Raw genomic sequence first — 70,328 nt, 5'->3', positions numbered from 1 at the left:
TGTTCTAGTTGGTAAATTTGTTTATCATAGGAATGAGAAATCTAAAAGTATTTTGAACTGAATGAAAATGCAATTATAACACATCAAAAAATTTGGAAATGCAATTAAAGCAATACTTAGAGGAAAATTCTTCAAGCACTCTGTCTATCTGACTGTGTGGATCACAACAAAATATGAAAAATTCTTAAAAGAGATGGGAACACCTGACCTGCCTCCCGAGAAATCTATGTGCAGGTCAAGAAGCAAGTTAAAACTGGACGTGGAACAGCAGACTGGTTCCAAATCAGGAAAGGAGTACGTCAAGGCTGTATATTGTCACCCTGCTTATTTAACTTATATGCAGAGTACATCATGTGAAATGCCAGGCTGGATGAAGCACAGGCTGGAATCAAGATTGCCAGGAGAAATATCAATAACTTCATATATGCAGATGACACCACCGTTATGGCAGAAAGCAAAGAACTAAAGAACCTCTTGATGAAAGTGAAAAAGGAGAGTGAAAAAGTTGACTTAAAACTCAACATTCAGAAAACGAACATCATGGCATCTGGTCCATCACTTCATGGGAAATAGATGGGGAAACAGTGGAAACAGTGACAGACTTTATTTTTTTGAGCTCCAAAATCACTGCAGATGGTGAGTGCAGCCCTGAAATTAAAAGACACTTGCTCCTTAGAAGAAAAGCTATGACCAACCTAGGCAGCAACCTAGAAACAGACATTACTTTGCTGACAAAGGTCCGTCTAGTCAAAGCTATGGTTTTTCCAGTAGTCATGTATGGATGTGAGAGTCGGACTATAAAGAAAGCTGAGCACCAAGGAATTGATGCTTTTGAACTGTGGTGTTGGAGAACACTCTTGAGAGTCTCTTGAACTGCAAGGAGATCAAACCAGTCCATCCTAAAGGAAATCAGTCCTGAATATTTGCTGGAAGGACTGATGCTGAAGCTAAAACTCTTTGGCCACCTGATGGAAGAACTGACTCATTGGAAAATACCCTGATGCTGGGAAAGATTGCAGGCAGGAGAAGGGGACGACAGAGGATGAGATGGTTGGATGGCATCACCAACTCAATGGACATGAATTTGAGTGGGCTCTGGGAGTTGCTGATGGACAGGGAAGACTGGCATGCTGCAGGCCATGGGGTCGCAAAGAGTCGGACACAACTGAGTGACTGAACTGATCTGAGAGGGAAATTTATAGTGTTGAATGCTTATCTCAGCACAGCATAAAAGTCTCAATCCTAGTCTCTTAAGAAACTTTCTTAAGTTTCTACTTAAGACAGAAAAAGATCAAATCAAACCCAAAGCAAGCAGAAGGAAAAAAATAACAAACATAAGAGTGGATACCAATAAAATTGAAAGCAGGGGGCACAGGTTCATTCATTCAACATTTAGTATTTCTTATATCCATGCATTTTGGGGGCTTCTGTGGTGGCTCAGCAGTAATGAATCTTCGAGCCAATGCAGGAGATGGGGGTTTGATCCCTGGGTCAGGAAGATCCTCTGGAGAAGGAAATGGCAACCCTCTCTAGTGTTCTTGCCTGGGAAATCCCATGGGCAGAGGAGCCTGGCAGGCTACAGTCCATGGGGTCATAAAGGAGTTGGACACGACTTAGCAACTAAACAACAACAACATGCATTTTTATACTTACACTGCAAATGAAGGCTTTGGAAACAATATTGTTCAGTATATTTTAAAATCTTATATAAATGGCATCATACTATTTGAATTCTTCTACGAGTTGCTTTTTTTTCCTTCAACATTACATTCTTTGGTAGTTCATCTATATTTATATACATAGCTTTAGTCTGTTCATTGTCCCTGCTATAGAGTATGCCATCAAATGAATATACTGTCTTGTATATACCCAGGCTTCTCTCGATGGACTTTTAGGTTAGTGCCATTTCTTGCTATTATAACTAATACTAGTGTCAACATCCTTACATATCTCCTCATGCACTTGGCAGATTTTACGTTTCCAATATTTGTAATTGGCTGTTTCACAAAACATCCAGTGAGGTACCCTTATCTAAGGCCTCTTACCTGTTGACTTTTCTAGATCTTTGTTAGATATAACTTTCTTCCAATGCACCTAGACTTTGGGAAAATTGGGGAGGTAGGGTCACTTGTTGATTTATTTATTTGATAAATAAATAAATAAACAAAATTAGATATTTACTGAGCATTAACCATGGGCCAAATACTGAGAATACTGAAATGAACAAGATAGACCCCTGTTTTCATGGACGTTACATGAAAACCATACCTCTCTTTTTCATTTTTTGGTCATTTTCTCTTGCCCGTTGTCCTAAAAAATCTTTTTTTAAAAAATTTATTTATTTGACTGTGCTGCATGCAGGATCTCTAGTTGCACCATGTGGGATCTAATTGTCTGACCAGGGACTGAACTCTGCATTGGGAGCATGGAGTCTTAGTATTGGACTTCCGGGAAAGTCCCTGTCCTAAAAAATCTTGCTTGAGTTTCATTATAGGGATGTTATGGGCTCCAGGATAAGTGAGGTGAGAAGTAGTGATCATGAGTTACTTCTCGGGCAGCAAGGTAGCCCCTGATGGCTTAGCTGACCTGGTTATCTCTCAAATTTAATACTAAGTAATCCAGTGGGGGAAACAGATCCTTCACGATATAAGTTTAAATTGATCCTGTAGGAGAATCCACTGCTCATCTCAAGGTTATTTGGAAATAAGATGATGTATTTTTACATTGTCCTCCAAGCAGAAGGCTACAGGGAGCAATTTTCTCTGTAACACTAGAAAGCTTCCTGGTCATGCAAAATAACTTTTGGCTTCGTGCAAATAATTTCTCATTAAGGGCACTTTGTTTTTTGGCCTTGATGCTCAACTTCTGAGATCTTATTTCCCTGACCAGGGATTGAACCCCAGGCCCGCAGCAGTGAAAGCTCCAAATCTTAACCACTGGACCACCAGGGGACCCCCACGAGTGCTCTTGTTATACTCAAATATTACGTAGTCTCTAGACAGCTTTTGTATTTTATTACTGTTTTTAAAATTAGATCGCTTGAAAGGAAAGCAAAAGTGAAAGCAAAAGTTTCTCTGTTGTGTCCAACTCTTTGCGACCCCATGGATTGTACATTCCATGGAATTCTCCAGGCCAAAATACTGGAGTGGGTAGCCTTTCCCTTCTCCAGGGGATCTTCCCAACCCAGGGATCAAACCCAGGTCTCCTGCATTGCAGGCAGATTCTTTACCAGCTGAGCCACAAGGGAAGCCCTGTGTTTTATTGCAGTTTTTAAAATTAAATCGCTTATTCAGTGTAATATGTTCATAATTTCGAGAGTCAAATAGTTTTAAGAAGCGTATCATGAAACGACACCCCAACCCACTCACTGTGAACTCTTTCAGCTCTTCTGGTATCTTCTTTTGTCTTTCTTTCTTTCTTTCGTTTTGCTGGGCCGGATCTTAACTGTGGCACTTGGGATCTTTAGTTGCTGCGGTCAGGACTTTTAGTTGAGGCAAGTAGGATCTGGTTTCCTGACCAGGGATTGGATCTCGGTCCCCTGCATCAGGAGTGTGGAGTCAGTCTGGGAAGTCTCTTCCTTTGTATTTCTAAATGACATGCCTTTACAGATAGTTCTTGATTCTTCAATTTAGACTTCTACTGTTGCTTGCTTACTATGGTATAGGGAATTTTGTTCTCTTAGTCCTATTCCAACCCACTTCACAACACAAATTTCTCCTTTTCTCATCCTTCCAATATGTTTCTATCACAATTCTTGACTCAATATTTATATTGACTGTATAAGTAATGGTATTCACCACTGATTATATAGAGTATTATGGTTAAATTGCATTTCTTACATACATTTCCTTCCCTGAAGTTATTATTTGCCTTGATTTTTCATTTCCTCATGTAACAGGATGTAATAGAGAACTATTTCTGTCTCAATCTCAACTGATGCTTCCCCATTCCAAAGCTAAATCCACCCAGGCGGGACTTGTAAAAGAGGTGATTAAAAACTGGTTACAGCAGCTTTATCCATAATTGCCAAAATGTGGAAGCATGTCCTCCAGTAAGTGAAGAGATAAAGTGTGGCACATTCAGACAATGGACTATTATTCTACACTAGCAAGAAATTAGGCATCAATCCATGAAAAGACATGACGAAAACTTAAAATGCAAATTACTGAGAAAAAGCCAATCTGGAAAGGCTACATACCATGCCATTTCAACTGTATGACACTCTGGAAAACGCAAAACTATGGAGACTGTTAGAAGAAGATTAATGGTTGCCAGGGCCTTGGAGGGAAGGAGGGATGAATAAAAAGAGCACTGAGGATGTTTCAGGCGGTGAAACTATTCTACACGACACTATAATGGTGGATGCGTGTGTGCTCAGTTGTTTCAGCCATGTCTGACTCTTTGTGACCCCATGGAATGTAGCCCGCCAGGCTCCTCTGTCCATGGGACTTTCTAGGCAAGAATACTGGAGTGGATTGCCATGCCTCCTCCAGGGGATCTTCCTAGGGATTGAACTCACATTTTCTGCAGCTCCTGTATTGCAGGCAGATTCTTTACAGCTGAGCCACTAGGGAAGCCCCATCATGGTGGATACATGCCATTATATATCTTTTCAAATCTATAGAATATATAGCACCGAGAGTGAATCCTAAAGTAAATTATGGACTTTGATAATAATGTCTGTGTAGGTTTTTGTCATTGTTAATTTTTGGTCACTACAAGTGGCATGAGGGATCTTAGTTCCCCAACTAGGATTGAACCCATGCCTCCTACATGGGACTAGACTGTCCGGGAAATTCCCAAGTAGGTTCATGATTGTAACACATGTACCACCCTGGTGCAGGACATTGAGAGTGGAGGAGGCTATGTATCTGTTCGGTCAGAGCATACATAGAACATTTCTCTACCTTCTGATCAATGTTACTGTGAACCTAAAACTGCTCTAAAAAAAATAATAAATTAAATCTACTAAATTAAAAAAACAAAAAACTGATTTTATCTTTGGTCCCTTACCCATTCAAGAGCATGAAAGGGCTAAGGTTGAAATTTCCAGAGATTATTAAAAAAAAAGTCTGGAGAGGATGAGATGTGATAATACATTTGCTCGCTTGTGGGGAGGGGAGGAAAAAGATGTTTTTTCTTTGAGCCTAAAGAAAGGCACGTCAGTAAGACCTCTTGAAGAGCTTGATGTGTCTCAGGAAGCCCAGGTGACACAGTGAGTGCTGACTCATGACTGAGGGGCATAGACGAAAGTCACTGAGGCTGGCTAGCTGTTTTGATAGAGGCAGAGGGAATGGGGAGGTGGTGTGCAAGGGTGTAGGACAGTGTCCTGAGGACCAGATTGGGCTGTGCTGGGGAAACACCAGCTTGCGTCTTTTCTGAGAGGTTTGCCCTGTGGTGTGAGGTGACCCCATCAAAAGGGGTTGAATGTCTGGGGGCTAAAGGTGGAATTGGAAGCAGTCATCAGATCGAGGGGTCTTCAGGTTGACCAAGGTCCCACCCATGGAGTGGAGTGCAGGCTGGTAGGTGGGGGGTGGGTGTGGAGGAGTGTCTCTGGAGCCTCGCAGATGGAAGAGGTAGAGTTCCTTGTGAACACCTGCCAAGGTCACAGAGCACCCACATCGCCTCTTCTCTTTTGCCTCCACAGCCCGCTTCATTCCTGGAGGCACCACAGGCTGACTCCTGAGTGGAGGAGGGTGGTGGAAAGCCTGGGAGGGGAAATGGAGAAGCCCACCAGGCTGGCCCTTCTCACCTCAGGTGACCTGTCCAAAGAGACAGAAGGGGAGACGATTTTATTTTAAATCAAATTTGAAAGTTTTGACTCATTAGAGTGAATCAAGTGAAACTGGCAGTATTCAACCACCTATGTTCACAAGAATGACAATTTCATGTGATTCAGCAGAATGCATAAAAGGGGACATCATAATTACTGAACTGAGACTGTTTGGGGGTTTTAAGTGATGAAGAGAGTTTTATTACCTCAGACTGAGGTTTTCCCTGCTGCTGCTGCTGCTAAGTCACTTCAGTCGTGTCCGACTCTGTGTGACCCCATAGACGGAAGCCCACCAGGCTCCCCCGTCCCTGGGATTCTCCAGGCAAGAACACTGGAGTGGGTTGCCATTTCCTTCTCCAATGTGTGAAAGTGGAAAGTGAAAAGTGAAAGTGAAGTCGCTCAGTCGTGTCTGACCCTTAGCGACCCCACGGACTACAGCCTACCAGGCTCCTCCATCCATGGGATTTTCTAGGCAATAGTACTGGAGTGGCTTGCCATTGTCTTCTCCTAGACTTTATCAAATGGGTATGAGGGAAGAACTGTCTTCCCAGAGACAATCTGAAGATGTGAAGACTAAACTTTGCATCCAAGAATAAACTTCTTTTCTGCCTACACCTCCTAGGTCCCATCTGTTCAACAAATTGGCTACACTTCGTTTTCTATGTTCTTATCACCAGTCAACCCACAAAGTCTCTGACAGGAATAGAAACCTCTCAATAGATTCAAATACACAAGATAGCCTAATATTAATAATATTTTTCTTTTTCTTTGTCTTGGAGACGTTCCCCCATGCTTCTCTGTTCTCTTGCTCTGATTGGGACTGATTCCTCTCTAGCCTGCTAGAAGTGGCAGCACTAGCTCTTCCCTTTGCCTCTTTCCTGAGCTAGATCTCCTGTTTCCTGGATTCCCCAAGTTCCTTTTTTCATGGCTCTCTCCCTCATGCTCCATTCACTTTCTGAGAAGGAGAAGATTTTGAGAGATTACATATCTGGAAATGTCTTCATTCTGTCCTCACAGTTCATGGATAATTTGGCTGGGTATAGAACTTTAGGTTAGAAAACACTGTCCCTTAAGAACACAGAATTTTTCTATCTTATTCTGGCAGAGGGGATGGGGGGAGTGGAAATCTGTTCCTTAGAACCTTACACTTAGATGGGGAACCAACTTTTCTCTCTCTTTCTTTGTCTGCCCCCCTCCTCTTTCTTCTTCTTGCTGTTGGTGGTGGGGAAAAATTCTATATTGTCAGGTTCTCAAACTCTAGAGCTATCAGAAAGCACACAACTGTTTTCCTATCATAGAATTGCATTTACAAAGCAGAGAAATTTTGGTTCTTACACCTTCTGTTCTGTTTGAACTACTGCTGTAGTGAGACCACACATATATCATGTAGATGAAACGCACTTTGGCTGGCTAACTGCTTTTGCCAGTTTAAAGACCTTGAAAAATGACTTCTCTATCATTCCTAATATTACACCTAGCCCTGGGATGATGTCAGGTAGGGGAAATATTGGTTTGATGAGTGTATTGACTTGATAAGTGAGTTAGATAAAGAGGTGATTAGAGTTATAGACTAGAGATTCGTTGGTTTGTGTATGAAAGATGTGCACTGAGCTGAGCCCTTTGCTATCTCTAAGGACTGAGTAGCCCTGGGAGGAGCAGTCTCTTCCCTATCAACAAGTTGGTTTTTTTTTGGGGGGGAGGGGGAGGGTGCTGTGCTGGGTCTTCATCACTGTGTGCAGGCTTTGTCTAGTTGTGGTGAGTAGGGGGCTACTCTTTGTGGCAGGGCATGGGCTTCTCATTGCAGTGGCTTCTCTCATTGCAGAGCACAGGCTCTAGGCTCAAGGGCTTCATTAGCTGCAGCATGTGGATTCAGTTGTTGCAGCTTGCAGGGTCTATAGTACGGGCTCCATAGCTGTGGCACATGGACTTACTTACTCTATGCCATATGGGATCTTCCTGGATCAGGGATTGAACTCATGTCCCCATATCGGCAGGCAGATTCTTAACCCCTGGATCATGAGGAAGTCATGTTTTTAAGATATCAAAACATCAGAAAAATACAGAAAATTTAAAACATGATCGATACTACACCTTCCAGGGAATTGCATTAGTCTTTCAGATGCTAACCTGATCAGTTCAGTTCAGTTCAGTTCAGTCACTCAGTTGTGTCCGACTCTTTGCGACCCCATGAATCACAGCACGCCAGGCCTCCCTGTCCATCACCAACTCCCGGAGTTCACTCAAACTCATGTCCATCGAGTCGGTGATGCCATCCAGCCATCTCATTCTCTGTCGTCCCCGTCTCCTCACACCCCCAATCCCTCCTAGCATCAGACTCTTTTCCAGTGAGTCAACTCGTCGCATAAGGTGGCCAAAGTATTGGAGTTTCAGCTTTAGCATCAGTCCTTCCAATGAACACCCAGGATTGATCTCCTTTAGAATGGACTGGTTGGATCTCCTTGCAGTCCAAGGGACTCTCAAGAGTCTTCTCCAGCACCATAGTTCAAAAGCAGATGCTGATTGCAGCCAGGAAATTAAAAGATGCTTACTCCTTGGAAGGAAAGTTATGACCAACCCAGATAGCATATTAAAAAGCAGAGATATTACTTTGCCAACCAAGGTCCGTCTAGTCAAGGCTATGGTTTTTCCCATGGTCATGTATGGATGTGAGAGTTGGACTGTGAAGAAAGCTAACCTGATAGTTTCCATCAAATATGAGAAGGAAGGGGCTTCCCAGGTGGTGCTAGTGGTAAAAAAACCCACCTGCCAATGCAGGAGACATAAGAGCTGTGGGTTCGGTCCCTGGATCAGGAAGATTCCCTGGAGGAGGAAATGGCAACCCACTCCAGCATTCTTGCTTGGAGAATCCCATGGGCAGAGGAGACTGGTGGGCTATAGTCCACGGGGTTGCGGAGAGTCAGACATGACTGGAGCGACTTAGCACACACGCATGAGAAGGCAGAGTAATAGATAGATAGTGCATGAAGCAAGTTTGTTACTCATAGCTGCAGTGCTGCAGGCCTAGACCAAAGATCATGAACAGTATGACTTAGAGTAAATGTCCTCCATACTTAAAAGAATAACATTACCCAAGGCAAACAAAGTGTCCCAGTGAAGCAAAAGTTTTTGGAGGGTGTGGACACAGACAGAGCTTCTGAAAGGGTGGAGCTGGCTTGACAAGTTTCTGTTTATCAGTGCTTAGGAGAATGCAAAAGGAAGTAACTGCTCCTGGGGTGGGAGAAGAAACATCCTTCAGTTTGCATCAAGGTTTAGGAGAAGAGAGGGGGAATCATGGCTTGGTTAATGCTGGGACAAAGTGTCGCTGGTAAGTCCAGGATTTGGTTTCCAATGGACTTCAGTTCAAATCCTGCACTGGCCACTCACTGGTTTCTTTGGACAAGTCAGTTAATGATAATAAATAATATTTATGGAGGAACACTATGTGTCAGGCACTCTTTTAAGTGCTTTACATGTCCTAATTAACTCCCGACAACAATCTTATGAGGTAGGTACTATAATTTCTTCTATTTTATGGATGCAGAAACTGAGGCACAGAGTAGTTAAGTCACTTGCCCAAGATCAACAAACTTTTATTAAACGGAGAGCTATTTCCAACAGAGCCTGCCATATATCTCACATTCTTCCAGTCAATTCCTATTCTTACTTAAGTTAGAGCAGGTTTCTGAACTCTATGTGATATGACAAATTATAAGGTTTTTCATGCGTGTTGTCACACACGTATAAAGAATTTAATGCTACATAATTGGTAGATATTATTAATATTCAACAATATATAAGATTATAAAATGAAGATTAATGTTAAAATGATTGAGAAAGTATGAAACCACATTGGAAAATGGCGTACGTATTTTTTTTAACAGTATGGATGGATGATTTTCTTTCTTCTTTTTTAAAAATTTATTTATTTTTATCTTTTTTTATTTTTGACTGTGCTGGGTCTTTGTTGCTGCCGGGGCTTTTCTCTACTTGCAGCACATGGGCTCTAGAAGCCCAGGCTTCAGTAGTTGTGGCATGTGGGGTCAGTGGAAACTAGTGTATAGATTTTTAAAAACAATATGATTTGCAGAGAAAAAGTTGCAAATATGGTTCAGATATTTTGTCCTGAACCATTGGAGGGTAAAGGATAACTTGATACCTCATCATCCCCAAACACTTTAGTGCGTATTTCCTACAACAAGGACTTCCTGCTATATGATAAACACATCCAAATAAAATCAATATGGTACAGAACTACCATCTAATCCTCAGACCCCTTTCAGGTTTGCCGATTTGCCAAATAATGTAACTTCCAGCTATAAGATCTTTGCATTCGGATTGTTCTGTTTCTTTCAGTGTGGAACGGTTCTTCAGTCTTTCCTCAACTTTCTTGTCCTTGACACGTTTGAAGATTGCAGGGCAACTGTTTTGTGACATGTTCCTCCATCTGGGTTTAATTGAGGTTTCCTCATGACTCCATTCAGGTTTTTGGCAGGAAAATCAAACACTAATAATGGGATGTTCTCGCTGACATCTGGCCAGCTGACACGGGGCTGTGATCTGCCCCCTCGCTGATGGTGTTCACTCTGCACGCTTGATTCGGGTGGCATCTGCTGGGCTTCACATCTGTATAGTTACTCTTTTTCCCTTTTTATTATGTATTTTGTAGAGAGGCACTTTGAAGTTAGGTAACTATTGTATTCCTCATCGGACTTTTCTTTCTTTAAAAAATTTTTTTCATTGAGGTATAGTTGATGTACAATATTTCATGTTTCAGGTATAAAACACAGTGTTTCAGAATTCTTAAAGATTATACTCCATTTACAGTTATTACAAAATATTGACTACAGCCCCTGTGCTGTACAATATATCCTTGTACCTTATTTATTTTATGCACAGTAGTTGGTAGAGATACAGACTTTCAATTTATTTTTCTCCTGTATTGAACAGGTTATAATCTATTGCTTTATTTCTAACTGAGATGTAATTCACATACCATTAAAATCCCTCTACAAAAACAGGTAATAAATGAAACCTGTCATATCCATACAATGGATTATTGAGCTGTATATAAAAGAATGAAGTAATGATACATGCCGCAACATGGATGAACCTGGGGAGAAAAACTAACGAAAGAAGCCAGTCAAAATATTATACAATTACATGAATTTTCCAGAAGAGGCAAATCCATAGAGACAGAAAGTAGATTAGTGGGTGCCTAGGGCTGGGGTGTGTGGGGAGGATTTCCAAGAAAGCTTCATTTGGTGACTTTCTTCACCTTCAGTTCTCTGCTTTGGAACAGTCCCCTTATCAACCTCTCTTGGTTTCTTCATCTTACTTATTACCTATTTTTACTGGACTATAAAGAAAGCTGAGCACTGAAGAATTGATGCTTTTGAACTGTGGTGTTGGAGAAGACTCTTGAGAGTCCCTTGGACTGCAAAGAGATCGATCCAACCAGTCCATCCTAAAGGAAATCAGTCCTGAATGTTCATTGGAAGGACTGATGTTGAAGCTGAAACTCCAATACTTTGACCACCTGATGTAAAGAGCCGACTCATTTGAAAAGACCCTGATGCTGGGAAAGATTGAAGGCTGGAGGAGAAGGGGACGACAGAGGATGAGATGGTTGGATGGCATCACCGACTCAGTGGACATGAGTTTGAGTAAACTCTGGGAGTTGGTAATGGACAGGGAGGCCTGGCGTGCTGCAGTCCATGGGGTTGCAAAGAATCAGACAGGACTGAGCGACTGAACTGAACTGAACTGGTTCTACAACCTACCAAGGGTGTGACCTTGGGCAATTTCTTTCATCTTCCTGTGTCTCATTTTCTTCACCTGTACAATGAGGATATGCTAGCACCATTAGGAAGGCTACACTTCAACTTCATGAGAATGGATGGTTCTGATGAGACAGAGAGAGGAGAAATGAGAGGGCAATGCACCCAGTGTGTAGAAGGGAGGCTGGAGCAAAACAGGAGCTCAACAAATACGCGCAGAATTAATGAAAACATGACATTAACAAACCGATCTTGAGCTGGTACCACGGTTCAGAAGTAGAATATTGCTTAACACTAAATGTTGAGAACATTCACTTCAACTCTCTGAGAATAACATCGGTAGGAAACTCTCTGCTTTGAACTGGACAGTGAACACTTGGTTCTTCTAAATGCACCTAAAGATATGGGACTGATGCTAGACCCATTTTTTTCCTTTCTCCAGTCTGCTCTTCTTAGACTTTGGTTTGGAAAGCAGATAAGAAATTGAGTGTGGATGCTGACAGGGAGAGTTGGGAGTGAGAGTCAAGATGGATTTTTACAGGCAAGTACAGCAAACTGCCAATCTTTGACTTCCAAGGATTTCAGAGGACTTGCTAGTTCTTGGGCAAGGTTGTTAAGATTTCCACATCTACCCAGATCTTATCCATGGCAAATCATTTCAGGGAATTAAAATGTGTAGGCAGCCTGGGTTGGGCTAGTACACATCTAGGGAGGCCTAAGCCCCTGGGGGCACCATACGTGGTTCAGGGAGACACACAGCGCTCCCGGAACACAGTCTGGCGGCACCAGGACTGAGGCAAGTAGACACACGTCAATGCAGATAGTATCTGTAGGTGCAGAGAACCAAACAGGGTTGCTAAAGGAAGCAGCATTTCCCGGGAAGTTTTGCTGCCTTGGGAACACTGCTCAAGACCGTCTGAAAGCAGATGTGTTTCTTTAAGGATTGCCTTAGCTCTTGGTATCATTTTGTGCTGGGTCTTAGCATACAGGGTCTAGCTCCCTGACCAGGGCTGGAACCCAGGGCACCCTATATTGGGAACACGTAGTCTAAGCCACTGGACCACTAGGTAAGCCCCTCTTGGTATCATTTTACCATTTCTTTTATTCAAACTGTATTTCCCTCTCAAACTGAAAAGAGTGACAATGCTTCCCCCTCTCCTCTAATTATAAATATATGTTCAGTTTTTTAAAAAATGAATTATTACAAAAAAACTGTAAAGAACTAAAACTCACCAGTAATTTTACCCCCCTTCCAGAGATAAAGTGGGGTGTATGTACCTCTTGATTGTGACAGATTTCCTGTTGTCCTCAATAGCTCTTGTCCACTTCTGTCACAGAATTTTAGTTGGGAATATGGTTGCTCAGGATAAAATCTGTATTTCTTTTCAGGCAGGTATGCCCACAGACTGAACTTTGGCCAATGGAAGGGAAGCAGCGTTCCAGAGGTGTGATGAAGGGTTAGGATACTATTTCCCTTTACTTCCTTCCTGTGCACCTGTCCATCCAGACGGATAATAGATTATAGAGATATAGACAGAGAGGCAGAGGAGGAATGGGAGAGGGACAGACAGAGGTTATCAGACACTGGTTCATGTAGTTGTGTGTGAGTGACTGAAGTCGCTCAGTCGTGTCCGACTCTTTGCGACCCCATGGACTGTAGCCCACCAGGCTCCTCCCTCCATGGGATTCTCCAGGCAAGAGGACTGGAGTGGGTTGCCATTTCCTTCTCCAGGGGATCTTCCCAACCCAGGGTTCGAACCTGGGTCTCCCACATTCCAGGCAGACGCTTTAACCTCTGAGCCACTAGGGAAGCCCCTGTAGAGCCAATGTCCTAGTTTGAGTCTGAAGGCTGGAAGTTGTTTTGGAATCAAGAGGATTCCAGTTCCAGTTCAACAAATGCCCTGAGGCAGGAAGAATTCTCTGTTACACTAAGATGTCGTACGGTGCTGGGTCCTGTCTTTGCAGCCTCATGGACTGTAGCCCTCCTCTGTCTGTGGAATTTTCCAGGTAAGGATTCTGGAGTGGGGTTGCCATTTCCTATTCCAGAGGATCTTCCCAACCCAGGGATGGAACCCACATCTCCAGTTCTTACCACTAAATACCTCCACATTAAACAGGGAAGGGTCAGTCTTTTGTTTTATTCAGGGCTTCAACCGACTGGATGAGGTTCCTTATGGAGGATAATCTGCTTTCCTCAATCAAGTGATTTAAGTGTTAATCTCACCCCAAAACACTCTCACAGATATACCTAGAATATTTGATCAAATGTCTGGACATTTTGTGGCCCACTCAAGTTGACACACACATTTAATCATTTCACTGACCAATAAACAACTTTCTGGGATTGGATTGTCTATTTTCAACTCAAAACAGGAGTTTCCACCTCTTACTAGTTTTAGAAAACCTGAGTGAGTGAGAGAGTGAGTGAGTGAAGTTGCTCAGTCGTGTCCAATTCTTTGCAACCCCATGGACTGTGTAGCCCACCAGGCTCCTCCCTCCATGGGATTCTCCAGGCAAGAGGACTGGAGTGGTTTGCCATTTCCTTCTCCAGGGGAACTTCCCGACCCAGGGTTCGAATCCGGGTCTCCCACATTCCAGGCAGACGCTTTAACCTCTGAGCCACCAGGGAAGCCCCTTTAGAAAACCTACAACCCAACATAAACATTAGACAACACTCTTCTCACAAGCTTGAAGCCACACACCTCTGCTGCTTTCTCCTCTGGTTCTCTCAATTTAACCTTCCTTGATGGGCCTAACATCTCACTGACTGCTTCTGGTGAATCCACAGCAGCAAAAAGCACAAAATACCAACTGTTTAATAGTGGAATCTTACCACACATGTTGTTTTATAATCTGCTTTCTTATGGTATCTATATCAATAACCTCAGATATGCAGATGACACTACTCTTACGGCAGAAAGTGAAGAGGAACTCAAAAGCCTCTTGATGAAAGTGAAAGAGGAGAGTGAAAAGGTTGGCTTGAAGCTCAACATTCAGAAAACAAAGATCATGGCATCTGGTCCCATCACTTCATGGGAAATAGATGGAAAAACAGTGGAAACAGTGTCAGACTTTAATTTTTTGGGCTCCAAAATCACTGCAGATGCTGATTGCAGCCATGAAATTAAAAGACGCTTACTCCTTGGAAGGAAAGTTATGACCAACCTTGATAGTATATTAAAAAGCAGAGACATTACTTTGCCAACCAAGGTCCGTCTAGGCAAGGCTATGGTTTTTCCCGTGGTCATGTATGGATGTGAGAGTTGGACTGTGAAGAAAGCTGATCACCAAAGAATTGATGCTTTTGAACTGTGGTGTTGGAGAAGACTCTTGAGAGTCCCTTGTACTGCAAGGAGATCCAACCAGTCCATTCTAAAGGAGATCAATCCTGGGTGTTCATTGGAAGGACTGATGCTAAAGCTGAAACTGCAATACTTTGGCCACCTCATGAGACGAGTTGACTCACTGGAAAAGACTGATGCTGGGAAAGGTTGGGGGCGGGAGGAGAAGGGGATGACGGAGAATGAGATGGCTGGATGGCATCACCGACTCTGTGGACATGAGTTTGAGTGAACTCCAGGAGTTGGTGATGGACAGGAAGGCCTGGCGTGCTGTGATTCACGGAGTCACGGAGAGTCGGACACGACTGAGCGACTGAACTGAACTGAACTGAACTTCTTATGGTATCTTAGATATTATTCTATGTTAGCAGAAATCGAGTTACATATTTTTTAATGGCTACAGTTTTCCCTTGCAAGAATGTACCACAATTGAGTGAACTATTTTGTCACTGTTACACAGTAGGGTCATGTACAAGTTTTTAACTTTATAAATAGCACAAAATTGTGTGTATACTTCTCTGAATATATATATATAGGCTTATGTATCAAAGTTCAGTTACAAGACAGAAACTATACTAATTATTTTAACACAGAAAATTTAACATAAAGAATTGTTTAAGACCCCCAAATAGCCAAAGAAATCTTGAGAAAAAACAAAATTGGAGGTATCATGCTTCCTGGTTTTAAAATTATATTACAAAGCTATGGTAACCAAACCAGTATGGTATTGATATAAAAAAGACATATAGAACAGTGGGACCAAATAGAAAGCCCAGAAATAAAGCCACAAATATATATGGTTAATTGATTTATGACAATGGAGCCAAGAATATACAATGGGGAAGGGACAGTCTCTTCAATAAATAGTATTGAGAAAACTGAACAACAACATGCAAAAGAATGAAACTGGACTACTGTCACACCACACACAAATATTACCTCAAAACGGATTAAAGTCTTGAATCTAAGACCCTGAACCATAAACCTCTACAAGAAAACATAGGCCATAAGCTCTCTGACACTAGTCTTGGTGATGATTTTTTAGATTTGACAGTAAAAGCAAAAACAGACATGTGGGACTATATCAAACTTAAAAAGCATTTGCACAGGGCTTCCCTGGTGGGTCAGTGGTAAATAATCCGCCTGCCAATTCATGAGAAATGGGTTCAATCCCTGGTCCAGGAAGATCCCACATGCCAGGGAGCAACTAAGCCCCTGTGCCACAATTACCGACCTTGTGCTCTAGAGTGTGGGAGCCGAGGGCTGCAACTACTGAAGCCCACATGCCTAGAGGCCATGCTCCACAATAAGAGAGGTCACCGGAAGATGAGAAGTCCATGTACCACAGCAAAGAGAAGCCCCTGCTGTCTGAAACTAGAGAAAAGCTCTTGCAGCAATGAAGAACCAGTATCAGTTCAGTTCAGTTCAGTTCAGTTCAGTTCAGTCGCTCAGTTGTCTCCGACTCTCCGCGACCCCATGAATCACAGCACGCCAGGGCTCCCTGTCCATCACCAACTCCCGGAGTTCACTCAAACTCATGTCCACAGAGTTGGTGATGCCATCCAGCCATCTCATTCTTGGTCGTCCCCTTCTCCTCCCGCCTCCATCCTTTTCCAGCATCAGAGTCTTTTCCAGTGAGTCAACTCGTCGCATGAGGTGGCCAAAGTATTGCAGTTTCAGCTTTAGCATCAGTCCTTCCAATGAACACCTAGGATTGATCTCCCTTAGAATGGACTGGTTGGGTCTCCTTGCAGTACAAGGGACTCTCAAGAGTCTTCTCCAGCACCACAGTTCAAAAGCATCAATTCTTCAGCGATCAGCTTTCTTCACAGTCCAACTCTCACATCCATACATGACCACGGGAAAAACCATAGCCTTGCCTAGACGGACCTTGGTTGGCAAAGTAATGTCTCTGCTTTTTAATATACTATCAAGGTTGGTCGTAACTTTCCTTCCAAGGAGTAAGCGTCTTTTAATTTCATGGCTGCAATCAGCATCCGCAGTGATTTTGGAGCCTAAAAAAATAAAGTCTGACACTGTTTCCACTGTTTTTCCATCTATTTCCCATGAAGTGATGGGACCAGATGCCATGATCTTTGTTTTCTGAATGTTGAGCTTCAAGCCAACCTTTTCACTCTCCTCTTTCACTTTCATCAAGAGGCTTTTGAGTTCCTCTTCACTTTCTGCCATAAGGGTAGTGTCATCTGCATATCTGAGATTATTGATATTTCTCCCAGTATAGCCAAAAGTAAATAGTATTTTTTTTAATGTTTTTGCATAGCAAAGAAAACCATCAACAAAATGAAAAAGCAACATACCAAATGGGAGAAAATATTTGCAAACCGTATATCCAGTAAGAGTCTAATTAATACCCAGAATATATAGGGAACTCACACAACTGATTAGCAGACCCTCCAGAAAATCTGATTAAAAAACGGTTCAGTTCAGTTCAGTTCAGTTCAGTCGCTCAGTCGTGTCCGACTCTCCGCGGTTAGAGGATCTGAATAGACATTTTTTCCATTGAAGACATACAGATGGCCAATGGTTACATACATGAAAAGGTGTTCAACATCATTAATCACCAGGGAAATGCAAATCAAAACCAAAAGGTGGTATCACCTCACACCTGTTAGAATAACTATCATCATAAAGGCAAGAAATAACAACTGTTGGTGAAGCTGTAGAGAAAATAAGGAATCCTTGTGTGCTGTTGGTGGTAATGTAATTAGAACAACTGCTATGGAAAACAGTATGAAGGTTCTTCAAAATATTAAAAACAGAACTGCTGCGGTTCATGGGGTTGCAGAGTCGGACACGACTGAGCGACTGAACTGAACTGTATGACCCAGCAACTCCACTTCTAGTTATTTACCCAAAGGTTATTTACGCCATAACTACTACTCTGCTGCAAGTAGAAATTGTTAATACGGAAGCAGCAAATAGTTATGAAGGAGGATGGGTAGTTCAGGAAGACTTCATGCAGGAGGTGTGTTTAAGTCAAGTTAAGATTCAGTAAGATATCCGCAAGCAGAGGAGATGAAAACTTCTTGGTAAATTGTGAGATCGTCTTTCCTAAGTATCCTCGAGCCCCTGGCTCGATTATAATCCTGGCTCTCTAATTATCTGGCTCTGTGACCTTGAGAACCTCTCTGAGCTTCAGTTTCTTCACCTGTAAAGTGGCCAAGCCACAGTAATGGTAACTTCTGCGAGGACTGCGGTGAGGATTAGTTGATACCTGCAAAAGTGCTTGGATCAGTACTTGGTACAGAGTAAATGTTATAGGTGTTATCTATTCTTATTTTTAATTTTTTCTTTTTTATGAAAATAAAAAGACATGAGTTTGAGTAAGCTCCGGGAGTTGATGAGGGACAGGGAGGACTGGCGTGCTGCAATCCATGGGGTCGCAAAGAGTCGGACACGACTGAGCGACCGAACTGATGAAAATGTTTATTGTGGAAAAAAAATCTAAGACGAAAATTAAAATCATCTATAAATTCTACCTCCCAGAGACAATCACTAGTAACTGTTTTACTGTACTTTTCTTTCACAATTCTTTCAACAGAAATATATGGGGCTTATCCACGCATCTCTGTAGACTTCCTCCTTACACACGCCTCCAACCACCCCACCGTTTTCCAAGCACCAACAAAACATAATCTAAGATACACACCGAGTCTTCCTTTTGTCACGCAAAGCACGCATGCGCGCTCCCAGAGTTTGGGCGGGCGCCGGCGGAGGAGGGCGCCGAGGGGAAGTGACGTCAGCACGTTCTCAGTGACGACGCGAGGGGCGCGGAAGTGTGCGAGTCGGCCGGCGAGCCGCGCTGCTTTCCGGAAGTGGTTGCCGAGGCGCCATGCTCTCGGAGCTGGGCTTCATCCAGACCATAGGCGAAGATGAGGACGTGCCGGTGGAGCCGGAGACGGACTCTGAGGACGAGGAGGAGGAGGTACGGGCCGATCGGGGTGGCAGCGAGGCGGCAGGCAGTCGCTGTCCTTGACTGCGTCCCTTCTCCGCCGTGCCTCAGGTCCCTGCCCCCAGGTCCTCGGCATCCTCTGCCCGGCTGCCAAGTGTCCCTGGGCCTCACCCGGACCCCCGGTGGTTGCCACTAGCGTTTCCTCACTTGTGCTCGTGCCGTTCCGTGTCGCCTTGGTGAGCTCCGTACCCATTCACTGAATGAAGTTTAATCCAGGCCTGTGTCATAGAGATCCAGAGACGGAGTCAGTACTGGGTCTTATTCAACGAGCCGTGTTATCCATGCACTCGTTACGTCAGTACTGATTGAACTGTTTTACGTGTGCTGCGCCTAGTGTTGAGCATCCAGGGCATAGCGGTGAACAGGGTAGACAAGGAAACCGCTCTCCTGAAGCTTGTGCTGGATGGGGAGTTAAGAGACTTAAGCAGGATGGCGATTAGAAAGGCATAGGTGTCCTGGAAAGATGCTCATCCTTTAAAGACCCAGCTCAAGTATTGCCCCCTCTGCGGCCTCATCTGCCTACTGACACCTCCGTTTGGGGGTCCCTTGGCCTCTAAGGGTTCAGTTTTTCCAAAGCTGAACTCTTGGGTCTCCCTCACCCTGTCAACCTGCTCCATCTCATCACGCCAGAAACCCTGCAGTCATGCAGCTTCTTTCTCCTCTCTCCCCTCCAATGCTCCGTAGGCTACCTTGGAAATCTCTCTTCAGCGTTTTCTCGGCTTAGTCCACACTGCTTCCACCCTAGTGTAGCCCACTACCATCTTGTACCGGGTTACCTACAATCTTAACATACCTGGTCTCTAGCTGTTTCTCTTGCCTCCCTCTTCCCCCACAGTGTATTTTCCACTTAGCAACCAGAATGATCTTTTCACTTCTTGAGTGGAAAACTGTCATAGAAAAGTCATCACTTATATGTGGAATCTAAACTATGATGCAGATGTAGAGGGCAGACTTGTGGCGGGGGAGGGAAAGATTAGGAATTTGGGGTTAGCAGATGCAAACTATTATACATATAAGATGGAGGGGCAACAAGGACCTTCTCTACAGCACAGGGATCTTTAGTTGCTGCATCTGGGATCTAGTTCCCTGACCAGGGATTGAACCCGGGTCCCCTGCATGGGTAGGGTGGAGTCTTAGCCACTGGGCCACCAAGGAAGCCCCTCATTTCCTTCTCTTTCTGGTGTTCTTTCATCCTAGTCCCATACTCTTCCTTCTTCTCCCTCTTCCCAGGGGCCCATTGTGCTGGGCAGAAAGCAGAAAGCCTTACAAAAGAACCGCAGCGCTGATTTCAACCCTGACTTTGTTTTCACTGAGAAGGAGGGAATGTACGATGGCAGCTGGGCCATGGCTGACGTCCTAAGCCAGCTCAAGAAGAAGGTGAGATTGACAGTGATAGGCAGTTCCAGGCTGAGAATCGGACACAGTTAAGGTTGGACGCTGGGTTTCAGGGTCCAGTGTTGTAGGAATACCGGATGTCACACATAAATTGCTCAACTTTAAAAATGGACATAGCTGTGTTAAAATGGTCTCTTTTCTAGATGTTCACTCCTTGTTTTGAGTATTATAAAGAAATCTTTTTAATGTCAGTTTATTACAAAGAACAGTCCAGCAGATTTCCTTGGTAGTGGGGTTTTTGAAGGCTTGACTCAGTCCCACAGAAACTGTTCCTCTCTGTCACTTGTCAGGTGATCTCAGGTGACCCTAGTGTTTAGGATTCCTGGTTCCCACACATCACAGGCAAAGCCATCACAAACGTTGTTGTCATCTGCTTGTTTGCCAAAATCCTGTGCTTTCCTTTGAATGTGGTTATTAACAAGCTAGAAGATGCTTGAAAGTTATTTTACATTTCATGTGCTTCAGAGAGAATTATTGCCCGCTCAGAGCAGTTTAATCCAGACTCTGCTGATCTGCCAGGAGAAATATCAATAACCTCAGATATGCAGATGACACCACCCTTATGGCAGAAAGTGAAGAAGAACTAAAGAGCCTCTTGATGAAAGTGAAAGAGGAGAGTGAAAAAATTGGCTTAAAACTCAGCATTCTTTTCTAGAAATAAAATTAAAAAAAAAACTCAGCATTCAGAAAACTAAGATCGGGGCATCCAGTCTCATCACTTCATGGCAAATAGATGGGAAAACAATGGAAACAGTGACAGACTTTATTTTGGGGGGGCTCCAAAATCATTGCAGATGGTGACTGAAGCCATGAAATTAAAAGACGCTTGCTCCTTGGAGGAAAAGTTATGGCCCACCTAGATAGCAGATTAAAAGCAGAGACATTACTTTGCCAACAGAGATCCATCTAGTCAAAGCTGTGGTTTTTCCAGTAGACATGTACAGATGTGAGAGTTGGACCATAAAGAAAACTGAGAGCCAAGGAATTGATGCTTTTGAACTGTGGTTTTGGAGAAGACTCTTGAGAGTCCCTTGGACTGCAAGGAGATCCAACCAGTCCATCCTACAGTAAATCAGTCCTGAATATTCATTGGAAAGGCTGGTGTTGAAGCTGAAACTCCAATACTTTGGCCACCTGATGCGAAGAACTGATTCATTTGAAAAGACCCTAATGCTGGGAAAGATTGAGGGCAGGAGGAGAAGGGGATGGCAGAGGATGAGATGGTTGGCTGGCATCACCAACTCAAGGGACATGAGTCTGAGCAAGGTCCAGGAGTTGGTGATGGACAGGGAGGCCTGCCATACTGCAGTCCTTGGGGTCGCAAAGAGTCGTTCACGACTGAGTGACTGAACTGAACTGCTGGTTCTTGTTCTGACTGAAATGAAACAGCATTACCTTTTCAAAGTCATCTTGAAAGGATTGTTTTTTTCTTTTCATATGAAATTCATGTAATTAAAGACTTGGTCTTATAAAGCTTACATTCTAGCAGGATAGAAAATAACTAGACAAATAATTAAACAGTTAATTGTGGTTGTGGTAAGTGCCATAGCAGTTTAAGGTGCTTTGAGCATGCAAAAGGGGGACCTGCCATTACTTAAATCTTTCTAGAGTTTTCACAGTATCCAACATTCCCTGAATTTGCTCAGATTTCAACATTTTATTTGATAGGCTAAATTATGTTCAGTTGGCAAGGGAGAAAATTTTTTCCAAGTAGCATTCATTCAGATATGATGTGACATCTCTTAGTAATTGTATCATTCTGAATAGTCAACACTTTCTAGAATGTGGATGTCCTTATTGGTTCCTGGTAATTTAAAGTCTTTTTTTTTTTTTTTTTTTTTACAAACAGAGCATTTATTTAATGGTTTTTTTGTTTGCTTGTTTGTCTTATTGTGAATAATCTAGATTGATCAATCTGTCCAAGGACAGACGAGCTTTTTCTATACTGAACATCTCAGAACCAACCCTCAGAAGATGCTTGCTTTGTCTCTTTCCCATATGTATGTTTCTTTTTCATCTCTTCATTTTTATTTGTAGAGGGCTGCCACAACATTAGATGAGAAGATTGAGAAAGTTCGAAAGAAAAGGAAAACAGAGGTGAGTAAGCAAAGTGTCACTTCTCTTTGTTGGTCAGCCCTGTGCATTGCTCTCAGAGCAACCCCCCTGTTTCTCATTGAGTCTAGGTCGCAGTGCAGCTGGTCCAGGCAGGCTTTCTCTGCGTGTCTGTGGTTAATACACACTCAGAATCTGCATAGCGTTCTCCCAGGGGGGCCAGCATAACATTGTTCTTCATAGGTTCTCAATTTCCTAAAGCGTGTAGTCGTCTTGCTTTATTACCGTTTTTTTTTCTAGGATAAAGAAGCCAAGTCTGGGAAGTCAGAGAAGGAGAAAGAAGCAAAGGAGGGCTCTGAACCAGAGGAGGAGGAGGACCTTGAAGGAAAAGATGAAGAAGCCTCAGAAGGTGAAGAATCAGAGACTGACTGCTCATCAGCTGAAGAGCGCATCCTCACCAAGGCAGGTCGGTGGTGCTGTCAGAGGTGGGGACAGGAAGCCAGAGTTCGCCTTGACTTATGTAGGTTTTTCTGTGCCCTTCTGCACAGTTACATTTAAGATGTCTCCATGTTGAACTCCTTTCTTTTAGCTTCTCCTTTTCCTTGGGATTTTATTAGGGCTTTTGTCCTTCGCTGAATGAATTCATTCTTTTTCTTTTTTTTCCCCCTTGGCTCATGCCATGTGGTATGTGGGGTCTTTCCTGACCAGAGATTGAACCTGTGCCTCCTGCACTGGGAGTGCGATCTTTTTTTTTTTTAATTAATTAATTTTCTGGGGGGCTGGCGCTCAAAGTGTTAATCCCTGGACCACCAGGGAAATATTTTTTCTTTTTTTTTGGCCATGCTACATGGCTGGCAGGATCTTAGTTCCCTGACCAGAGATCAAAGCTGGGCCCCAGTGAAAGCCATGAGTTCTAACCACTGGACCACCAAGGAGGTCCCAAGCTCACTCTTTTCCTCATCTCCAGCCCCACACAGCTATTGGCACTTCTCTGACTCAAACTTATTTGGGGTGATGGGTCTCCCACCTCAGATGAGTCCACCCATGTAATGGGGGCTCCATGAATAACTTCTTGCAGAAATGGGTGCTAAAGCTAAAGCATTGTTATACAGCACAGTGACTGGGAGTCTGGTCTCTGGAACGTGGTGAGCCTCCTTCGTTTGAGTGACTTACTTTCCCAGCCGCACAGCCTCCTCTTCTGTGAGGTGACACTGGTGACAGTGGCTCCCCCAGGTCCTTGTGTGGCTTCAGTGACGTGTCTGTCCAGGATAGTGTCTTAGGATAATGCACTTAGGATAGTGTCTAGCCGACTAAGTGCTCAGTAGGGGTGAGCCCTGATATTTACTCTTTTTCTGCATAGATACACTCAAAGTAAAGGAGCGGAAGAAGAAAACGAAGAAAGGACAGGTGAGCATGGGCTTGGACAACCGTATGGAGCTTGTTTTACAACCTGAAAGGACTTTCAGGTCATTTAGTTTTCTTAGGCCCCTTTTGCTGAATTCTCTTTGTCTTTTGATTTTCTGGTGTAGGAAGCAGGAGGATTTTTTGAAGATGCTTCTCAGTATGATGAAAACCTCTCATTCCAGGACATGAACCTTTCCCGCCCTCTACTGAAGGTAGTGGCTACTTCCGTCAACTGTGGGATTCTCGCAGTCACCCTGTAACTGGGCACTCTGCCGTTAAGCTAGGTCGGTGGCCTCCCTGAACTCCGTTGTCCACCTAGCTGCCGGAGAGCCCACTTACACAAAGATTCCCCTTCTGGCCTGTACATACGGCCCTGCTCCTTCTGGTCTACTCTGATGATGTTTCCCAGCAGGAGTTCTGCTCTAGCCACACTGGCCTCCTCACTGACCCTCACACAGGTCATTCATCCTCTTCCTCAAGGCCTTTGCACTTGCCGTTCCCACTGCCTGGAAGATGGTTCCAAAATCCTGGTTGGGCTGCTCTCCGCTTCTCTCAGGGTTCTCCTCAGTGTACCCTGCTCAGTGAGGCCGTCCCTGGCCGCCTTACTGGAAATCGCTCTCACTCCTCCCCACTGCCCTCCCCAGCCCACTTGACCGCTGTGGTGTTACCCACAGCATTTCTCCTCATATCATAGCTGTTTGGGTTTGGCCTGTTTTTTTCTCACAGACGCTAAGATTCCTAAGGGCAGGGTTGTTTCTTTTGTTGCCTGCTCTGACTTTGGCCACCTCATGAGACGAGTTGACTCACTGGAAAAGAGTCTGATGCTAGGAGGGATTGAGGGTGGGAGGAGACGGGGACGACAGAGAACGAGATGGCTGGATGGCAACACCGACTCGATGGATTCCAGGAGTTGGTGATGGACAGGGAGGCCTGGCGTGCTGTGATTCATGGGGTCGCAAAGAGTCAGACACGACTGAGCGACTGAACTGAACTGAACTGTGTTCAGTGCCTGGAATATCCACACACACACACACACACAGAGACAGTCACACACACATAGACAGACACGCACAGACACAGACACACACACGCACAGACAGATACAGACACACACAGAGACACAGACAAACACGCACAGACAGACACACACATATAGAAACACAGACAAACAGACACACACACAACCCCACCAGACGGACTGAATGACTGGAAGGGACCAGACCTGATGGAGACCCGCCTTGTTGGTTTGACGCTGAGACCCCCACCCCTCCTGTCCGGCCCCACCTTCTCTCTTCAGGCCATCACAGCAATGGGCTTCAAGCAGCCCACCCCTATCCAGAAGGCGTGCATACCCGTGGGGCTGCTGGGGAAGGACATCTGTGCCTGCGCAGCCACGGGGACAGGTACCAAGGACAGGGAACTGGGGGTGGTGGCAGAGGGATGGCAGGAGGACACGTAATGGAGCTGGCTTGCCCAAAGGCCGCTTTGCTAAATATGCAGACATGAAAATTAATGCAACAACACTATATATTCTGTATAACTTCCCTTCTAAATAATGCTTATATATATTTTCTCTCTCTTTAAATAGTGTTTACTTTTTTCAAAAAGGGTAGTCACAGGTTACAGGTTTTAGGGGCTCTGGTGAAGGTCATTTTTATTTGATCCTATCAGGCTATCTCTGTGACCGTGACCTCCTGGCACTTCCATGATAGGCCCCTGTTATCGGAGTAAAGATTTTATAAAAGGGATGTTTATCACAACATTGTGGATTAGTGCAGTTAATTTTACAGTCATGTCATAGAATAGAGTAGAAATAATCATGTAATAGAAGACGCTGTAATCATTTAAAAGTAGAGTACATAAATGGGAAAATATATATATTTTAGAGGAAAGTTAGTAAACAATGTAGTATTATTGCATTAAAGTGTATATTTTTGTATATTTCTGTCCATTAATAAAAAAAGATTGGTAATATAGATACTGTTTTGTTAATGCTTACCTCTGGTTGGCTGAACTGTGGATGATTTAAAAAAAATTTTTTTTGTATTTCCCAGATTTTTTACATTGACTATATGATTTTAAAACCAGAAAGAAAGTTTTATGAAAATTTAAATTCCTTCACTTCCCTCTGAGAGATTTGTAGGCTCTCTGTACGCAGGTGAACGCCTAGACATGTGAGGGACTGAAGCTGTGCTCATTGCACTCCTGCTGCCCTTCCCTCCAGGTAAGACAGCAGCTTTTGCCCTGCCGGTCTTGGAGCGTCTGATCTACAAACCCCGCCAGGCTCCAGTGACCCGCGTGCTGGTACTGGTTCCCACCCGAGAACTGGGCATCCAGGTGCACTCCGTCACCAAGCAGCTGGCCCAGTTCTGCAGCATCACCACCTGCCTGGCTGTGGGTGAGTGTCTGGCTGAGGGCCGTTTGCCCCGGAAGACTGACACGCATCTGAGGGTGACGGGTGTGGGGGAACCTTCACGGGGCTGATGGCGTCTCCATGTAGAGAGTGAGGGGGACGGGTGGGGAGAACCTTGCAAAATGGAACTGCAGAATACCGAGAACACTTTTTTTCTTGGTACTCAACAAATTTAGGATATAATTTTTGTCTTGCACGAATAATGAATCAAATATTAATCAGAGCAGGTTTTTTCTGATGACGTTATATGATAGTCACTCAGCCTTCATTTTATCCTCTTTAGGCGGTAGGAAGTCACAGGTGATTTAGAAAGATTATCGGTTTCACAGCTGCATCTCTCAGTCCTTGGATGGTTGACTCGTTTTATTCTGTGGTTCCTTTTATTCCGAAGTGCCTTTGTGTCATCCTCTTTTTTTGATTTTTGCATTTAGTACAGTTGGAGTTAATAATCCTACTCTCCCAGTGTACTGTGGAATCCATGCAGGTGGGGCCTCCATTGGCCTTGTTCTCTGCCTTTTGTTTTGCCTCTGCCATGAGACCTGGCGGGTAGCAGGGCTCGGTCCTTCCGGGTAGCGAGTCCTTGTGGTAATGACTCGGCTGCCCACCTGGTGGGCTCTGCTCTTTGCAGGTGGCCTGGATGTGAAGTCTCAGGAAGCAGCACTTCGAGCAGCACCTGACATCCTCATCGCCACCCCGGGCCGGCTCATCGATCACCTCCACAACTGCCCTTCCTTCCACCTGAGCAGCATCGAGGTGCTCATCTTGGATGAGGCTGACAGGTGCGCCTGAAATGCCGGGGTCCCCAGGGCCCCACCCCGGATGGGAACCTGCACTCCACGTGGTCCTGCGTGGCTCTCACCAGTTCAGCCGTTCATGGTCGCGCCTCTGTCCATCTTCGCCCAGATTATCCAGCTCTCTTTCTCTCTCTGTAATGTGATGGTTAAGAGGGAAGGCAGGTCAGATTCTGGCTCTGTCACTTCCTGAGATTGGGAAGCAATCATTTAGATTCTCAAAGCAAATCCTTTTAGTTTGTAAGTGGGGGTTAAGTACCCAACCTCATGGTGTTGAGGATTCAAGGAGTAACTCCAGTAAAGTGCCAGTGTGCCTGGTGAGGAGTCAGCCAGCAGCCTCGATTACCTGAATTTCTCAACTGTGATAATGATGTGTCTGTGTAGGAGAGAACGTTTGCTGAAATATTTAGGGGTCAGGTGTTGTGATACCTGCTGCTGAAAAGCAAATGATTCCACGAAAGAAAAAAGGAAGATTAAACAAATGTGGCCAGAGGGTCATTCTTGGGGAATCTTGGTAACAGGGTAAAGTAACACTCATAAAATAAGGTAATACATGAGGCTGAAACGTAATTAGTGATGACACGCAAACATCACCCGTCCTGTGTGTTCTGTGCTTCGTCGTTACAGACGCAAGCCCAGCCCATTTCTGTTGACCTCTCCCCTCCCCTGTTGGCCAGGATGCTGGACGAGTACTTTGAGGAGCAGATGAAGGAGATCATCCGAATGTGCTCCCACCACCGCCAGACCATGCTTTTCTCAGCCACAATGACGGACGAGGTGGGCTGTGGGGAATGGAGAGACAGCACAGAGGCCCCTGGACTGGGCTGGGGCAGAACCTCCCTCCCTCCCGCCCCCTGGCAGACCAGTCAGCCTCCCTGTCTTTGTGGCTGGCAGGTGAAAGATCTGGCCTCTGTCTCCTTGAAGAATCCCGTCCGGATATTTGTGAACAGCAACACAGATGTGGCCCCCTTCCTGCGGCAGGAGTTCATCCGGATTCGGCCTAACCGGGAAGGGGACCGGGAAGCCATTGTGGCAGGTGAAAGCCCGGGGTGAAACTGGGGAGGGCGGGGTGCCCAGCTCCCCTGAGCTTCACACTGAAGGGTTGGTTTCTCCCGCGGCACCCCCTTCTCCATCCAGCCTCCCCCAGTCCCGTGCCTGGGCCTGCTGTCTGCTCCATACTTTAACCAGGAGTGCTTCCCCTCTCCCTTTCATCCCCTCACCTCCCTTCGGCCATCCAGCCTTCCTTATGTCCTGCTGAACTCCTGGATACACCTCCAGCAGTCCCTCGGGCTCTTCACCCAGGCCACTACTGTGTCGCCTGGCTTGTTGCAGCAGCCTCTTACCTGGCTGTCTGCTTCCATCCTGTCTCTTCTCTACACTGCAGACCATTAGAGGATCATTTACAAACAAGCATTCACCCCTGTTCCTTCGCTGTTGAACCCCTCTGCCATCTCCCATCGCTCTTAGACTGAGATCCACACTTCCTAGCAAGTCCTGTAAGATCTCCGGACCTGCCCCTGCTTGCCTGGAGCCCCTGGCCTTGGAGCCTTAGCTCATGGTTTTGTCGCCATACCTGCTTGCCTTCACTTTCACAAACCCACTGAGCTTTTGTGTTTGACTGAACCTTTACATTTGCTCTTGATCCTCTGCCTGGAATCCTCCCCCAGATCTTCTCCTAGATAAGCCTGTCCCGTCCTTCAGCCTAATGTCACCTCTTCAGAGGCCAGCCCTGAAGTGGCCCTGGCTTCCCTGCTTCTGTCCTGCAGTGGAAGCTCCACATGGCAGGGCCCCAGGCACAGCAGCCACATGTGGGCGAGGAACAGGATGTGCTTGGAGGTGGTCACTGGCTCACTCTTGTCTCCCTGGCAGCTCTGTTGATGAGAACCTTCACCGACCATGTGATGCTGTTCACCCAGACCAAGAAGCAGGCCCACCGCATGCACATCCTTCTGGGGCTGATGGGGCTGCAGGTGGGCGAGCTCCATGGCAACCTGTCTCAGACGCAGCGGCTGGAGGCCCTCCGGTAAAGTCTCGGGGGCTGAGGCTCCCACCCACCCTTCAGAGAGGGCTGTCTTCGTTTCAGAGTGGGGGACGACTCCCAGAGGTCATGGTACCATAATGGCAGGGCACACAGCACAGTTCCCCACATTCTAGCCTAACCATTGTAGGGGCACGTCTCAGATATATTCAGAACTTTGACTTTGTAGAAAATGATATCCTTGCCCCAGGGCTTAGAAACTGGAGCTGCTGAGTGGAGTCACAGCAGGAAATTCCGATTTGGGAAGAAGCAGATTCTGAACTCTGCAGCCTTTCCAGGGTGGTGGACATCCCCAGGTCTGCTAGAGCGAGATCCTGAATTGAATCCATTCGCTATTTCTTGAGTATTTATTTTGCCAGGCCCTGTGCTTTTCCATGTGATTTCTTAATTCCCACAGAATGGGATCAGCTTGGTAGGCAAGGAGGTACCCTTTAGAACACTCCACCTGTCCCTATTCATTATCATAGGCAGTTGGGAGTTTTTTTAATTAATTTACTTATTAGTCTTTGCTTAGTTATGTTTACAGAGAAGGCAATGGCAACCCACTGCAGTACTCTTGCCTGGAAAATCCCATGGGTGGAGGAACCTGGTAGGCTGCAGTCCATGGGGTCACTAAGAGTCAGACACAACTGAGCGACTTCACTTTCACTTTTCACTTTCATGCATTGGAGAAGGAAATGGCAACCCACTCCAGTGTTCTTGCCTGGAGAATCCCAGGGACGGGGGAGCCTGGTGGGCTGCCGTCTATGGGGTCACACAGAATAGGACCTGACTGAAGTGACTTAGCAGCAGCAGCAGTTATGTCTAATTGCAGCATGTCGGATCTAGTTCCCTAACCAGGGATTGAACCTGAGCCCCCTGCACGGGGAGCTCAGAGTCTTAGCCATCGGACCACAAGGGAAGCTCCAGAGTTGTTTCTTAAAGGCTGCTTTGAATGCTGAGACATTTGCATATGCTACTTCTTATAGTCTAGCTCTGTGGTTCCTGAGCTTCCATATTCATAGGAATTTCTGTTTAAAGTGGTATCCACAAAACTCTGTTTGTTGTATGTTGTGGGATGTTTGGGGGGCACATAAGTGTTGTTAGGCTGACATTTAGGCCCTGTCCCCACTGTGACGGGCTGTACTCTGCTGCTTGACTCCAGAAGGGTTTGTGTTCTCGCTGTGGGTTCAGGCTCCTGCAGAGCTTTGGGGTCAGGTATTCAGAGGAGCATGTTTGTGGCTGTCTCCAGGCGCTTTAAAGATGAACAGATTGACATCCTTGTGGCCACCGATGTAGCAGCCCGTGGACTGGACATTGAAGGGGTCAAAACGGTGAGCAGGCTTCCCTTTCCTTGAGCTTCTGGTGGGAATCCTTCTACTTCCTTGTGCCCTCCTCTCCCTGCCAGCTCCCAGACCTGACTGATGCTCAACTTTGTCCTTCCAGGTAATCAACTTCACCATGCCCAACACCATTAAGCATTACGTCCACCGGGTGGGGCGCACCGCACGTGCCGGCCGGGCCGGGCGCTCGGTCTCGCTGGTGGGGGAAGAGGAGCGGAAGATGCTGAAGGAAATTGTCAAGGCTGCCAAGGCCCCCGTGAAGGCCCGCATTCTGCCCCAGGGTGAGCAGGCATTGGTACAGCATCCCAGGATGGCTTGGGGTGGGTCCGGGGCGGGCAGGGTCCTCAATCAGACCCAGGAGGGCGGGGCAGGGGACAGAAGGTGATGGGTAGGAGCAGGTGCTTTGCTGTTAGGAGCCAGATCGGAATCCCAGTTCCACCACTTCATTGTTGAGGAGTCCTGGGCAGGTCTCCCCTTGCCTCTCTGTGTGAAAGGGAGTGAGGAAAGGCTTGTGCCCTAAGTGCTTACTCACAGCATTTGCCAGCCTTTGGGAAGAGAAGACTTCTTAAGGTGCCACCCCCATTAACCCTTCCTCGCTTCTTCTTCCAGAGAGTGAGGAGGAAGTCAGTACTCATTCTTTTTGGATAGTTTTCATTCTTTTTGTTCTCATCCGTAAGGGTCACATAAAGTGCCTCCTTACAAAATTTTTTTAAGTTACAAAAATAATGTGTATTCAGTATTGGAAAAAAGTAAATCAAATAAGAGTAAAAATGTGATTGTGGGAACTTCCCCAGCAGTCCATGCTTCCCAGGTGGCTCAGTGGTAAAGAATCTGCCTGTGATGCAGGAGATTCTTCCATCCTTGTGTCGGGAAGATCCCTTGGAGGAGGGCACGGCTACCCACTCCAGTATTCTTGCCTGGAGAATCTCACAGACAGGGGAGCCTGGCAGGCTACAGTCCATGGGCTCACAAAGAGTCAGACATGCCTGAAGTGACTGAACACGCACACACCCCAGTGGTTCAGTTCTTAGGACTCTGCCTTCCAAGGCAGCGGGTGGGAGTTTGATCCCTGGTCAGGGAGCTAACATCCCACATGCATTGCAACCAAAAGCCAAAATATAAAACAGAAGCAAGATTGTAGTAGATTCAATAGACCTTAAAAATAGTCCACATCAAAAAAAAAAATCTTAAATGTAATTGCATATGAAGGAGCTTACTGCTTGTAGCATTTACGTACATCATTTCAGACCCTTTTTCCATTCATGGGTCTTTTTTTGTCCCTTTCATTTAAAAGCTTTTTCATTTGATTCATTTAGTCTGTTCTTTTTGTTGTGTTCTGGGTATGGGGGATACAGCGGGAAACAAAACCGCTGACTGCTGAGAAAGAGGCAGGATGAAGAAGGTCGCAGCAGAGGTGACTGAGACCAACAGGAGAAGTGACTGTTTCTGAAAAGCTGTTGGGAAAGGACTCTGAACAGATGGCGTTTGAGCGAGTCCTGGATGATAAGAATGAGGTGGGGGTGGTCTGGGGACAGCGTGTGCCGAGGAGAGAAAACCAGGGCAAAGACTTAGAGACAGGAACACACTTGGTGTGTGAGGAGAAGAGGCGGGCCAGAGGCCCAGGGCCTGTGAGCAGGCGGCAGACCGAAGCCAGAGAGGTAGGAAGGGCCATGCTGAGCAGTTCAGAGTTTATTCCAGGAGCATTAGAAAGCCTTCGGGGAGGTGTCAGGCAGAGGGCACACATTAAAAAGAAAAAAAACAAACGTTTTGTCACTAAATACCCACCTGCATTATTTTCATCAGTTACACCACATTCATCTTGATTTTAAAATCTTTTTTGTTCTTTTCCCTTGAGACGTCATCCTCAAATTCCGGGACAAGATTGAGAAAATGGAGAAAGACGTGTATGCAGTTCTGCAGTTAGAGGCTGAAGAGAAAGAGATGCAGAAGTCAGAAGCCCAGGTGAGGCTGCTCAGTGAGCAGACTGCACAGGCCCCTGCTGGTCTGCCGTCTGATGGGCGGTGTCTGCCAAACGCACCATCAGAGCCCCAGGCATCTGCAGGCAGTCGCCGTGTTCTGTGTTATCAGATGTGGGTTTCATCCTTCTGCTGTCCCCACAGATCAACACAGCACAGCGGCTCCTCGAGAAAGGGAAGGAGACACCAAACCCTGAGCCTGAGAGGAGCTGGTTCCAGACCAAGGAAGAGAGGAAGAAGGAAAAAAGTATGTCAGGGAGGGTCCTCCAAAAGCTAAATGTGGAATTGCCGTCGGGCCCAGCAGTTCCACTCCTAGGTCTATGCCCTAAATAACTGAAAACAGGGACTCACACAGATGCTTGTATGCCAGTGTTCACTGAAGCATTATTCACAATGGCCAAAGCGGGTAAACAGCCGTGTCCATCAGCAGATGAGTGGATACAGAGTATGCACAGTGGGCTGTTAATCAGCCGTCATGAAGTTCTGGCACGCGCTGCAAGGGTGAAGCTTGAAAACATGCTAAGTGAGATGGTACAGACACGAAGGGACAGACCTTTACAATGCCATTAATATGAGGTACCTAGAGGCAAATCCATAGACACAGAACTCACCGGAGGTTGTGGGCAGGGAGTTGCTTCTTAATGTCCCATTTGGGATGATGACAGTTTTAGAAACAGATGATGGCAACGGTTTACAACATTGTGCCGTTAATGCTACTGAATTATACATTAAAGAATGGTAAAGTGGCAGATTTTATATATATATTTTGACCCAATTTAAAAATAAAAGTAAGTTGGATATTTAGAGATATATATATTGTATATGCCTTTCTCTCTCCCTTTTAAAAACAGATGAATTCATGTTGTTCTATACCTTGGTTTTTTCCATTTACTTTGTAGTTTGGAGATCATTTTATATAGGCACATACATAGCTGCCTTTTCTTTTTTTAATGACTGTGGCCTTCTCCATCATATGGGTGGATTATAGTTTATTACTTTTCCACTGAGGGACACTGAGATTGTTTCCTGTCTCTTGCTGTTAATAAACAAGTGAATAACTATAGAGGAGTCCTTTCACAATTAAGCAAGCATATTTGATTTGCAAGGTAAGTTCCAGAAAGTGAAATTGTATGGCAGAGGGTATGTGTATTTATTTTGTTAGGGGTTGCACAATTACCCTCCAAAGAGGTTGTACCAGGAATTTAAGAAACACTGCCTTTATGTGATGGGACCAGACATTAAGGTGTCTGTATGTAAGTGAAGTCTCTGTTATAAATAGGGTTAAAACTGTATTGTGGGAAGGTATGGGGAGTATGTCTTTCATAACAAGAGGCAGATAGATAATGAATGTCTCAAGTGGATTAATTAAGAAATAGTGGAATAAACATGTTATTTAGTGAGATGGAGGTAACCACCAGAAAAGGAAGTGGTTGGTTCTTCTCATTTTAAGCCCTTAAATGTATCACTTTAAAATATGTTTACTTACTGTAAGTTTAAAAAAAAAACATTTTATAAAACGGTACCTGAAATTTCATGCTGTCTCCTCATCCTAGTTGCCAAGGCTCTGCAGGAGTTTGACTTAGCCTTAAGAGGAAAGAAGAAAAGGAAGAAGTTTATGAAGGAAGCCAAGAAAAAGGGGGAGATGACAGTGAGTGGCCTCCCTTTGGAGGTGGATCCCTGCCTGGGGACCTGGGCCAGGGCTGCCTCGTCTGTTCTATACATACACGTCATCCTTCTCCCCAGGCAGAGGAGAGATCCCAGTTCGAAATCCTCAAGGCACAGATGTTTGCGGAGCGGCTGGCCAAGAGGAACCGCAGAGCCAAGCGGGCCCGAGCAATGCCCGAGGAGGAGCCAGTGAGGGCACCTGGTAGGTAGATGGGGAGCCTGAAGGAGCTGGTAGGAGGGATCTGCCTGAAACCTGTGCTTGTGGTCAGGGAGGAAACAGGAGGGATGATGATGACAAGGGCCCGTGTCTTTTGAGTACTGAGTATGTGCCTGCATGTACAGCTGTCCTTCATTGGCTCCAAGTGGTGAAGTGACCCCATGGTTAGTGGGGACAGCTAGGATTTGAACCCCACTCTTTCTCATTCTTGGGCTCCCCTGGTGGCTCAGATGGTAAAGAGTCCACCTGCAATGCAGGAGACCCAGGTTTGATCCCTGGGTCGGGAAGATTCCCTGAAGAAGGGAATGGCAGCCCACTCTAGTATTCTTGCCTGGAGAATCCCATGGATGGAGGAGCCTGGGGGGCTATAGTCCATGGGGCTGCAAACAGTCGAACGCTACTGACCAGCCAACACTTTCTGTTTCTGGAGCCTAGATCTCTACCAGCTGTTGTTGGAAGGGTGGGTCAGGGTATAATGATGTGAAGACACTTTGGCCCGTTTATGTTAAGGTGGTCCATTCCTCCTTTGGAGTCCTTAAGCACCACCCCCCCCACCTGGTACTTTTGATTCCTTTTCCCTTTTCTGCTGGGATCTGATATGTCACTTCCATGTCACTAACACATGAAGCCAGAGCCTCCACTGAAGTGGGAACCTTGAGCATAAGGGGATTTAGGAGCTTGGGACAAAGAAGCCTTATCTAACCCATCCTCTCTATGTGCAGCAAAGAAGCAGAAGCAGGTGAAGAAATCAGTATTTGATGAAGAACTCACCAACACGAGCAAGAAGGCCCTGAAACAGTATCGAGCTGGGTAGGGTTTTAAGTCATCATGGAGCTCTTGGTTTTCTGATGAAAGCTGTGACTTTTCCCTTGTTCTGCACTCTTATTCCTCATATACTTACAGATTAATAATAGAGGCATGCCTCATTTTATTTACTTAGTGTAGCAACGCTGCGTCGTCAGGTGATGGCTAGCGTTTTTTTTGGTTTTTAGCAATAGAGTTTTCTTATTTTTATTTGTTTTTTGGCCGCATCACATGGCTTGCAGGATCTTAGATCCCTGACTAGGGATCGAAGCTGGGTCCCAGCAGTGAAAGCAACATGTCCTAATTACCGGACCACCAGGGTATTCCCAGCAATAGAGTATTTTTAAGTTAAGATATGAGCATTGTTTTTTAGACATAATGTTATTGCACAGTTTAAATAGATTCTAGTATAGTATAAATGTAACTTTTACATGCACTGGGAAACCAAAAAAAAAAAATCCAAACCCACAGTATCTTTGAGGTCTGCCTGTATATAATTTCAAGGGCTCCCATCTACCCGCTCCCCGAGCCCATCTGTGGGTCCCAGGGTGAGAGTAAGGGAAGTGTGAAGGCCCTCCTGCCTTGGAGGTAAAGTAACACAGTATGGTTTGGAAGTACAGCTACTCTCAGGGGAGTAACAGACACAGACAGAGGACTGTGGTGTGCTCTGGAATGTTTGTCCCTCCCCACATCCTCTGCGCTGGGGTTGGCAGCTGGGTAGACTGTTATGCAAGCAGCCTTTTAATATACACGGGAAGGAAGGGCCTCTTCCAGTCTTGTTTTAGAGCTGGGCCCTGACTTTGATAAACCCACATCATCAGGTGGAAAAACACAGACTTAGAACCTCAGACCCTAAAGATGACGCATCTGCGTTGTGCTGCTGCTCCGTGTGGGAGCTGGTGGTGGGGATGGTGAGACACAGCCTGCTTGTCCACCATCCTGCCGTCTTCTCATTCACAGCCCCTCCTTTGAAGAAAGAAAAAAATTGGGCTTGCCCCACCAGAGACAAGGAGGAAACTTTAAATCTAAATCCAGGTAATGTTTACAGTTTTGGAGGGCCGGAGGCTACGAGTGGGGTTAGAGAATAAAGCTTTTCTGGGAAAGCAGCTTCTCCTTCCTGTCTGGGCTTGTGGGTTGCTCTTTATTTACCCTGTTCATTTTCTTCATAGGTACAAGAGGAGGAAGTAGCCGTGGTGAGCTGAGGAAGTTCATCGGGCAGCTCTTCGATCTCTTCCTTGTGGGAAGTCATCCTAGCTTGGTCTCTCCTCTTTGTAAAAAACATTCTTTAAAACTTTAATTTTGTCATTTGTACATTAAAGAAACAGTGGAAACAGTGTCAGACTTTATTTTTTGGGGCTCCAAAATCACTGCAGATGCTGATTGCAGCCATGAAATTAAAAGACGCTTACTCCTTGGAAGGAAAGTTATGACCAACCTAGATAGTATATTAAAAAAGAGACGTTACTTTGCCAGCCAAGGTCCATCTAGTCAAGGCTATGGTTTTTCCCGTGGTCATGTATGGATGTGAGAGTTGGACTGTGAAGAAAGCTGATCGCCGAAGAATGGATGCTTTTGAACTGTGGTGTTGGAGAAGACTCTTGAGAGTTCCTTGTACCGCAAGGAGATCCAACCAGTCCATTCTAAGGGAGATCGATCCTGGGTGTTCATTGGAAGGACTGATGCTAAAGCTGAAACTGCAATACTTTGGCCACCTCATGCGACGAGTTGACTCACTGGAAAAGACTGATGCTGGGAAAGGTGGGGGGCGGGAGGAGAAGGGGACGATCGAGAATGAGATGGCTGGATGGCATCACCGACTCTGTGGACATGAGTTTGAGTGAGCTCCGGGAGTTGGTGATGGACAGGGAGGCCTGGCGTGCTGTGATTCATGGGGTCGCGGAGAGTCGGACACGACTGAGCAACTGAACTGAACTGAACATTAAAGAAAGGGAAAAGCTGGGGGTCTAACCGTCCTTGTTAGCCAAGGTTCCTTTTTTTTTTTTTAAAGGCTCCTTTCTTGATTCGTTCTCACATAAAGAAAATACCAAATGGAGGAAGTATTTTGGGGAGCGTTGAGCCTAACTGTACATCTGTCTCTTCCCTCAGCAGCACAGCCTGTGTCACCTGCTAGCTTGGCACTGCCATATATGCTTGGACCGTACCTCTGTGCTTCGGGAGGAGCTGGATGTGGAGTAGAGAAACTCTTACTACAAGTTCTCTTTCAGTGTCCTAGAGTGAAAATCTGTCGTTTATTGAGTCCCAATTGTGCACCAGGCATTCTGTGTACTGAGCACTGTCTCATTCAACTCACTGCACTCCTATGAGGGCAGGTACTGTAATCCCCATTTTGCAGATAAAGAAATGGAGGGTTAGAAAGATGGAGTACCTTCCCAAAATTGTCCAGCTTGGAATTCAGGTTTTCGAAATCAGGGTGTACCTGGACCTATACCCCGACTCTTTACTATGATGTGGAAAATGGTGCTGGAGAGATGAACACTCAAAGGGAACAGAAAGAGTACTAGATAAATTAACTCCTGTTGTAAAAAACAGCCTGTACCCTGTAGAGTGATGGTTCTTTCCCTTTGACAATTAGATGAAGCCAGGGGAAAATGGTGATTGTAGTTTCTCATATATAATTTCAAGTTATCATTAGGTATCCAGTAGCACATACCCTCAGTATTAGATTATGACCAATGCTATTCATTTAGGCTTCACGTAAAAGTTGCCCACAGAGGGTTCCAGTTCAGTAAATAATGGCCCCCGCACAAGATGGAGACCAGGCATTGAACCCAGACCCTACGGAGTGGAAGCGCAGTCTTAAACACTGGACCACCAGGAAAATCCCAGACTCACCGTTTTCATGTGCTTACAGAAAGAACCCCAAGTTAGATCGTTAGACCAAGTGCAAAACTACGCACGTTTTAAAGGCTTAGTTATTGCAAATGTATGGAATGATTATCTCTGGGAAGACTCATGAAGCTGTTAGGATTGCCGCTGGGGAAGGATTGCCGCTGGGGAAGGAAACTTTAAGTATGCCTTTTTGTACAAGTTGAAAAGTTTTCTTTTTACCAAGAGTAAAAATGACTTACCAGCCAAAAATAGCAACAGCAACAACAAAAAACACAAAACCCCTCCCTTCCGTAGATGAAGGGCCTCCTTGCAGGCAGTGCATCCACCCCCATCCTCACCATCTCAAGTTGCCTGAGCTGCTTTTAACAGTTGAGGACAAACATGGACCACTGGTTTTCTCAATTACTGTTTTTATTAATTGGCTTTATAGGCTAAAGTGCATAGTAAAGACAAAAAAGGAAATGTGACATAGCAAAGGAATGTTTTCTCGCCAACATTAGAAAGACCTGAGATGCCTAAGTGTCAGTTCTAGGGAACGCTGGACTGAGGGAATATGTACGCAGGCAGCAGACCTGGGGGCTGGCTTCTGGTGTGGACCTGGGACCTGCAGAAGCCGCTAGCATGCTAACCCTGCCCAGGTAAAAGCTCCAATAGAGGGTGTCGGGGCAAAGGGTCACACTTTGGATAGGTGCTTCAGGTACCAAATGAGAGTCCAGTTCCACTCAAGGTCTCAGGGAACCAGCACAGCTACTGAACCTCCCCTACTACAGGGAAAGTAACCTCTACCATCCCAAAGTGCAAGTCACAGGAAGGGTCCGGGGGTCACGCCTTCCCCCACCCTCAGTGAGTATGTAACTGGGTCATGATCGGTCCATGAAGTCTCTGTCTCATCACATGCCTCCCTCTCCTGGAACGAAGGTGCCCGAGGAGAAGAGGAGGGGCTCTTGTGCTCCTTGAAATGATCAGCAATTCACAAACAACGCTGGGCCTCTGTTTATTAGAGCAGAAGTCAGCCTGCAAGTTAGGGCCTGGCAGTTTAGAGTGATTCTGCCTCACTGAGCTTGTATCTGCCTCTGGAGCATTGCAGAGAAAACATCTGACCGAGTCAGGACCCAGAGGCACTACAGGCAGCCCTGGGCAGAAGCCCAAACTTGCTCCAGGCAGTCTGTCCACTAACTTGTAGGAGAGAAAAAGAAGAGAAATCTGTTAACTTTGCTCTCAGTTCTGGAGGTAAAGTGCTTACTCTAGCGCAGGGGTAAATCTAGAAACAAATGTGGGCAAGCCCTAAAAGTGGATCCTTAAATAGGTGCTAAGACTAAAAGATAATAATAAACTTCAGTTCCTTCGGGAGGGAGCTGGCCCCAGCCCTGCGGTGGCCAGGGCAAAAGGCAGTGGGCTGCCACCTTCCTACATCATCCTCTGGATCTCCTCATAGTTCATCAGATTGTTGGCTGTGTCAGACCAGGCAGGGTGCTGGGCTCCATCCATCTCGGAAGCAAGCCAATTGCTTCTTTCCAGCGTGTGGTTTTCCCCCCCGATCACCTCCTGACACTCAGGGCATGTGGCCCTCTGCATGGCTCCCCCACAGTCACCAATCACGTAGATGTGGCCATTGGGGCACTTGAACCAGTGGCCACGAGGGTAACCCATGGCTTTGACGATCTGCACTCGCTCTTCCTCTGAGACGCCCAGGCCACAGCAGGGAAGAGTGGCTTTCAGAGCTTCCATCTTTCTCTGCACAAGCTGTGCATCCTTCCGGGTGAACTTACATGTTCTCTCGAGGATGTTCTGGACAGTGCTGATTTCTTCAGCGACGCTGCCTCTCACCTTCCCCTCGGCCATCTTGCAGCGGGTCAGGAGGTTCACCAGGTATCTGAGCCTCTGGATTTCACTTTGGAGGTCATCCAACTCCTGGCTGCTGAAGCTCAAACGCTTCTTGGCAAGCCATTCATGAACCTGGTCTAATCGAGTCCTCACTTTCTTTTGCTCTAAGACATGCACTTTTTTCAGGGAATCATATAGGCCAGCCAGGTGGTCATAGAAGCTGATATAATTCTCAACAAGGCCCAGGTCCTTCACTGACAGACTTTTCTGGGTCAGCTTCTCTTTCAACTTCAGGAAATCTTCAGGGAGCAGCTGGCAGAGGAGGTTCTTTCCCTCCAGTAGGGCCGTAAGTCGCTCCTGGCTGACTGCGATCTCCCCTGCTGAGCCCAAGATCTTTTCCTTAACGACTTCAATCTCTTCCAGGCACTGTTTGAGGCTGGTTCCGTATCTCAGATTTTTGCGGATGGGCACCTGGCAGATAGGGCAGACCTTCAACTTGATGGCAACTTCGTCACCCTGCTCGTTCATGTAGCGGTCTAGGGCTTGCACTTCAAAGATGTGGCTGCAGTCTTCCAGCTGTACAAAGCGAGCATCTGGCTCATCCTCAGAGCCAAAGAAGATCTGGGTGACTTCTTCCTGGTGGCAGACACGGCACTTCTTGGGGCATGGTTCCCCACACAAACCAATGCACGGGTGGCCACAAGCCAGCAGCTTAGTACAAGGCACATAGCATGGCGGTCGGTTACAGGGCTCAGAGCAGAGTCTGGTGCACTGGTAGTGCTGGCAGCGCCAGATGCAGGGTTCCACGCAGGGAGTGCACAGTTCCCCACACTTCTTCTTGCACTGGCTGTGGACACAGCGGTTCTGACAGGTCCGCTGGCAGGGTGGACACTCACCAGTGCAGGGCTCCTGGCACTTGTGTGAACAGATGAGCAGGCGCTTGCAGGGCTGCTGACAGCGCTCATGGAAGCGCCCTTCGAAGCAGCTGTGGCAGGAGCCAGGACACGGATGCCCGCAGTCCAAGATGCTGCCACACTTGGTGGTGCACTTCACTGGCAGGTCATACTTGAGGTCTTCCACGTTGCCACACTTCACCTGTTGTCTGTGCCCACACTTGAGCTTCACGGTGACCATTTCTGAACACAGCCGCACACAGGCTTCACCACATGGGTTGCTGCACCTGTGCCCACATTTTAGGACCTTGGGGCAAGGCTCTTGGCAGCAGAAATCTGACTCAGGCACAGAACACGGGACCATCTGTTTATGGCCGCACCGGAGAATGGTTTTGGGCACCTTCACCTGACAAGGCTGACACTCCTGGAAGCAGACAAGAGGGCACCGATGCCCATCTTGGCAGATCACCTTCTGGCATGGCTTCATGCACTGGAACTCCTTGTGTGAGGAGTCATAGGGGTGACAGGCACGAGTGCAGACGTGCCCGCAGCCCAGCCGGAACTCACAGGGTAGGCTGCAGCCTCCTTCGGGCACTTTTTGGAAGTCAGAAGCTTTGGATACTAAAGTGTGGGTATCAGGGTGGTTCTGGCAGCAGAGCCGGAGGGCGCAGCCTATTTGATCATTCTCTCGAAGGGTGTGGATGATCTTGCTCCACAGGGGCACCTTGGCCAGCATCTGCATATTCCCAATGCAGTACATGCCCTTCTTGGCGCGGGACAAGGCCACACAGATGCGGTTGGATATCTGGAGAAAACCCACCTTGCCTTCCTGGTTGCTGCGTACTAGCGAGAGGAGGATGATGTCATTCTCCTCCCCTTGGTATTTGTCCACCACGTGGACCCTGACACCGGCGAAGGTCTTGGCAGGCATGAGTTTGCGCAGGCAGAAGAGCTGCCCGGTATAGGTGGTGAGGATGGTGATCTGGGAGGGTAGGTACTCCTGGCACAGGAAGTACTTGCACAGCTCTACCACAAAACGAGCCTCGTGCTGGTTCTGGTGGCTTTTGCCTTCTTGGACTTCCTGTTCAGGAAAGGTGTGTTCTACAAAGAAAAGGTTGGAAGAGACTCCCTGGAAAGAAAAAGACACATGTTAGGTTTACTCATGGCAGCTTTTTCTAGCTTCACGTGTGCTGGCCACCGGCCCTGTTCCAGGGAGGAACCTTAGAAGGCTTCTGTATAGTCTGTAACACAATCTTTAATTTATGAGCATCTGCTGTGCTGAGTGCTTTATTTATATACATTATCTCCTGCAATACGGTAATGCGATCAGGTAGCAACCATTATTCTCACTGTATAGAAGACCCTTACCCTGATGGTACATAACTTGGTAAAGGCTATACAGCTATTAAATGGCAGAGCTGGGATTCAAAAACCCAGGTGTGTGTTCTCAACCTCTGGACCACTCCTCTTCTTAACAGCTTTTTACTGTTTGGGGTTTTTGGTTTGTTTTGCTTTGTTTTTGCCGCTACTCGGCTTGTGGGATCTTGGTACCCTGATCAGGGATAGAATCTGGGCCCTGGCAGTGAAAGCACCAAATCCTAACCACTGGACTGCCAGGGAATTCCCAATAGCTAGAAATCTATTTTTTAGAAAGCTGGCTGTACACCCTTCTGAAAGCCCCTTTTCGTCCTGAGGAAGAGAGAACCTCCTAGGTTGCTGACAGCATCAGAGAAAGATCAGGTAAAGCAGATTCACCTTAATCTTCTCATATTTGAGAACAGAAGGATGGTTTTCCAGATCCTGGTAAATGTGAGGGGTCAAAAGCCGGGCAATTTCAGGACGCATGCGGTGCTGAAACAAGACGTGCATATCATTAAACACATGGGCAGAGAAAATGGACAACTTTCTAAAGACTAAGTTGCTAGTGGAAAATCTGGGGAGATGACATTTGAAAAGAACAGGGAGAAAAGAGCAGAAGAGAAACAGCTCCTTCATCTGACACAAACTTACCACGGCTGGTCTTGTGTTATTTTAAAACAGAAAACAAAATCAGATAGAGTCATTTCATTATTAAACTAGCTTTATTTTATGAACCCTTTCTTGTTGGCAGTTGGCAGGCTGCCAGGAGCCTTCACCTGGACATTTGGTAATAATGAAGATCTAGCTTCTCACCTGGTAATTCAGACGGACAAAAGGAATGTTTACTTTCACCAGCCGTTCAAAGAGGGACACCTCCAGGTTGAAATTCTTGGCCAGGTCATACACATTGGCACTGGGGCGCAGCTGAAAAGAGAAACATGGCTGAGGATTGTCCACTGAAAATGTATGTTAACCATTCACCCATCCATCCACCTATCAAATGTTTTTCAAGTGACTTCTGGGTTCCAGGCTTGGCTTTAGATGTTAACAGGCTAAGGGCAAAGAGTGACAAAGTCCATGAAGCCAAGAAATAAGGGTGATGTGACAGAATGCCTGGGGGTGGAGGTTCTTTACATACGTCTCCCTGAAGAGTGACATCTGAGTTGACACCAGCATGGAGTACGTTGCTAGTCATTCGAAAGGAAGCCACGGAGGAAACAGGAGGACAGGAGTTGGGAACACAGCGAGCAAATGAGATGAACGGTGGTGTGAGCTGAGGTCAGAGAAACAGGCTGTACTCTGAGAACACAGGTCTTTGTAGGCCACTTTAAGATGCTTGATTTTTATATTAAGTTCAATGGATAACCACTGAAGGGTTTTAAGCTGGGGAGTAACATGACCTGATTTGAGTTTTTTAAAAAAAATTCACTTTGGTTCCTTTATGAGGAATGGATTACAGCATGGCAAAAACCGGAAGCAGTGGGATGGGGAGCATGCTGTTTTAACAGTCCATGCAAAATGCCAAGGTAAGTTAAAAACAGCAGAGAGGCCAGGTGGGATAAATGACGCTACCTCTAAAATACGCCCCAAGTCTAAGAGGACTTGCTCTTACACTGGACATGGGAGGTGAGGAAAAGAGGAATCATAGAAAGCCACCAACAAGCCTGAGGATGGAGGAAAGATGCAGAGGCCAGGGTCTTCCTATCTGATTCCAGCCTTGCAGAGAGTCAGTTCATCTTCTAGAGGGCCCAGGCCTACCTGCTGGTGGTCCCCAATCAGAATGAGGTGCTGGCAAGCTTTGCTCAGTGTGGCAATGGTGTGGGCCTCAAGGACCTCTGCAGCCTCTTCCACGATGACGATACGGGGCTCCACCTTCTGCAGGATCTGGCGGTATTTGGCAGCACCTTGAGTCAAGAGAAGAAAGAGACTCCCCTGAGTGGATGTACTGGACTCCCTGTGTCACTGGGCTTCTGGACTGGTGCACCCCGAGCCTGGGTCTGTTCCAGCTGAGTCCTCCCATCCACCCAGGACTCTGGGGACCACTGGATGAGAATGAGTGCTGCTGGACAGTCTCTAGAGCAGCAGCGTCCCCATGCCATCACTGCTGAGCACTTGCTTTCACTGCGTTTGGAACTGCGGCACTGGGATCATCAGCTGAAGTTCTAAATGCAATGGAAGCAAGAGTGTGAATTCCACCAAGAGAATCCAAAACAGAGCTTGCTCTCAAGAGCTCTTCATGGTATTTTCCTCTGAACTACTAAAGAAGCTCCTCTTTACCTGTCCCAGATAATCTGACAGGCATTTGGCACCAGCAGTGAACTCCATGCTTTCTTACCTGTGGTTGTCATTCCTACAATCTGGGCATCTTTCAGGATGTGCAGGTCTTCCTGGAGTCTCAGCTCAGCCATTCTCTCTGCTGACGTGCGGTACTGGCGTTCATAGTTGAGGATCTTTCGGCGGGTGTCGGCCTGGTACATCTGGAGCCACAGCCTGCAGAAAGTGAAGAATGAGGGAGAGGAAGCCACGTGCTCTTTGAGGAGCGGTGGAGCCCCCTTCAGCGCGCCCTGTGCATAAGTGGAATCTACACCCTAGAGGAGGTTACATGCCACAGAGAAAGAAGACAAGACCCAGATGTGCAGGGACCTGAGTCCTGCACAACAAGAGGGATGTGCAGAGAGACGTACGTAAGCGGTCAGGAACTGAGGGAGGAAGGGGATGGAGAACAGCTGCTAATTACTGGACAAGAGTAAGGAGCTTTAAAGGCTTCTAGAAGAATTTCTCACAAATTGTCCCTACTCCATTCCTGCCAACCTCCCTCCCTCCTCCTCCCCTAATTCTCCATAAGTAAAACAGATTATGTCGGCACTCTTGCTGTAAAGCCTTCCACAGTCCTCTTCAGCCCTAAGAGGCCCTGCGCAACGTGGTCCCTGCCTCCCTCTCTGAGCTCACTTTCCATCTGTCTGAGCCACAGCCATGGTGGTTGCCTTCTTTCAGTTTCTCAAGCAAACATGCTCCCTCCCATCTGGAGGCCTTTATGCATGTGGTCCTCACAAGCTCATCCACTCCCCTTCCCAGCTGGCCTTAATAAGGCCTACTCGTCTTTAAGATCTCGTCTCCAGTGTCCCTTTCCTGGATAGCTCAGACCAGCTCAGCTACCATGTTAATATTCTTAGCTCCTTGCTTCTTTCTTTCTTAGTGGTGATGCCTATTTGTAACTTTTTATTTGTGGAACAAACTAATTTGTCTCCCTGGTTAGACTCTAAACCCCACAGGGTAGAGCCAAGTGTGTCTATTCTATCCCATGGCTGTATCTAGCACTCAGCTCAGCAGGAGTGCTCGATCAATCATCAGTTAGCGCTAATGTTGAGGATGTGAAGGGCTTACATTCTAGAAACAGGAAAGGGACGCCCTGGGGACATGACATGGGCTGGCTGGGGATGGGGGTGAGGATGGGGACAGGCACCGTACCTATAAAGCTGCCAGCGGGAATTCAGGTCCAGCTGCCAAACATCCTGGATTTCATTGGCCTCAGCCTCAGTCATGGTGTTCAGCTTGCGAAGCTCAACCTTCACTTTCTTCTTCATTCTCTTTTTCTGGCTGCGCTGGGTCTGTAGGTATCAATACCAGTCACAGTCACTGAGCAGAAATGGGCCTGGTTCTAAGATAGGGGCCAGAGCACACTGAAAAAATGGAACTGTCGTCTCTGATACATCTCTTAAATGTTCCACACTCTCCCCACAGACATTTCACTGCTAAATGAGTGCTTTGGAGCCAGTGTGTCTGGGTTCTAAGTCCCATCTACTACTTAGGTGTGGGACCTACAGTAACTTACTGAACCTCTATGTGCCTCAGCCTTCCCTTCTATAAAATGGAAATAATAACAGTACCTCTTCACAGAGTTGCTGGATTGACTGAAGCAGTAAAATACATGGAAAGCACTTTAGAAGAGCGCTGGTCAACTAGTTATTACTGAGCGTCTTCTGACCACAGTCTGCTTCTTATTCCTAAAACATGTCACGACAATAGTGAAGGGACGTCTCTCTCATTAAATGCTATACAAATCCTGCTAAGATGGTCTTAATGCCATTATATCAAGATAGTATCTTAAACATGTGGGTGAAAAGCACCATTTAGGAGAAAGTACTCTTCCTTGGCTCTGTCAGAATCTGAGGCCATAAGCCTTTAGAAGGACAAGCATGCCAGATGGATGTCACAATACTATGGACTCCTGTCTGCTTCAAAACCGAACAATTCAACTCCTCCTAAGGCCACACGGCAGAGAAATGTCCAATCCATGCTTCTAAGTACTGTGATCGTGACTCTGTGCCTGACATATAGAGACACTGAACTGAACTAGATCAGGCTCAAAGCCAGCAGACTGGAGAAAGCTGCATTCAGTAAAAACCTGCCCCCCAAATCCCTTAGATCATCAGTAGGGTTCAGTGCTCTGTTGTCACAGTGACACATGGTAAATTCTGAGGACCCTAGGGTTCTATCAAAGGAAGGAGAAGACAGAAAGTCTGGGCATTTATACTCTTCTGGCTCTGAGAGAAACGACAAATTTCAAATGAAGGACAGACATTCCACTCAGTCTATACAGCTTACTTCATCTGTTTTACTTGAGTCCTCTACAGTTCTAACGCCCGGGCTGGTTTGCCGTTGAGAACATCTATAAAAGCACCAGCGCTAAGGCCATCAGGGCCTGATCCGACTCACATGTGCTCCACTTTTCTCAAAAATCAAGGGAAGGCCTTGGCCACCTGCTTCCTGTTCTTCTAAGTAAGCACTTACTGGCAGGGCCCCTCAAAAAGGCTGCAATTTCTATACCCTTGAACACTGGACCGATCTTATACAAGGATTAGGTTGTAAGAGGGGGAAATGAAAGTCGCTCATTTCTATCTGACTCTTTGTGACCCACTGGACTATACAGTCCCTGGAATTCTCCAGGCCACAACACTAGAGTGGGTAGCCTTTCCCCTCTCCAGTGGATCTTCTCAACACAGGGATCAAACCCAGGTCTCCCGCATTGCAGGTGGATTCTTTACCAGTGAATCACAAGGGAAGCCCTGTAAAAGGGTAAATTAAGCTAATTATGAGGATGGAGTGAACACAGTGCAACAGAAGAAGGTGAAAATTGGGTGAGGACGGACGCTCTCAGGTCTGTTTTGGGAGTTTAACCCACAACCCCCTGGCGTAATAACTGAACCCCCTTTTCCCACTCTGTTTAGGGCTTTCAGGAGCTGTGAGGAAGTGAGTTACCTCCCACTCTCCTGCAGCTTGCTCCTGCCTGGCTGCCGTCCCGGGGCCATAGTTGTCTAGCCTCATGGCCAGAAGCACTTTCGCCAGCTCCTGGACCGCCCCATTCTCTTCCTTCTTCCGCCGCCGGGGCCGCACCACCTCTTCCTCCTCAATCATTCGGTCTGCCTGGATCAGGTCGGCCTCCTCTGCGATCTCAATCAGCGAACCGTCTTCTTCCCCTTCCTCCTCCTCCTCCCTTTCCGCTTGGGCTAAGAGAGGAGAGCAGGCAGGATGTGGATGGAGAGTCTTAACGTCAAAGGGTAAACAAGGGTACCTACGAGAGCTTAGATGCATGGAGACGTTCTCAAGGTTTAAATGGTCACCTCCGTTGAGAGAAACACAGGAGGAATGAAGGGGAGAAAGACATGTTTCCTTACCCACGTTTTTGTTACATTTAGAAAATCACAAGCATGTATGCCTTTTTAAGGGAGATTTTACTTATGTCATACACAAAGCAAAGTATACAACATAAACGTGCAATTTAAATGATAATAAAAATATATAAAATGAACATCCATGTATCTTCCACCCAACTTAAGCAGAAAGTTACCGATTTCTTTGAAGACATTTGTGGGCTGTACTAACTTGAATTTTTTATTACTTATTCTTCCCTTTTAACTTTACCATATATATGTTGTTGTTCAGTCACTCAAACATGTCCGACTCTCTGTGACCCCACGCACTGCAGCACACCAGGCACGCCTGTCCTTCACTATGTCCCAGAGTTTTCTCAATCTCATGTCCATTGAGTCGATGATACCACATATATAAAGTATGTGTGTATGTGTGTTAGTCGCTCAGTTGTGTCCGACTCTTTTCAACTCCATGGCTCTTCTATCCATGGAATTCTCCAGGCAAGAATACTGGAGTGGGCTGCCATTCCCTTCTCTAGGATATAATGTATATATATCTTCAAATAATGCATTATCTAGCTTTGACTTTTCTGAACTCTAAATAAATGAAATCACATTGAATATATTTTCCTATAACTTGCTTTTTTTCATTCAGCATGTTTCTGAGAGTCATATCATATTGCTACATATGCTGTAATTCATTCCTTTTCATAGTTGTATCCATTATCTGAATAGACGGCAATTGATACATCTGTTGTACAAATATGGATGGACACTTGAGTTCCTTATGTGGTTCTGCCAATCAATATCTCCGTTAGTATCATATCAGAGTTCCCACTGCTCACATCTTATCAATGTGGGATTATATCAAACAGTTTAATTTTTGCCAGTCTAGTAGGTGTGTGATAGTGTATTATTGTAGTTTTAATTCCTCTTGTTTCTAGTGAGCACTTTTCATGTTTATTGACCATGAAGATTTTGTGATGTGCTTCTTTAAAAGTCTTTTATTTGTTTTTCCATTAAGCTTTTATTGGTCTTTTTTGATTAATTATAGCTCTTTATAAATTCTGGGCATTACTTTAAAGTCTTGCTCTTCTAGTCTTTACCACATCCCACCGCGAGATGTAATTCTAGGCACACAAGCACTTCTCACCTGTATTTTCAGGTACTGCAGGAGCAACACTTTGGGTGAAAGAACCAACACCCAGCCCGAGAAACTCCAGCATCACAGAATGCTTCCGTCCCTGGAAGCAAACCCATTCACTGTCCTGAGGAAAGAAGAGTTATCAGTCAATGAGAATTCCATGACAACTCAGTATGAAGGAAAGGTCTTCTCAAGGGATCAAAAGGTAATTCCCATAGAACTCTCTTAAAAATGCAATGTTTGGGCAACTGGGTCTTTTAATAGAACTTGTACAGAATTTTAAAAACAACATTTTCCTGCTTCTTTTGACAAAATCAGGAGCTATGGGAGCAATGAACCCGCGTCCCTGGAAGGCAGCAACTGGCTCAAGAGGGCGTCGCCTCTTCCGGCCCGTCTCAGGCCTCACTGCTGAACAGCATGGCTAACGGGCCGGCCTGAGTCACCCACAAGACCTGACGGCCCTTTTCTAGTTTTGGGTCTGTAACCCTGGAAATGCCGACCTACTGACAGTACAGCTACTGTTTCACTGGATTCCTCTGTTCAGTTCAGTCGCTCAGTCGTGTCCGACTCTTTGCAACCCCATGAATCACAGCACGCCAGGCCTCCCTGTCCATCACCAACTCCCGGAGTACACTCAAACTCATGTCCATTGAGTCGGTGACGCCATCCAGCCATCTCATTCTCTGCCGTCCCCGTCTCCTCCCACCCCCAATCCCTCCCAGGATCAGAGTCTTTTCCAGTGAATCAACTCATCACATGAGGTGGCCAAAGTATTGGAGTTTCAGCCTTAGCATCAGTCCTTCCAATGAACACCCAGGACTGATCTCCTCTAAAATGGACTGGTTGGATCTCCGTGCAGTCCAAGGGACTCTCAAGAATCTTCTCCAAAACCACAGTTCAAAAGCATCTAGCCACCCACTTTACAGAGCTTGCGTCATGGACTGCCCTGGTGGTCTGGTGGTTAATACGCCACACTTCAACTTTAGAAGGGACAAGATAAATCCCTGGTTGGGGAATTAAGATCCCTACATGCTGCGTGGCACAGCCAAAAGAGAAAAAAGAAAAAATACACAGAGTACATCAGATACTTCTTATAATATCCTTTGAATGCAGGCATTATTACTGTTCTTGTTGACTGCCGAGGGACCTGAGGATCACACTGGCTCAAGTCACACAGTCAGTTTGTGTGACAGGTCTGTCAGGTCCCAGGCCCTCTATATGTGCTAGGTTGCCTTGCTATGATTTGGTTTCATTTAACAAATACTTTGAGCACACTTATTAAGTTAAGAGGTTTACAGATATTAAGTTGCTTATCCAATAACAATCCTGTAAGAATTAAGTTCGGAGAAGGCAATGGCAAGCCACTCCAGTACTATTGCCTAGAGAATCTCATGGATGGAGGAGCCTGGTAGGCTGTAGTCCATGGGGTGGCTAAGGGTCGGACACGACTGAGCGACTTTCACTTTTTACTTTCACACATTGGAGAAGGAAATGGCAACCCACTCCAGTGTTCTTGCCTGGAGAATCCCAGGGACGGGGGAGCCTGGTGGGCTTCCATCTATGGGGTCACACAGAGTCGGACACGACTGAAGTGACTTAGCAGCAGTAGCAGCAGCAAGAATTAAGTTGATCTGTAAAAGCCTGCTTTTTGCAAGTTACATTTACAAACACTGGTAATTTCACATAGTTCAACTAAATATGATCCCCACGTGTGTTTTTTTTTTTTTTGCTGCACCTCATGGCATGTGGGATATTAGTTCCCGACCAGGGATCAAACCCATGCCCCCTGAAGTGGAAGCTCAGAGTCTGAATCACTGGACCACCAGGGAAGACCCTATACCCCTTTATAAAAGAGGTAACAGGAACAAAAAAAATTAAGTAACTCGCCTAGAGCAAAATCAGGATTCACATCCAGCAGACTGGCTCTAGAGTCATATTTCTGACTAGTATATTCAGGTGACTTTTCTCCTGAGAAGGAACTTTTCACATCACAGCAGCATCACAGCTGCTGCTGCTAAGTCACTTCAGTCGTGTCCGACTCTGTGTGACCCCATAGACGGAAGCCCACCAGGCTCCCCCATCCCTGGGATTCTCCAGGCAAGAACAGTGGAGTGGGTTGCCATTTCCTTCTCCAATGTGTGAAAGTGAAAAGTGAAAGTGAAGTCACTCAGTCATGTCCGACCCTTAGCGACCCCAGGGACTGCAGCCCACCAGGCTCCTCTATCCATGGGATTTTCTAGGCAAGAGTACTGGAGTGGCTTACCATTGCCTTCTCTGAGCATCACAGCAGATTGTAGCTAATACTTTGACTGCTACTTCTGCTGCAGGCTCCCTCCCAATACTGGATGAGAGATGCTTATACCCCACAGGATGACCCCTCTACCTGGTTTGGTCCATTCATCAGACTTTTCCAGTGCTGGGGAGAGATAAACTTCTCCAGATGCTGTTCCTGTAGCACCCCACGCATGGTACACTCCAGAGTCTGGGCCCCTTCATGCAGTTCTTGCTCTGACTCCTTCATTTGTGTCACAATCTACCAAGAGCAGAGGGAAAGAAGTGGATGAGGAAGTATGTCATCATGCCCGGAACTCAAGTCTCTGCCTTGAGGGAAAACAAAGGTAACACAGGAACAGCTAGTCTAAAACCAGAGGATTAGTATCTAAAATGTCTAAAAGCCTCCTACCACTAGTAAGAAAAGGAAACAAATAATACAACAGGAAAACAGACCAAGTATACCATGGTGGAGACTTCCCTTTCCCTTAGTAGTAAGAATTCAGAGCTTTGGTTGGGCACAAAACTGCCCAGCTAGAAGATGATATTTACCTGGCAAACAGGCTGGAAGAAGTATTATGGGTGGTTTGGGGGAAGTAGTTTTAAGGTCCTGGCAGGGGCTGTGCCCTTTTCTGTCCTTTCTCCATCTTGGACTACGAGGGCAAAGATCCCACCATAGGATTAGCAGAATGGAATGCTGGAAGGAACCTGGGTCCTTTCCAGGTTTGTGGAGCTTCCCTATCTCCCCTGGACTGCCCACCCACAAAGCCACTGCTGTCTTGGTTGGTTCTCCCTTGAGCAACCTCAGATCTCCGAAGCTGGGACTTACACTCATGTAGGCCCTTCGGAGGTGCATAGGGAGGTTGCGGCGGAATTCCCGCTTGTTCCGCAGCTCCCTCAGGGTGAACTGCTTCAGGATTTCACTGTTGCTCCTTCCACCTACCCGCACAATGCTGGTCTTTTGACACTTGTAGATGCCTAAGGAGCAAAGTGGAGCACGCGCAGAGTTAAGAGGGGCTGCTGGGCTCTCTTGGGAAAGGGCTGCATGTGCCTGGGGTGCTGGTGCAGCTGGCCCCTTAGGGCACAAACTGGTGCTTAGAGGAGACTAGCCTACCAGTGAGCAAGAAGGCCCCAGAGACGACGTGACCTGCAGAGCAGTGAAGTGTGCGGCTCCAGTACAGAGGCGTTAGAATCACACACCTGGGGACCCAAGTCTTGTCTTGACCACTTACTGCTATGTAACCTGGGGCAGGTCACTTAACTTGAGCTTCAGTTTCTTTGTTTGTGACTTGAAGACAGTAATACTTTCCCTATAGGGCTATAGTCTGGATAAACGAGAGAGTGTCTTTCTAGCTTCGAGGGGGTGACCTGGCCCAAAGAAAGCATTAGTGAATGCTCTCTATTGCTCACTCTATAGATGTTTGCTGACTGCTTATTATGGGCCAGGCATGTGCTAGGTTCTGAAGCTAAAGTAGTCAAAACACAGGCTCGGTTCCTCATTTGTTCTCATGACTCACAGTCCGCCAGAGAAGACACGTAAACATTTTAACTGAATACAATTTAATACTACAAATACATGCTAAAAGTGTGTAACAGGGGACCTTAACTAGTTGGGTGGGGTATGGATCTAATTTAAACTGAGACTCCAGGAATACTGAAGATTTAATGTAGATGAAAGAAGGATACGAAAGAGTGGAAAATAATAGTCTAAGCATTATTTTGCAAAGAAAAAATCAATACTTCTTCATTCATTAAGGAAAATAATATTTTTTGAGTGTCTAGAATGTGCCAGGATCTGTGAATATAGAAAGAAATAGGACCAAAGCTCTTAGCATTTATAGTCCAGGGTAGAGACACAAATAAATAGTTACATATGTGCCAATTAAAGTCTTAGAAGTAAAAATACAACAGGACCTGGGGCAAGAAGGAAAGTCCATACGAAGTGAGACCTGAGGAATGAGCTGGAACCATCTGGGCTGGATGCATCAAGACTGAGAGAGAGAAGAAAAGAAAAAGCACATGCTAGGCAGAGGAGACAGCATGGGCCAAGAAGAAGCTGGAGGAAGACAAGAAATTGTAGACTATCAGTGTGGCTGGAATTAGAATAAGGGAAGAACTAGGACAAGAGCATCAGAATTAGGCTGGAGCAGACAACACACAGAGGGGAGCAAGGCAGCCCACTCCAGCGTTCTTGCCTGAAGAACCCCCAGACAGAGGAGCCTGGTGGGCCACAGTCCACGGGGTCACAGAGAGTCAGACACGACTGAGCGACTAAGCACAAGCACATGGACAACACAGAGCCTTTCCTGCCATGGTCAGTAAGGACTGTGGACTTTATTCAAAGTGCAACAGATAGCAACTGAAGTCGCTCATGGTTCACCTATGTATGTCTTAATAGAGCTTATTTTTTCAGCTGTGCTGCGTGGTTTGTGGAATTTCAGTTCCCTGACCAGGGAATGAACCTGCGCCACGGTAGTGAAGCCCATAATCCTAATCACAGACCACCAGAGAACTCTCACCATAGAACAATTTTGCCTACAGATATTACCTTCCAGAAACTGGTCCAAAGCATGATTAGTGTAACACACAACCAAGATGGGGAACTTCTGGACGCTAATTTGCCAAACAAGCTCGTTGGTTAGAAGGGCCTGAACAATTTTTAGACCCACATAGGTTTTGCCTAAAAAACAAGGAAAAAGGAGAGTTAAAAAACTTAAAAAGACTTTCTAAGAGGAGTAATTAATCACTTATAGCAAATTATTATTATTTAAAATTTTAAGGCGATACACTGAGATGGATTAAAATCCTAGAAGCACAAATGGTTTTGCATTATGTTCCCCTCATTCCTATGTTTCCAGCTACCTAGTTCCTCTCTTGGAAACAACCAACATTACTACTTTATTGCATAACTTTTCAGAGATAGTCATTCTATGCATATACAAACAAAAATGAATATACAGTCTTTTTCTAGCTTCCCCCTTCCTTTCTAAAATACAAATAGTAGCAGACTATTTTCACTGTTCTATATCTTGTTTTTTTCATTTACTAAAATTGGAGGTAGTTCTCTATCAGTACAGAAAAAGAATCCTTTGTTTTTCACAGCTGCAAGGCATTGTTTTCAGCTAGTTTTCTATTGACAGACATGTATTAACACACTGCTTCCAATCTCACATGGTGACTTATTTAGAAATGCTTTTAATATACCATAGTAGACTTGCCTTTGTGATAGGAGGGAAAAAGTCATAGAAATTAACATTGGAGTTAGAGTTATGGGCTCATTGCTGCTGCTGCTGCTAAGTCGCTTCAGTCGTGTCTGACTCTGTGCGATCCTATAGACGGCAGCCCACCAGGCTCCCCCGTCCCTGGGATTCTCCAGGAAAGAACACTGGAGTGGGTTGCCATTTCCTTCTCCAATGTGTGAAAGTGAAAAGTGAAAGTGAAGTCGCTCAGTCTTGTCCGACTAGTAGCAGTAAATGCTAAATTCTTACATTGTGTCAGGCTAAGAAGGTAGCCACTGTCCTCAAAAGTACTCAATACTGAATAATACAAGAAAATAAAAAATTTCAGTATAGCTGAATACTTTTCAGTATAGATAAATAAATGATAATTTCTTGCTTCTTTTTCTTCAAATAGTATGTATCGAGGGCCAAATAGGTGTTAGATATGGGGTTAAGTACAAGAAATACAATGGTGAGCAAAACAGCCATGGTTCTTATCTTCCTGGAACTTACAGACTTGCAGAAGAGAAAGATGATCACACAAACAAATGTAAAAATCACAAACATGGGAAATGAGAAATACAAGGTACCAGGAAAACAACTGGGATTCTGGTCTACTCAATGAGACTAGAAGAGGCTTCTAATCTGTCACTCCTGGGAAAGTGGTAACTGAGTAAGGCTGGGCAAGAGAGAATAGAAATGGACTGGCTAGGAGGTCCCTGCTATCTTCCAGGGAGTGACAGAGCTGCTGGCTCCAGCAGCTGAGATAAGGAGGCAGACTGGGGAGAAGTTTCAGAGGTAAACTTGATGGCAACAGGATAATGGTTTGGCTGGGGTGGGGAACAGAAAATAGTAACTCCTATATTTTTAATTTGGAGTCTTGGATGGATAAGGAGAACTCCAGAGGAAAGAAAATCTTTATAATTCAATATTTACCCCATTCTCTCCCACTGCTTCCTTCCCCTTAGAATGGATACTTTTTGGGATTTCTACCTAAAAAGATGACCCCTCTGTCACTTCCCCTCAAATTCACAGGTAGGCTGCTTTTTAGTAGCTGTGTATGTGTGTGTGTATGTGTGTAAAGCTAGTGTGAAATTACTAAATTATTACTATATGGGAGCTAAAGAATCCCAAATCAAATGATAATATCAGGGGAAGTTATTTGGAACAAAACATTTTTTAAATATACTAACAGCTCCTACAAATCAGCAAGAAAGGGAAACCATCCAATAGAAAATATGTCAAATACAAAAAGGCAATCCATAGAAGCAGTAATATAAGTAGCTAATAAAGACAAGAAAGGATATTTAATCTCACTCTTGATTAAAGAAATACAAATTAAACACTGTGATACACATTAGAGGGGAATTTGGCACTTCCTATTAAAATTACAAATTCACATTTTGTTTGATCCAGTTAGGGATTTCTCCCCTGGATATACTCTGCTTCCGTGTGAAATGACTCACAAACAAGGTTATTTACTGACATTGTTTTAGTAAATCTTTCCATAGAGAACTGGTTAAAGAGATTATAAACTAACTATACAATGGAATATTATATACTCATAAACAGGATACCATGTGTGTACCAATATGAAAGGATCACCAAGATATTTTATAAGTTAGCAAAGCAATATGCAAACTGTTTTCTAGCACAGTGAGTTAAAAAAAAAAAGTGGGGGGAAATAAATATAAGTATGCCTTTGCTTGAACATTCATAGACTGTCTCAGGAAGGACAGACAGGAAGACAATAATATCGTTTGCTTTAGATAAAGGAACCGAGTGGGATGGTGAGGGGAGAAAGACATGGATTAAAAAAAAATTTTTTTGAACCAACTTTTAAATTAAAACATAAAACTAAAATTAAAATGAGCCAAAAATTATAATCTCATATATCAGGGAAAACTGCTAGTGAGAAAGGAAGACTGATAACATACAACAATGCTGGAAAGTATATAAGAAAATAGGAACACTAATTCATTCTTGGTGGCAGTACAAACTGGTATATCCTTTTCTTCTTCTAAAGCCCTGAAAGCACCACTTTAATTACGCATATTTTCCCATCATATGGGTGTCTCATCAGTAAGAACTTTGCATTTTGTTACATTAATTTCTTATCATGAGTTGCCATTATTTTATTGGTATTTTTTAAGGACCTCTTCCCATTGTTTTTTTAATATTCTTTTGAGAGGGTAATATAGCAGTACCTACTCTAACTATTAATGTGAATTCCCACCTTAAGGAAAAACACTACAGAAGTATTAAGCAGAGTATTCAAAGATAAACACACACAGAAATAGATATATGAATACTTAATAAGCACTGTCTGTGAAACTAAAAAACAAAAAAAAAACACAACATAGTACATTCACGCCATGAATACAGGCATGTTGTAAAAAGAGTGAGGTACGTTTCTAAATGTGACTGTTAAGTGTAAAGAATGTAAAAATATCCCTAACATGTAGTTATATACATATATATATAAACTATAGAGCCATATATATATAAATATAGCATAATCTCATTTTTGTTATTTAAAAATAGGAAAAGTATGCATGTATGTATGTAAACATATAAATACATTCAGAGACACAAAGATGTATCAGTTTTAACTTTGGAAAACATCTGGAATGATGTACGTCAAACTGCTAATAGTAGCTATCATTCCAGAGAAGGACTGGAGTGGGGCACAGGGTTGGGGAGGAGGCAGGGTGGTGTACTCCCAAGAGAAACAAGTACAGTGAGGTGGATGACAGAGCCAGGAGTGGCTCCTAAACTGCCTGAGTCTCAGGTCTGTCAACTGCCATTTGCATGAGCATCAACATATCATTCAACTCCTTTCTGCCTTAGTTTTTTCATCTATTCACATGGAATGGCTTCGACCTCACAGCCGTGCAATGAGTTAACATAGGCAAAAAATATACTGTAGTATTTGGCACACAGGGTATTTATAGTTGATACTATTTAAATGTATATAAAATCAAGCAAATCAATACAGCCTTTGATGAAGCAGACAGAAGTCAGGCCTCTCCCTAAGTCTGACCCCTTAACCTTGTGATTTTGATCTTTTACCATGTATACCAATGAGTCCTCACTGGAAAATCACTATAAGCAGTTGCTTTTAATTTAAAAAAATTTTTACCTATTTATTTTTTGAGCAGCTATTTTTTAAACAAGTTTGATGCCCATTTCAGGGGAATGTCTTAAATTGAGACATTCTAGAAACCTAGAGTCAAGCCACCCTTGCCTATCTCATACGGCAGATGTGTGCTGTGAAAAATTTTATCTTACCTGTTCCAGGAGGTCCTTGAATAATAGCCAGTTCTCTTGTGAGAGCAAACTGCAAGGCTTCCATTTGGGAGTCGTCCAGCCTCAGGGCTTCTTTTGAGGGCCACTGGCAGGGGTCTAAGACATTAACTCTGGGACATCTCAAGCCCTTGGCGTTCCTCAGAGGTTCCCCAGTGGCTGAGGGATTCTTTATTAAGGGAGTGAAATCATATCTGCCCCCCATGAGCAAGTACCTTGGCTCCCTCACATCAGAGTCACACTCCACGATGTTCCTCTGGAAGGGGACATCTTCCTCTTGGACTTCCTGGAGTCCTTCCAGGACATGTCTATAGGCCTCAAAATAGGCGGTTGTCTCCACCATGAGGAAAGAGTCAGAGGGTTGGACGTCTGCGAGCAACTGTTGGCTCTGCTCATTGAAAGAGAGCTGGACAATTCCTCGGCAGAGATCTTCCTGCTCCCGGTTAGACACAGTAGCAAAAAGAAACGTCTCAAAGTTGTCCTTGGACATGCACACTAAGGACCCATAGAGCAATCGCTTAGAGTTCTGCCAGCGGACAAACTTCAGTGGTTTTGTGTCAAATTGCACCTTGTAGACAATACCCGTTGATGAACACACGGGGGTGATAATCCTGGTATCAAAGTAGATTCGGATGTCATCAAACTTTCTCTTCCTCAGGCCTTGGTCTTCAAAGCTTTGGAGAAGTTCCAAAATGCCCTCTCGTAGGGGTCTGACAAAATCCTCTCGTAGGAGTCTGAAGTGGGTATCTAGATAGACAGCAGTGCTGTCATATTTTCCAGAAATAATGTTGGGGCGAAGGAATGGCCTCTCATCCAAGTGCACTTCATTGTAAGTGGGGTAAATGGGCATGGTCCGGTAGCTCTCAACATGGTCTTCTGCCTTGGGCTGCACAAGAGTGTAGGTGTCCACTCTTAAAGTGCCCTCTCGCCTCTTTTCCTGCAGATGTTCAATGATGGTCTGGACCTTTTCCAGGTTCTTCTCTGTCTCCTCTTCTATGTCAACACCAGAGGCCCTCAAAGCATTAAGAGAAGCTGGCAAGAGAGAAATGAGCATGGAAGTTTCCTGCACAGAGCTGGCAGGGAAGACACTTACAAGGTCCTGGAGGAGGGAGATGATATTGCTAATGTGTTCTGGATACTGGTTTCGAACTTCAGGGAGGGGTTCAGTGATCATCCCTACCACATAAGCTGGCAAGCAGACCTTGAGGAATTTGGAATTCTTCAATATGCCCAGGACATGGAGAACACTGTGGCGATCCATTTTGGAACTGCAAGCCTTCCGAAGAACCTGGCAGATAAGCTCAAGGAAGTCGGACTTCATAAAAGAATGAGACAAGAGTTCCTTCAGTCCTGAACATGTAGCAAGGGTGATGACCACCTCAGAGGGGTCTTTCTGCAGAACACTTTCCAGGAACTTGTAGCCCAGTTTCTTCACCTGCTGTGGCTGTTCTGCAGGCTTTTGGTGGGGGGTCCGCCACTGCTGGAAGTTTTCATCAGATCGTGGTGGGGGTCTGTGGTTCCTTCCCTCCTGGTTGCCATTTCTCCTCCTGGTGTCATTTTCCTGACCATGTCTCTGGCCTCTAGGCTCGTCATTGGTATGCCCTTCCTGATTCCTCCATCCCTGATGTGGGTTCCTACCCATGGCCCCAAACCTCTCTTCTCTTTGCCGACGAGGAAATGGATGGTTGTTGGCCCTGGGATGCCTTCCAGGCTGGCTGGCTCCTCCTCTGAGAGCACTGGCTGGTGGGTTATTGGCCTGATTTCTAGCTCGTGGTGGTAACTCTCCATCCACAGGTCCTAAACACAATGGGAATTTGGGGCAAACATAAAAATCAAGATGCAAGAAAATCCAACAGTACAACAATATGAACATACTTATTTTCCAAAACAAATAAGGAGCTTAGGTTTTATTTGGAGAGAAAAAAGGTTTCCTACCAAGTCATGTAATAAATAAATCTATTTTGATTACTATGGTTACTGTATACATTAGGAAAATATTTTTTCAGAGGGTACAAAAAGAAAAATGGGAATAAACATTTGTTGAGTGCCTCATACATGACAGAAAATAATTACTAATTTACTCTTCATAAACTGGGATTATTTCAGGGGCTCAAAAAGATCATCTCATTTTCTCAGTCTCTTGCCAATACCAAACAATAGTGAAAGCATGAGTTTCATAGCCAAACAGACCTGATTCAAATCTTGGTCTAGGGACTTCCCTACTGTACAACCTTGGCTAAGTTGTATAATTTCTCTTAGACTCACTATCTGGGTTGCTGTAAAGATTAAACGTTTGTAAGATGCTTAGGACACTATCTGACATATAAAAAGCTCTCATTAAATGTTAGTTATTACTAGCAGAAATACTAATCATTTTTTATTGGGAAAACTCTATTGATTTCTAGGGCCATAGTTTCTGTCTCTAAACAATTAGGTCACAGGCAACAGAGGCATCAAGTGGGGTAAAAGTATACAGGGAAATATATATTTGAACTTTGCTTAGCATCAGATGGCAAAGGGGAAGGTAAGGCTTCATTTACCAGTATGTTTTTCAGCCAAATAATAGATTGTGAAGGAAACCGAAAAATGAAACTCAAACTTTGATTCAGGAAACTGAAAAGTGAAACTCAAACTGTGGTTCAGAAACCTGAAAAATGAAACTTAACTCTTCCTCCTTTCTGCAGCACGAGTTCGTCTACATAGTACTTCTCTATTACCAATCCTCAGACAAGGAGGTCTGCAGAAGAGCAGATGTACCCAGCAAACACAGGAAAACTTAACATCATCCTGTGGATGAAGCTGAACGTGTCTTTCTTGATCTGCCACACATTTCATAAGTGACCTTGGCCAATTTACCCAAGCCCATTTTCTTTCACTTTCCTTTCCTCTAAAACTGAGTCTGGAGCTGACCCAACTTAGCAGAATGACTTGGAGATTTTAAAAACAAATAAACAAAATAAGACTGTATGCAATGATTCGATGATAAAAAATGTTACGAAAGTTTCAAATGTATATCATATTCAAGACGACTGTGCTATTTCATGCCATCAGACTTAAAAAAATCTACTAATGTACATATTTCCTTGTAACTGTTGCTTTTACATTTACTTTTCAAACTCCCAGGACATCATTAAAAAGTCCTACTTTTAATACTGGTAAAAAGTCCTACTTTTAATACTGGTAAAAAGTCCTACTTTTAATGCTGGTCTGATTAGAAGACAATGTTTTGGAAGAATGGAAAACTGTATTATTTCTCAACATTTCACATAGCTCATAAAATAATATTCTACAGTTCTCCCTCATCTGTTCCACAACTGAAATTCGGAGGATATATTGCAAACTCAGGAAAAGGCAAGACTCCATTCAGTTTTGTTTTAGACAGTTCTGAGCAAACAGAATAATCACTGCAGTAGAGTGATCCTTTTGAACTAACTGCTTTGGTGACTAGGACTCTATACACATACCATCGAACACATAGCTACTAGCTATGTGTAGCTATTAAGCATCTTAAGTGTGACTAGTCTGAATTAAGATGTGTAAAATGACACATGGAAGTTTGAAGCCTTAACAGAAAAAAAGTTAAATACCTCATTAAAATTTTTTATACTGGTAACATCCGAAAATGATAATATTGAATACTTCGGGGGAATAAACACAAAATTGAAACTGCTCAAGTACTATGAACACTACTTAGAAAAGGCAGGTGCACTATTATGTTCACCGCAGCATTATTTACAATAGCCAAGACACGGAAGCAGCCTAAGTGAATGAATAAAGAAGATGTGCGGTGTACACACACACACACAGACACACAGACACACACACACAATGGATAGCCAAGACATGGAAGCAGCCTAAGTGAATGAATAAAGAAGATGTGCGGTGTACACACACACACACACACACACACACACACTGGACTATAACTCAGCTATAAAAAAAATTAAATCTTACCATTTTTAACAACATGGGTGGACCTAGAGGGTATTATGGCAAATGAAATGAGGCCGAGAAAGACAAATACTCTATGACTTTACTTATATGTGGAACTTAAAAAAAAAACAAAAGAGATGAACAAACACAAAAAAACAGAAACAAAATTATAGATACAGAGAATAAATAGGTGACTACCAGTGGAGAGGGAAGTAGGAGAAGAAGAGAAGTAGGTGAGGCAGATTAAGAGTTACAAACTCCCAGTTATAAGATTAACAAATAGTAGATAAATAACGTACAACGTGATAAATGTAGTTAACACTGCTATATAGTATATATTAAAGTTTTTAAGAGAGTAAATCCTAAGATTTACTCTAAAAATCCTAATTTTTTCCTTCATCACAAGGAAAAAACTTTTTTCTATTTCTTTAGTTTTGTTTCTATACGAGATGATGGATGTTCACTAAACTTATTCTGGTAATCATTTCATGATATATATATATATAAGTCAGATCATTATGCTATATACCTTAAATTTACACAGTGCTGTATGTCAATTATATTTCAATAAAACTAGAAGGAAAAAACTCCAAGAACTATAATAATAAAACATATTCAATTATAATAAAATGATATTATTTTGATACACTGGCTTAAATAAGACAAATACCAAATTCCATTAAATGATTATTTAGTATTAAGTTTTTAAATTTCATGTCACCTGTTTCTTTTTTGTTTTTAATGATGCTACTAGAACATCAAAAATTATGTTTTTGGCTTGCATTGTGTTTCTACTGGATAATGCTGCTCTAAACCAGTTATTGCCATTTCTGATACCTCATCTCTACCTTTGCTAAAGTGAACTGTACCAATTTAGGAGCTCTCTTAAGGAGGGGGGAGGGCCGTCTAGTCTCAAAGTCACTCATGCTGTAGCTGAGGAATAAATCATTCTCAGTTTTTTTGACTTTGCTGCTTGGCTTGCAGGATCTGAGTTCCCCAACCAGGGGCTAACCCGGGCCATTGCAGGAAAGTACCAAGTCCTAACCACTGGAGCTCCAGGGAATTCTCAAGAATAAACCATTCTTTACTTGAGAGATGCAGTCAATTTTGGTGGGCCTGCTCATCCATAAGGAACTTGATTTCCTTCCCATTACAGATTTTCTTCAACTTACATTAGGTTATTTTCTGATAAGCCCACTGTAAGTTCAAAGCATTAAGTTAAAAAGGCACTAAGTACACCTAATCTATCAAACATCATAGCTTAGCCAAGCCTACCTTTAATGTGCTCAGAACATTAACAATAGCCTACAGTTGGGCAAACTCATCTAACACAATGCCTGTTTTATAACAAAGTGTTGAATATTTCATGTAATTTACTGAATAATGTACTGAATAAGATGGTTGTCTGGATACAAGTGGTTTTAAGTGTATTAATTGCTTGCTCTTGGGACAGCAAGGCTGACTGGGAGATGAAGCTCACTGCCGCTGCAGAGCATCAAAAGAGAGCAACTTATCACACATATATCACTAGCCCAGGAAAAGTTCAAAATTCAAGTCTTAAGTACAGCTTCTACTGAATGCACATTGCTTTTGGACCATCTTGTAAAGTAAAAAATCATAAGTGGAACCAACATCAATCTGGGATCATCGGAGGGTAGAAAATCTTGCTCACCTCTGTGGTTAATATGAGGATTCCTAGGCCCCACCTCTGGACAAGGTCTTCGGGCCTCCATGTCTGAGTCACCTGATCTCCACGGTCACGTTATTTCAGTTGTCTGGAAGTCCACACGGTTTGACAGTTTTCAGCACCTTTGAAACACAGCATCTAGCAGAAAAAGAAAAAACCAAATTCCCAAATAGTATCAAGCTAATCCTTCTGCAGTTAGAAGCAACAGTTAAAACTGGACATGGAGCAACAGACTGGTTCCAAATAGGAAAAGGAGTACATCAAGGCTGTATATTGTCACCCTGCTTATTTAACTTATATGCAGAGTACATCATGAGGAATGCTGGGCTGGAAGAAGTACAAGCTGGAATCAAGATTGCCGGGAGAAATATCAATAACCTCAGATATGCAGATGACACCACCCTTATGGCAGAAAGTGAAAAGGAACTCAAAAGCCTCTTGATGAAAGTGAAAGAGGAGAGTGAAAAGGTTGGCTTGAAGCTCAACATTCAGAAAACAAAGATCATGGCATCTGGTCCCATCACTTCATGGGAAATAGATGGGGAAACAGTGGAAACAGTGTCAAAGACTTTGTTTTTTTGGGCTCCAAAATCACTGCAGAAGATGATTGCAGCCATGAAATTAAAAGACGCTTACTCCTTGGAAGGAAAGTTATGACCAACCTAGATAGCCTATTAAAAAGCAGAGACATTATTTTGCCAACCAAGGTCTGTCTCGTCAAGGCTATGGTTTTTCCCGTGGTCATGTATGGATGTGAGAGTTGGACTGTGAAGAAAGCTGATCACCGAAGAATGGATGCTTTTGAACTGTGGTGCTGGAGAAGACTCTTGAGAGTCCCTTGGACTGCAAGGAGATCCAACCAGTCTATCTTAAAGGGACCAGTCCTGGGTGTTCATTGGAAGGACTGATGCTGAGGCTGAAACTCCAATACTTTGGCCACCCATGCAAAGGGTTGACTCATTGGAAAAGACCCTGATGCTGGGAGGGATTGGGGGCAGGAGGAAAAGGGGGCGATAGAGGATGAGATGGCTGGATGGCATCACCGACTCGATGCACATGAGTTTGGGTGAACTCTGGGAGTTGGTGATGGACAAGGAGGCCTGGCGTGTTGCGACTCATGGGGTTGCAAAGAGTCGGACTCGACTGAGCGACTGAACTCAACTGAATCCTTCTGCCTCTATATCTTAATGCTTTGTTAACTAAGAATCAAACACAGATTTTAATCATGTGCACAAGTGTTCAACTCTGTGAATGCCCAATTATGATACAAAACACGAAATTCACAATTTAGGATCAAATTCCAAAGGATCAAATTCCCCCTTCCCTGAATCCTTGTATATTCTTGGGGTTAAGCGAGTGTCATCATTTCCCATTCAAAACTCCTGTTTAGTTTATACCTTTAGCCAAGTTACTTAATCAGTTGCTAGGTTTCATTTTCCTCTCTTATAAAGCAAACAAATATTGTTGCCAGGGCAGAAAAAAGTACATTTTTATTAACCCCAAAATCATGTATTCGCCACTCCACCCAACACGTCTATTATATAATACTCCATAGCTTGCAGTACTCTATAGTTTGTAAATAATAAGTGAGCAGATATCCCTATACTACTCTTTGGAACAGAGCCAAACTGATTAAGCCCTCCCCTCCACCGAAGCAAGAGAAAGAAATAACATGTTTCAAAACCCAGGAGGCTTACCATCTACTGGACACTGTTTTCTCAGGACCAACTATAAACAGAAATCTGCAGTTCCTTCCTTCTTTCTTCTATCTTGATTTGCAAAGGTAGTCCTACAGGAGGAAGAGGAAGCCCCTTTAAAGGAAACTTCTCCATCCTACTCATACACATCATGTGGGCTGGGGCTGGGGAAAGGGTGGGTAATTGAGAGTTCACAGCAAAGGGACCTTTTCCAACTGTCTCTCTCATTGAGTTTTAACACATTCATACTTGGAAACTGTGAACAGATCTGGCATTATATGAGTAGTTTTTATCCTCATGAGAAAAAGGAGTCCCCTTCCTTCCTGCTGGGACTATTTTTTGAATCTCATCTGTCATTATATCAAACCCAGTTCTCAAGGCACAAGTTCAATATTTAGAGTTTTTTCTGTTTAATTAGAAAAACTTCTCAAGGAACAACTCCTTCTCTTGTTGAAAAAAAAAATACTAAAACAGAAACTCACAAACTTCTGGGATAAAAGAAACAGAAGAAAAGAAAGCAGAAAGGCAAGGAAAAGAAGCAGGGAGGAACAGGAAATGCTACCAAAAAAGCAAACTAGAGGGGATTTCTTTGGGAATCAAAGCCTCAAAGGACAGGAAGAAGAAAATCAGTGATGTTCAAGTCAATGGAGGAGTTAAATCGAAGAATGTAATTTACCAGGGTGGGATGAAAGATGTTAGAGGAAATCTCCAGGCTCTTGAGAGAGCAGAAGGATGGAGAAGTCCCTGACACCCAGGGCCTCAGCAGGTCTTGATGGAGCTATTATAGGGTCAAGGGACAGCCAGGGCTGGGTGGGGCCACGAAGAAGATGCCCTGGCAAGGCTGAAGCCCGGAGCGGCTGGGGAGGTTGGGGAGACTGCAAGAGGTTTGGGGTTCTCAAGAGGAGGGCGGAACTGAGCTCAGCTGGGGGCTGCCTGCAGAAGCGCCGGGTGCGGGGAGGGGGGCGCCTGGAAATAGGGATGGGGAGTCTAGGTGCGGAGGGTGCTTCTAGAAGAAGGGGGATGAGTGAGGTGATGGAAGGTGAGGATGACGGAGGGGCTGTGGCAGAAAGTGAGGACGGAGAGGTGGGGGACAGAGGACTAGATGATGAGGATGCAGGCGGAGAAGGTGATGGAGACGCTGAGAGTAAGAGCGACGCTGGGAAGAGGGCACGGGGACTCAGGTGGATGATGGGGGCGCTGAGGGGGTGACGAGTGCGGAGATGGGTGATGGGGGTCCTCAGGGAGCGATGGGGGCGCTGCGGCGGGGCATGGGGACGCGGGGGCTGAGGGGGTGGCGGGGCAGGGGGAGGGCGGCACGGGCGCCGGGAGTGGCAGCGGGAGGGACAGGGGCGCGGGCCGGGGGTCGCTCACCGGGCTCCTGCGCGTCCTCTCGCCGCCGCCGCCGCCGCCGGGCGCTCGCACTCGGGCCCAGGCAGGTCCGCGGCCCCGCCCGGCGCCGCGCACTTTCTGTTTCCCGGCCGCTCAGACACGGGGCGGGGCGAGGGGCCGGCCGGCAGGAAGACGTGGGGCGGAGGAGGGGGAGGAGGCGGCGGCCCGGGGCGCCCGGCGAGGGGGCCCGGCCCTGGCACAGCCCGCAGCCCCCGCCCTGAGGCCCGTCAGGGGCGGGCGGATGCGCGGGCGCCGCCTCAGCTGCCCCAGGCGCGTGGGCAGGGGGCCTCGGGCGGGCGCCTCTGAAGGGAGGGGACTGCCGTTGTAGGCCTCTGCGGTCCCCAGAGGAGGAGCGGCGACCCGGCGGAAGGCTCGGTGCCTGTGAAGCGCGACATGGCGGCAAGGCCGACGACAGCCGGAGGCCTAGTAGTTACAGAGAAGGGGTGGGGCTAAAGCGGCCTGGACGACCATTAGACCTCTTACATCCGGGTGGCGCGGAGACTACATTTCCCAGAGGGCCTCGCGCGGCGCGGGCTTGGCGAGGGCGGGGAAAAGGAAGCGCCTAGGAGCCAGTGCGCAGGCGTGAGTCCCCGCTGGCTACTTAAGGGAGGCTCGCGCGCTGTTCTTCCTTTCGCGTCTGCGACGCTCTTTCTTCTTCTTGATCTGCTCTCTGTTTGTGATCCGATGTCGTCTCAACCCTGGAATCAGAGTTTACTACTGTATGTGGTGAGTAGAAACCTCGCTTCTACATCTCTGCGCCTCCTTTTCCCTCTTTGTGCCGTCGCCTCTCCTGGTGGTCCCCTCTCTGACTAAATAGGTCTAAGCGTCGTTAGGGAGATGAATGAGAGCTGAGGAAACCTAGGATTCCTCGGCCGGTGTAAATGATGAACCCACTTTTTTCCCCATCAGATCGACCATGTTGATGTCTTTGAATACTTGCCAGTTAATTCTGATCACACCGGCCTCAAAAGGCGGTGCCCTGTTCTCCTCCGACTGGGGAAAGATGGCGCCTGACGACCTTTCTTTGTTGGTTCGCAGATTTGCGTGATCAGACGCTACAGAATGAATCTTGCCGGAGGGGTTCCTGATGGGGCTCCACGGGAACTACGTGTCGACGGGCACAACCTTCCGCTTCCTGACCTCTGGAGTAAGCACGTTTTTCTTATTTTTTTTTGGCCTATTTCATGAATGTGTGCTCTGAGGAACCTCTTGGTTTGCTAGGCCGCCTTGCAGGGGAACAGGAGACTAAGGGTAACTAATAAGCATATTTTAGTTACTCGTTTTTCTTGAGGTACTCTGGATACTTCATTTTATTATAATTCGCGGGAACATAGGTATTAAACACATTTCAAACCAGGATAAGTGAATCGGTGTTAATGTTTTCAGTTCAGTTCTCCTTAACCGTTCCTTCCGTTTTTTTTAGTAATGAACAGCTTTTTTGTACTTAAATTTCCAAGTGGGTGCACACTGTGATGACACTGCCTTTTTAAGGAAGGCCGAATGTTTCTTTTGACCATGTTACTCTAATTCCCAACGGTTTAACTTTTAAAACCAAAATGCCAAATTCCAAAAATGCCACCCTAATGCTGGGATCTTTGGGACAGTTTTCCTTAGACCTTGCTGTGTTAGAAGTGATATGTTGCATTCAAGTGTGATGATATCCTGACACAGTCAAAACCCTGCAGTCACTTAAGTAAAAGCCTACCATTTTCCCACAGTTCTTGCCAGCCATGCTGGTCTCTATCAAATGTTAAGAACAGAAAGCCGGGGTGTTTGCCTTGTAGAGTCCCAAGAGCTTCCTGCTGGCATTAATGATGACTGAACTTTTTTCCCCGACAGATCGACCATGTTGATCTAACTTGTCTAAGCCAGATTCTGTCTGATATGCCAGCTTGAGCAGCTCTTCTGTCCCCCCGCCCCCGCACTGGTTTTGCATCTAGCTGACTTAGAGGTCATGTTTCAATGTTTTCATCTCAGGCTTACTGTTGGCAGCAAACAGGCATTGAATGGACCATGATGGATCCAGGATTGGGAGAGAATTTGTAAGTCATATTTGTTTAACTGCTTTTCTTTTAAAGGGGTTATCCCCCTATGTTCTACCCTTCTGTGGCCATTGCAGCTGATGACTTAACTTTTTTCCCCATCAGATCGACCCTGTTGATCCAACTGAACTACTAGCCAGTTTTGTCTGATGCGTTGGCCTCAGAGATAACTATTTGTTCTCTGCTTACCAATGACTTTCTGTGTGGGTTGTTTTTTTTTCCAGTGGGAATTGGGCTTGCCCTATGATTTCCTCCCCGGCATAATTCAAGTCATTTGTCTTTGCTTCCTCCTACTTTCCCACAGGATCAGAGCCCTGTGTGCATCAGGGCCTACATAGGTTGATGGCTGCCTGTTTTCAGTTTGGTTCAGTTGTGTAACAGGTAAGACTTCTGTATGTTTTTGTCCCCTTAGGTGTTAACCTTGGTCAAATGATAACTGAGTGTTGTGGGTAGAGCAGTGTTGGGTTTGCCCACTTGGGAGTGACCTGGGGACCAGTTGCACGCTGGGGTCCATGTTACCTTTTGAGTTGAGTTCCAAATGGCGTGTAATTCATTATGAAAGATTGAATTCTTAACACTGTTAGTTGGATGCCAACTTCAATACAATACTCCGTGGGCCTCTTAAACATGGCGGACAGACTCCTGTCCAGTGGCAAGGAGTCTGGGTTTGATCCCTGGTCAGGGAACTAGATTCTATGTGCATCAACTAAGGCCTGGTACAGCCAAATCAATAGACGTAAATATTTTAAAACTAACTACTGCTTTGCATCATCACAGTGAGCAGATCAAGGAGACAGTTTACACCTTCTGCCTCCCTTCTTAAACATAACTTTGTATACCTGCTTATCCACTTTACATTCAGATGCCTCCATTTGTCCCTAAAGTATCTCTTGCATTTATTTCATGCAGAATGTTGAGTAGAATCAATATTTGGCATATCAGGAACAATATTGACTTTGATGGACAGACCCCAGGTTGGAAGTCTCCCTCCTTGGTCTGGTACTTAGCTGTACATCCATCTAGTTCCTGAAGTCTAGCTACTCCGACATCCCAGACAAGTAGCCATTTGCATCCTAATGAAGTACTGATTATGATACAATCTTTCTTTTTAAGGAATTTCAGCTGTGGAGTCTTGAATGCAAGGCCTCTTGAGAAAGATGTACATTTACTTCTGAGAAAGCATGAAAATTTGGGTTGTTGTGTAACCTAAGTGTCCAGAGGTAAAAAGCATGTGACTGTTTTGAAGAATGATGTGTTATATTAAGTTTTGGTTATTAATGTTTTAATTTTGTAGCCTTCCTGTCTGGAAAAATAAAATCCTTTAAATGAAAATGCTGTTTTCTTGAGTCATTAGAAAGACCTTGAACCAAATGATACTGAGTTAAAAGGTGGATCCCACACTCTACATTTCCTGGTTGTGTACATTGAGTCATGGGTTCTGTGCTTTGCAGCTGATGAAGAGAAGTGTGGCTGGAGCTATACCTGCTAGCTTTTTTCATTTTACTTTTTTTTTTTTTAATATTTAAGATTTCATGGTTTAACCTTGGAAAGTTCCAAACAGCCTAGGGCTAATCCGGTTTTTAGTTTCCCTGCTTCGTCCCCACTGTACTTTTTACTTGGTGTTGTGTGTTCTGTCTGACCTGGCTCTTGATACAGTGTTGACTCCTTCAGGTCCATTGTTTGTGGACCTAGCGCTTCCAGTGAATAGAAAACTGACAAGGGACAGTCTGATACGGTTGTAAAAAATTTAATGATTTGTTGACATCCACTGATAGTTCCCTTCCTCTCTTAACCTCCTAACCTTGATGAAGCAAGCTAGCAAAAATTAAGATTGACCTCCAGCCAATCAGGGCTGTCTGGTGGCTCAGGCTACTGCCTGAATCTGCAGTTCAGGAGACCTGATTTTGATCCCTAGGTTGGGGAGATCTGGAGAATCCCATGGACGATAGCCTCATTTGCTGCTGAACAACAAAGATTTTAGTCTTGGCTTTTTTAAATCTCTACTGCACTGCGTGTGGGATCTTAGTTCCCCCTTAGAACGTGTACAGCTGCAGCAGAAGCAGAGGTTTTTTTTTTGAAGCATAGAAAGGCCACAGCCCCTACGATGCTCTGTCCGTGAAATT

General features: G+C 45.1%; 2 protein-coding genes, 1 long non-coding RNA gene and 3 other non-coding genes across 7 annotated transcripts; 5 read left to right on the top strand and 1 right to left on the bottom strand.

The window, feature by feature from the left end:
* Window positions 1-18,679: 18,679 nt before the first annotated feature.
* DDX27 (DEAD-box helicase 27) lies at window positions 18,680-36,275 on the top strand. The gene is made up of 21 exons (XM_088843687.1): window positions 18,680-18,837; window positions 20,095-20,241; window positions 22,297-22,356; window positions 22,612-22,777; window positions 23,672-23,718; window positions 23,841-23,927; window positions 25,013-25,118; window positions 25,940-26,113; window positions 26,757-26,907; window positions 27,597-27,696; window positions 27,814-27,955; window positions 28,789-28,942; window positions 30,189-30,270; window positions 30,383-30,560; window positions 32,135-32,241; window positions 32,400-32,502; window positions 33,809-33,903; window positions 33,999-34,122; window positions 34,860-34,947; window positions 35,902-35,976; window positions 36,111-36,275. The coding sequence occupies exons 1-21, from the start codon at window positions 18,745-18,747 to the stop codon at window positions 36,127-36,129; spliced, it is 2,298 nt and encodes a 765-aa protein (XP_088699813.1). The 5' UTR covers window positions 18,680-18,744; the 3' UTR covers window positions 36,130-36,275.
* Window positions 36,276-38,769: 2,494 nt separating this feature from the next.
* On the bottom strand, window positions 38,770-66,744 carry ZNFX1 (zinc finger NFX1-type containing 1). 2 transcript variants are annotated; one of them, XM_055393258.2, is made up of 15 exons: window positions 66,146-66,744; window positions 64,775-64,866; window positions 63,063-63,215; window positions 57,443-59,254; window positions 53,482-53,613; window positions 51,763-51,911; window positions 51,046-51,195; window positions 48,672-48,786; window positions 47,127-47,374; window positions 45,336-45,475; window positions 44,203-44,357; window positions 43,626-43,771; window positions 42,681-42,791; window positions 42,264-42,359; window positions 38,770-41,637 (listed from the first exon to the last, which is right to left on the bottom strand). In XM_055393258.2, the coding sequence occupies exons 3-15, from the start codon at window positions 63,121-63,123 to the stop codon at window positions 39,199-39,201; spliced, it is 5,754 nt and encodes a 1,917-aa protein (XP_055249233.2). In that variant the 5' UTR covers window positions 63,124-63,215; window positions 64,775-64,866; window positions 66,146-66,744; the 3' UTR covers window positions 38,770-39,198. The 2 variants fall into 2 exon arrangements, with proteins under 2 accessions (XP_055249233.2, XP_055249242.2); XM_055393267.2 differs by lacking the exon at window positions 64,775-64,866.
* A 7-nt stretch (window positions 66,745-66,751) lies between these two features.
* On the top strand, window positions 66,752-69,537 carry LOC129534810 (uncharacterized). The gene is made up of 5 exons (XR_008681497.2): window positions 66,752-66,889; window positions 67,202-67,310; window positions 68,141-68,205; window positions 68,510-68,586; window positions 69,319-69,537. It is a non-coding gene; the product is annotated as an uncharacterized LOC129534810 (long non-coding RNA).
* LOC129535276 (small nucleolar SNORD12/SNORD106) lies at window positions 67,035-67,126 on the top strand. The gene has a single exon (XR_008681556.1). It is a non-coding gene; the product is annotated as a small nucleolar SNORD12/SNORD106 (small nucleolar RNA).
* LOC129535286 (small nucleolar SNORD12/SNORD106) lies at window positions 67,965-68,055 on the top strand. Its single transcript, XR_008681569.1, has one exon. It is a non-coding gene; the product is annotated as a small nucleolar SNORD12/SNORD106 (small nucleolar RNA).
* Window positions 68,273-68,364, top strand: LOC129535278 (small nucleolar SNORD12/SNORD106). Its single transcript, XR_008681558.1, has one exon. It is a non-coding gene; the product is annotated as a small nucleolar SNORD12/SNORD106 (small nucleolar RNA).
* Window positions 69,538-70,328: the final 791 nt, after the last annotated feature.

This window comes from Moschus berezovskii, chromosome 15 (assembly GCF_049115385.1).
Source record: "Moschus berezovskii isolate FMDL1 chromosome 15, NW_MosBer_1.0, whole genome shotgun sequence".
Taxonomy (NCBI): domain Eukaryota; kingdom Metazoa; phylum Chordata; class Mammalia; order Artiodactyla; family Moschidae; genus Moschus; species Moschus berezovskii.
The sequence above is the reverse complement of the archived record's forward strand: the minus strand, read 5'-3'. Positions and strand labels throughout refer to the sequence as shown.

Bases quoted from the DNA above. Each gene is read 5' to 3' on its own strand.
- DDX27 (XM_088843687.1), top strand. From the start codon at position 18,745: ATGCTCTCGGAGCTGGGCTTCATCCAGACCATAGGCGAAGATGAGGAC. The intron at 26,908-27,596 runs GTGCGCCTGAAA...CCTGTTGGCCAG, and splicing joins ATCTTGGATGAGGCTGACAG to GATGCTGGACGAGTACTTTG. The intron at 34,948-35,901 runs GTAGGGTTTTAA...TCTCATTCACAG, and splicing joins CTGAAACAGTATCGAGCTGG to CCCCTCCTTTGAAGAAAGAA.
- ZNFX1 (XM_055393258.2), bottom strand. From the start codon at position 63,123: ATGGAGGCCCGAAGACCTTGTCCAGAGGTGGGGCCTAGGAATCCTCAT. The intron at 59,255-63,062 runs GTGAGCAAGATT...CATTGTGTTTAG, and splicing joins TCCTCATATTAACCACAGAG to GACCTGTGGATGGAGAGTTA. The intron at 41,638-42,263 runs GTGAATCTGCTT...TTTTCTTTCCAG, and splicing joins TCAAATATGAGAAGATTAAG to GGAGTCTCTTCCAACCTTTT.